This window comes from Vicugna pacos, chromosome 16 (assembly GCF_048564905.1).
Source record: "Vicugna pacos chromosome 16, VicPac4, whole genome shotgun sequence".
In the NCBI taxonomy this organism is placed as follows: domain Eukaryota; kingdom Metazoa; phylum Chordata; class Mammalia; order Artiodactyla; family Camelidae; genus Vicugna; species Vicugna pacos.
The window spans coordinates 19,118,066-19,189,855 of NC_133002.1; the positions used below are offsets into that span (position 1 = coordinate 19,118,066).

General features: G+C 46.8%; 1 protein-coding gene and 1 non-coding gene across 2 annotated transcripts; both read right to left on the reverse strand.

Moving 5' to 3' along the window:
* Window positions 1-7,269: 7,269 nt before the first annotated feature.
* Window positions 7,270-7,346, reverse strand: TRNAG-ACC (transfer RNA glycine (anticodon ACC)). Its single transcript has one exon. It is a non-coding gene; the product is annotated as a tRNA-Gly (tRNA).
* Window positions 7,347-8,015: 669 nt separating this feature from the next.
* HLF (HLF transcription factor, PAR bZIP family member) lies at window positions 8,016-59,682 on the reverse strand. Its single transcript, XM_072938609.1, has 5 exons — window positions 59,462-59,682; window positions 59,085-59,294; window positions 56,562-56,897; window positions 16,604-16,824; window positions 8,016-12,297 (listed from the first exon to the last, which is right to left on the reverse strand). Exons 2-5 carry the CDS (start codon window positions 59,197-59,199, stop codon window positions 12,082-12,084), a joined length of 888 nt encoding a protein of 295 aa, XP_072794710.1. The 5' UTR covers window positions 59,200-59,294; window positions 59,462-59,682; the 3' UTR covers window positions 8,016-12,081.
* Between the last annotated feature and the right edge of the window lie 12,108 nt (window positions 59,683-71,790).

Genomic DNA, 71,790 nt, shown 5'->3' on the forward strand with positions numbered 1-71,790 from the left:
TCCCTCACCCTCCAACTCTTCCTGATTCCTTGCATCCATCTTCCATGTAGCTGCCAGGATAATCTTTCTAATACAGGAATATGCTTATGTCATTCCCCTGATCAGGCTGAAGGCCAAAGGCCTTGGAGGGATATGCAGGGACATCCATGGTCTGGCCGTACTTCATTTTCCACCATGCTCCCCTTCGGACCCTGTGATCCAACGATGCTTCACCCTAGGAGGGTTCTGGTTTCTCTCACCTCTGTGCTGCTGCCTGGAATGTCCCTCCCCATCTTTTCCTGACAAACTCCTGCTTTTCCTCACTCAGCTCAACCATCACCTTCCCTGTGGAGCTCTCCCAAACCCATCCTGTTCCCCATCAAAGAGTGAGGGAGGCTAGGGGGCCACTTCTATTTTATGGATTTTTAGGGATATTTCAAAAGATGAAGTAGTGCCAAAGAAAATGACTCCCAAAATTGCCATTCTATCTCTGTGAATGTACATGTATTTGGTAACAAATCACATATCCTAATTTGAGACCTTTCAAAAATGTAGGACTTGACCAAATGACCATCCTGCTCCCTACCCCCCTCCACTCAAATACCCTGCTTTGAGCTAGCACAATCTTCAGATCAGAGGAGCCATGTAACTAATGGGTTATGTGTGCAGAGGCAAATTTTAAGGGAATTTCTAGTTCCTCAACTTCTACATACTTTTTCTTAAACGAATCTGCCCCAGAAAGTGCTTGTTTTTTCTTTTCTTTTTTTTCTTTTCTTTTTTCTTTTCTTTTCTTTTCTTTTCTTTTCTTTTCTTTCTTTTCTTTTCTCTTCCTTCTTTCTTTCCTTCTTTCCTTCCTTCCTTCCTTTCTCCTTTCTTTCTTTCTTTCTTTCCCTTTCTTTCTTTCTTTCTTTCTTTCTTTCTATCTTTCTTTCTTTCTTGGTGGGGGGGGTGGTTAATTAGGTTATTTATTTATTTACTTACTTACTTATTTATTATTGACGTGTAGTCAGTTTAGTGGCGTGCTATCCCCCCATGCCAGAAAGTGCTTGTTGATAAGTCCTCATGCTGTTTCTCCTTTTCTTTCCTGTCCTTTCAAAGTCATACTCCTCACACCTTACCCAGGATGAGCATACTTCCCGCCCACCCTAAGTCTTACTTATGGGGGGCTCTGTTCCAGGTGTAAATACTTGGGGCACTAGGCAATGATGAGGAAGTTGACTGTCTTTAAAGTCTTTGGTTGTCAAGGCAGCACAATCTCCCGCGTCCGTCTCCCTAGATATGCAATTCTATTAAAGCTTTGCTTTCTAAGGTCAGTAAGTGCACCAAAAAATTTAACATGCGCGTGGTTTTGATCAGTTGCATAGTAGCAATAAAGGGAACTGCAAGTTACACCTAGGGAAATATTTTTTAAACTTTTGGAGTCTTATGTTCAGAGAGAATAAAAATAATCTCAGTCGATAGATATGGTTTTATGGCTGAAAAACATGGAGAGTCGATACAAGACTTTCAAGCAGAAAAATATATAATGTTAGAAACAAATTCAATGAGGGGAAAATACAATGGAAATAATAAATTTGAGGGGAAAAGGAGTGGCGTACAAATTCCAATGGCATTTTTCAAATGGATGCTGGCAGATATCACCTCACTTAGGTTTTGGTACCTCATTGGCTACGTTAAGGGCCGTGTCATGCTTTATTAAAAGGCTGATATTTAGAAGCAACTAAATATTGCCCTTTTGGCAACTATTTCTACTTGTGATGAAAAAAATTTTGAGGGCAGCTTTCTAATGTTCAATGTGGGTTTATGGTTTAAAAAGAATTTTAGGGAGTATGTGAGTTCAAAAAATGGGAAGATCAGTGCTTACAAACTGTTAGGCTTCATTTCTAGGTAAGTATCTGCATATCTGGGGTGAGGGATGGAGGAGGGACCAGGTGGCCGGGGGAGAGTCTGGGCAGGGAGGGGTGAAAACTAGTAAAGCTGACCTGGATGGAGAGGCTGGTCCCCCCGAATAGCAACAGGACAGCTCTGGACACTGTTCAAATGCAGGAAAAACTGAGGCAAGAGGCAGGCAGTGATATTCTGAAGGTCCAGCCCAACAGGGTGGGCCAAACCAGGGTGGGAGTTCTGTCCAGGAGGTGGGAAAACTCCAAAGTCCTGTATGTGAGAGGCAATGAGCCTGGATTCCAACCAGGGACCCTCCTCTACTTCCCAGCCTGGGGAGGAAGCTGGCAAAGATGTGAAGACCTCAGATAAGGAGGCTGGGCTTCACAGGAAGGTTCTCGTATGGGGGTAGGCTGGTCCCTGCAGCAATCAACCCCAGTATCTGAAAAGTTTAGCACAGAGAAAGTTTTTCATCCCTCATGTAACTGCTCAGTGACTCAGGGACCTAGGTCCCTTCTTTCTTAGTCTCCACCTTGTCAGGCCGTCCGCTGGAGCCAGAAGAGAGGAGAAGGTTATGTGGCAATGTTTGTGGGCCAGTCATGACGTGACATCTGGGATCACTCCTGCTCATATTCTGTTGACCACACCAAATGCAAGGGGGGTGCTGCACAAGGTGGTCTAGGTGAATGTCTAGAAGGAAAAGGAATGGGTTTAGTAAGCAACTGACATATTTCTCACCCTTGTCATGGACCGTGGGGGGCTGGGCCTGGCTCTACATGTGATTAGCAGGAGCTAAAAAAAGATGGACAAATGATAGTTAGGTAGCTAGTTTGGTAGGTAGATAGACAGATAGACAGACAGATAGATAGAGAGGGGAGACTGGGGCAGGCCTGAAGGCAGAAGCTAATGGAAGACCCTTAGGAACCACCCATGACTTCTCATCTCTGTGTGAGTGGGACCCTCTCCTCACACTGTAAGGGTCGCCCTTTCAGTACCGTTCAGTACATTCACGAAAGTAAAGGTCTCCAAGATCCCCATAATATCAGAGGCAACATAGTTGGCTTAAAATATGAATTTCATATTAATAACATCAATCTCAGAAACATAATTGGCTCCTAAAGTGGTCTGTCACACTCTCTCCCCTGTTCACTCTTCCATAAAACAGGGATGTCGCCCAAACATAGGAGTGGCTTTTGAATCAAGTGTTTGCAGAATAAAAATGCACCCACCAAAATACAAGATATATAGTCTGGCTCTATTGTGACACATCACTAGTGAAATCCAATCAAGCAATATTTAATGACTACTATTATTATCATAAAAAGCAAATCTTTGTTGAATTCCTATTCCACTATGGAAATTGATCTAAGTGTTTTTTAAATTTTTATTAATTAATTTATTTTATAATATTATATTTTTAAATTGAAGTATGTTAGGTTACACTCTATTTATAGTTATTGTAAAATATTGGCTGTATTCCCCACATTGTACAATACATCCTTGCAGCTTATTTTATACCTAATAGCTTGTACCTCTTAATCTTCCACCTCCACCCTGCCCCTCTCCCTTCCCTCTCCCCACTAGTGACCACTAGTTCCTTCTCTACATCTGTGAGCCTGTTTCTTTTCTGTTATATTCACTAGTTTGTTGCATTTTTTTAGACTCCACATGAAAGTGATATCTTACAGTATCTGTCTTTCTCTGTCTGACTTTTTTCACTCAGCATAATGCCCTCCAAGTCCATTCATGCTGTACACCAGAAACTAATACAACATTTTAAATCAACTGTACTTCAATTAAAAACCAAGCAACAAACCAGCCCGTTTAAAAGGTGGGCAGAAGAACTGAACAGACATTTTTCCAAAGGAGGAAATGCAGATGGTGAACAGGGGCATGAACAGTGCTCAACATCACTAATATCAGGGAAATACACATCAAAACCACAATGAGACATCAGCTTACACCTGTCAGAATGGCTGTCATCAAAAAGAACATAAATAACAAATGTTGGCAAGGATGTGGTGAAAAGAGAGCCGATGTACATTGTTGGTGGGCATGTAAATTGGTGCAGCCACTATGGAAAATAATATGGAGGTTTCTCAAAAACCTAAAAAATAAAACCGTTGTATGGCCCAGCATATATCTGAGAAAAACAAAAACATTAATTCAAAAAGATACATACACCCCACTGTTAATGGCAGCATTATAATTGCCAAGATATGGAAGTATCCCAAGTTCATATCAATAGATGAATTGATAAAAAAGATGTAGCATATATATGTAATGGAATACAACTCACCCATAAAAAGAAGCATATTTTGCCATTTGTGGCCCTTCATTCACTTTTTTTTCACTTCAAAAACCAGAATTTTATAACTGGCATAAACATTTCCATTGCACCAAAACCAACAAAATACCTAGAAATAAACTTAACCAAGGAGGTTACCTATACTCTGAAAAATGTAAAACATTGATGAAGGAAACTGAAGATGATATAAAGAAATGGAAAGATATCTTATGCTCATGGATTAGAAGAATCAACATTATCAGAATGGCCATCCATACTACCCAAAGCAATCTACAGATCCAATGCAATCCTTGTCAAAATACTCACATTTTTCACAGAACTAGAACAAAAAATTCCAAAATTTATATGGAACCATAAAAGACCCCAAATTGCCAAAGTAGTCTTTTGTAGGATTTTTTTTCTTTTTTCTTTTTGTTCTCTTTTCTTAAGGTTTGATGACTAGAGAAGTTCCTTTAACATTTGTTGTAAATCTGGTTTGGTGATGCTGAATTCTTTTAGCTTTTGTTTATCTGTGACGCTTTTGATTTCTCCATCAAATCTGAACGAGAGCTTTGCTGGATAGAGTATTCTGAGTTGCAAGTTTTTCCCTTTCATCACTTTAAATATATCGTGCCACTCCCTTTTGGCCTGTAGATTTTTCAATTTCTGCTGAAAAATCAGCTAATAACCCTATGGGAGTCCCCTTGTATGTTATTTGTTGCTTTTCTCTTGCTAATTTTAATATTTTCTCCTTACCCTTAATTTTTGTCAATTTGATTACTGTGTGCCTTGGTGTGTTCCTCTTTCGGTTGATTCTGGGTGGAACTCTCTGTGCTTCTTGGACTTGGATGACTGTCTCCTTTCCCAAGTTGGGGAATTTTTTGGTTATTATCTCTCCAAAATTTTTCTCAGGTCATTTCTCTCTTCTTTTTCTGAGACCCCTGTAATGCAAATATTAATGCACTTCTTGTTGTCCCAGAATTATCTTAAACTATCCTCATTTCTTTTCATTCTTTTTTCTTTTTTCTGTTCTGCAGTAGTGATTTCCACTAATCTATCTTCTAGCTCACTGATCCATTCTTCTGCCTCATTTAGTCTATTCTTGGTTCCTTCTGGTGTGTTATTCATTTCAGTGATTTTATTCTTCAACTCTGTTTGGGGATTCTTTATATTTTTCAACTCTGCTAAAACCTTTGCTCTGAGCATCTATACTTCTCTTGAGTTCTCTGAACATCTTGGTCATCATTACTTTAAACTCTTTCTCAGATAAATTGCCTAATTCCTCATCACTTATTTCTTCTGGGATTTTACCTTGTGCCTTGGCCTGGGAGATATTCCTCTGCCACTTCATATTGTCTATCTTTCTGTTTGTATTTTTAGGTAGGTTAGTTACATTTCTCAACCTTGGAGAGGTGTGATCTAAGTGTTTTAAATGCATGTTATCATTTAATCCTAATAACAACCCTAGAAGGAGAGCAGATAAAACTCAGGGCAACTTGGTGCATTATCTATGGTTACACAGATAGCAAATAATAGACGTGGGATTTAAGTCCAGGTTTGCCAGCTCCAGGCTCACCCTCCTAGCCATAGTAGTTGCCTTTTGCCTTTGCCAAGCCCCTAATTTAAGCCATAAGTTGTAACACAGAACACAAACTCTGGAGTCACATTTCCTGTCTGGGTTTAACTTCTGCTTACTTCATTTCCATGAACCTGTTTCTTCATCTGTAAAACAGGGAAACTATTGTACCTATTTCATAGACTAAGAATTACATGAGATGAGGCAGGGATGGGGTGTAGGGCTCCATACCTTTTAGCTTTTCCATTTGTGCCAGGCTTTGCAGGATGAAAAGAAGTCAGAGAGGGGCCTTTGGACCCAAGTCCTCACTGACTTAAAGTCCAGAGAGGCAGGGGGCGCTTACCACCTTCCTCGCTCAGGTTTTTCTCCTCTGTCGAGTCCTTCAGATTTAATACCAAGAAGCCATCTCCTGACCACAAAGGCGAGATTCTAATAATTCCCACCGGTTCTTGACTATGGTGCCCAAAGAGACTTCTAAGCTAGTGATTTTCAAAGAGGGAACGGAATTCCTGTGTTTGAAGAGAGGGGCTTGGTGGTTGGGTGGTTTATTGTGTTTAAATGTGAGTAAAAAAGCCATCCTGAGGGTAGCAGTTGACTGAGGGCTTATGAGTGACTGGGCATCGACACAGCTGGGCTTCACCTCGGTTCCTGCCATCCCAGAGTCAGAAGTCTCTCCAGGTATGGAGAAGCAGTCACTTCCTCTAAGAGATTTGGAGATGCCAAAAATATATAATCAGTTGCTCAAAGAGAATCGGAAGGTCATTGTACCTACTCTTCTGAGAAAGAACAAATGTGTTTGATGATGAAACAGAGCAGAACCCTAACTTGTAGCTGCTGAAATTGGAAGGTGCCACCTGGATGGACATCCCCCAACCTGTGGATGAAGCTCTGATCTACTAGGGACGTCACAGTAGGGACCACACCTCTGCAGGGGCATCACCTGTTCCCTCACCACCAGCCACCTATCCTTTCTTCTGAGAATTGTTTTCTGCCTTCTTTGAGGGAACAAATGGTCTGAAATATTGAACTGGAAAAAGTGCTCCAGGCACAAACTCTTCTCCCTGGGACCCTGAGACAGTTATTTATTGAAGGCCAATGATACGCCAGAGACCAGGCATTTGTCATGTCATCAGTTCTCCCTACAACACTCGGAGATGGAGAACTGACCTTCATTTCACAGATGGAGATTTAGGTTCAAAAATTCTTAGTAGCTGTTGAAGGTCACACACCCGCTAAGCGACAGATTTGAATCATTGAGCTCCCCACCACAGAGCCTCCTTCTCTCATGCCAGAGATGCTGAGCTCCTTGGCCTCGGCTGCAGCCCATGCAGTGCCAGTGTTTTGAGCTCCCAGGTGACTCTAATGGGCTGCCTGGGCTGAGAACCACCACATCCGCCTTCCTGTAATTCACAGTGTTTTATTCCATCTTGCGTCACAGAGTCCTTGGGGGAGGTGGGGGCAAGCTATGACTCTCCTGTACAGAAAATATATATATATATATATATATATATTTTGGAGGTAATTAGATGTATTTATTTATTTTTAATGGAAGAGGTACTGGGGATTGAACCCAGGAACTCATGCATGGTAAGCAGGCACTCTACCACTGAGCTATACACTTCCCTCCTATACTGCTTTTTTAAGGTCCTATTTAAGGCCTTTCTTTTTTTATATTTTTACACAGAAAGGTACATATAATTTCAGATAATTATGGAAGTTTTGAAGCTTTTACATGAATCCTTTAAGGGTGGTGAACTCAAATTAAGGTCAAGTCTGTAAATCCTTGGCTCTAATTACTTGGTCACACATGACAGTTAGCTGAGAGTTTTTAAACAATTCAGATTTCCACGCCGCACCCCAGATCTACTGATTCAGAATCAGTGGATCTGTGTTCTTGTAATATGTTCCCAGAAGATTCTTGTATGTGCAACGAGAAAACTGTCTTTGGGCGAGTTTTTGGGAAACTACCACTTTAAATGATGTGCATTTGATGGATCAGAATTTATTTCTGTCACTTCCACGAGCTACTCAACCTTGTGAACCTTCTATGTCCTCTTCAGTAAATGGAGATAACAATTGTCCTTACCTCATACGGTTGACATGAGGTTAAATAAAATATCCCATGTGAGTGTTTAGCACAGGGTCTGACACTTAAGTACTCAAAAAGTGTCAATTTATCATTAATTATTTAGTATTATTTTATCATCTATGTAATTAATCTCTATAAATGGCCTTTTGGTGATAGAATTGGGAACAGAATCTGACAGAGTCTGTCAACAATAATACATGAAAGACAGGAAATAATTCAAAGTTTATTAAACATTAAGAATAACACACAGATAAAGGTTTGGACTTAACAGCATAAACACCACCAATGCCATGGTGTACAATTAAACTGACCTCAAGTGAACTTGTACCTGTTTAACAGATGCGATCTTTGTGGTGTTGCCAAAAAGGATAATGGTGGATTACTGTCATGTTTGGGAAGGTGCTCCAAAATGAAAGATTTTATGTCTTAACTACTCACACACACACACACACGTTCTTCTACATACACTTGGCCCTCTGTAACATGTACTGACATTGGTTGCCAAACCAATGGATCAAATTTGAGGACATGGCTTTGCTTGTTTTTTTTTTTTTTAAAATGACATTATTAATTGTAGAGAAAACCTAGAGGCGTTCTTGGCCTCTCCAGTGGGGGGCTAGGAGCCCTCGGCAGGAAGCTGGCAGACTGAGAGCAGAAGGTGTCCACCATCTTCTGGGATTGCTCTGATTAACTCAGATAAAGTTTTGAGTTTTCCTAAAAGGAACATTAGGGGGGAAGTAGATAAACTACTTTGCACTTTACAGAATGTCTTTTGTTTCACTTTATAGTAGAAGGGGGTGGGAGGGACTCTACTTAAAATTCTTCTTGACTTTTCTGAAAACAGACCCAAGATCTTTTAAACGTACATTTAGAACTATTGTCAATTCCCTCACAAAACCAGTGAGTTGGAAGGAACCTCTGGGCTACAGCTTCCTCTCCACCCAATGCCAGAATTCCGTCTGAGTGCTCTTCAAACCAGTGGTCCTTCTGCTTCAAGGTCAAGGGACGGTTTGACAGAGGCCCTGTTATACTTGAAGATAAAAGGCCTATCATGATCTTGCCCACTGTGGGTTCTGAATGGTCCAAAGGTGGCCACTCTCCCCAGAAGAGGAAGTGATCACTTGGAGCCCTCCCACTCCCTACATATGTCCTCAATCTAGCCCAAGTAGGATAAGCTGACCAAATTAAGCCTTTCTTTGCAAGTCTAGTCAAAAGAAAGGATGCTGTGACCTTGTCAGGAAGTCCTAGGCCGCTCATACCAAATCACGTCTAAATGATGTTGGCATAATATGACTTGGATTCATTTTTAATGGCCAAGTAATTAATCTCTGAGAGATGCTTATGATGAAAAGGTGAAAAATGACAACAGGACTCTTTTAATAGCTGCAGTCTGCAGAACTCATCTGACCCCAGATGATCCAAGTATTTCCAAATTGGGCCACAGCTTCCCACGCCATTTAGCAGAACTGACTTATTTACTAGTTAACTGCCCTGGACAGAAGGCAGTGAGTCCAGGGGTGAGCACTCCTGTTCATGTGGTGACAATGACCTACATATAAGGCACCTGTACAGACTCCAAAGTTTAAAAATTTTTAAGACGAGGTAGGTTTCTGAAACCTCCCCTGGCAGGCCAAAGAGTAAGTTTTATTATGATCTTTTAATTTTTTTTTCTGCAGGAAACATGATTGTAATTCTCATTTGATACAAACAACCAAATTTCAGAAAGACTAGTGCTCAAATGGTTTTTTCCAGCTACCATTTTGTACTTCAATGAATTTGGATGGTCTACGGTGCAATCCTTCAACACCTCTCCACTTAAAGGCATCATTTGTTTCTGTTTTAGTGATCCTGCCATGTTGCAATTCTGCCTCAGTTAGTCTCTTTGCCTATAAAAAGGCCAACTCTGTGTCCGCGTGTGTCTCTTTCTGAATGTCACTTACTCCTTTCTGCCTAAGCTTGCCAAAGGTTTGTTTATTTTATTAGCCATGAACAACATATTTCAACTCTAATGCTCTCCCATCTTCCACTATAATCTGTAGCTTGGGACAAAATGGACACAGTAGGGGCATCCTACTAGTCAGGTTTCCCAAGACCATGACACTGTTAGAGAAGCACTACTGATGCACTGACAAGGAGACCACCAGGTCATCAAAGAATTAGATACTCTGGAGGCAGGAAACTAGGAAATCCCACCAACAGAAGGGTACTTTAATCTAGCAGAAAATATTTGCAACAGCAGGATCTTTTGACATAACACAAGTCAGTGAAACAATAGAACGGTCGTCTTTAAATTCGAAACATCTATCGAATTATGAACCACACACATAGCACCGATATCAACCTTATACTGGGTAAGATGCACGTGCCCACAGAGGAGAACAGAATTGTTTGGGATGCCTGCAGTGATATTCCATTCCAGGAACTCATAATTTTGAAATGAACATTTTTGTGGCAGATGCTTTTCCTAAAAAACACAGTATCATCCAATAAATATTTGACTAACATCCATTTTGTGTTTTTGGATGACGTTAACCAACTTCTTTCTGAGGCCTAATAGGAAGTAAGAAAGCTCCTGATATACTTTAGAGCAGAATTCGTCACAGCAAGCTTCGATACTGTCATAAAATTTTAATTTAAAGCAGAAAACATGCTGATGTGTCAGTGATAGGCTTAAAATATTAAAGACTTCAGAAAGCCCCAAGCACTTCTTTTCTGTACAACATTGATGAATATATATCTTTGCTATATAACTTTAAAACATGGAATAGTTTTTCCTTTTCTCTTTGCTATATATAATATATGTCTTCCAAAATACATTGTCAGTATTTATATCTGAAAAATACTGTACAAAAAGAACTTCCTATAATTACTCTGTATAAACATTAAACAATTTAACAATCTCTCCTTTTGGTCTACAGTAAACATGTAAATTGATTGGCTTCACCACAGTTTGTGACAACACCATCCCCTTCTGAGATACACCAGTGTCTTTTACATTCATTTTTCAGAAGTCCACTTTATAAGAGGACATACGTTCAAAAGCAAACAGAATAAGAAACATAAGCTCCAGAGTCATTAATTTATGAAGCATTCAAAAAATGACACCACTAGAAAAAAGGGTTTTACAAAACATCAACTTATTAACTTAATTGACTGATTTTCAAAACAAGGTATAATCCACAAAAATATATATACTACAAAAAATGGAGAAAACTGAATCTTAAGTGATTGAGTTGTACTGCATATCAAGAGGGATATGGAAAAAATTAACTAGAAAAGTGGAGGGTAGGGGATGTGGGAAAGGGGAGGAAAAAAAGCCAACACATCAATGTCAAAAGCTGTTCCAAGATGCATTTTTCGGCTGTGTATTGATGAGTTAACCTCTCGTTCTTAGACCTGGCATTTCCCTCTGCTTCCCTGTCCTGGGGATGTTCTGGGCATGCTCAAATGCATTACTGTAATTTTTGCTTTTTTAAAAGACACTGAAATTCTTAGGTAGGGAAGATATCCTACGTCCACTAGTAATACTCAGGCAGCATGCTCTAGCGTACAATAGGATTATTGCTTTAGGTACAGACAGTGCAAAAACACACTCTGTGTTCTATAATAGTACTCTTACTTACTGGGGTCGGTAGAGATAAAAGGAAACTTAGTAGACAGCAGTAAGTAAATATGGGATTTAATCAATCTAAACAGCACTTTAAATTTGAAGACGATTATCACCAAAACTGAAAATATGAGGAAAGCAACCTATAACTGAAGAGAGCCGCAGGGTAGTGCGAAGTTATTCTGTGCACCTCGTTAGCATGGTAACTTTCAGATTCGACAGAACAAGAGCTTACGGTCTGGAAAACCGAGATCTACTATTTCGCCAGGGCCCCCTCGGAGTGGGTCCAAGCGGAGGGTCCTGGGAGAGTAGGTAGGAGCCGACATGAAGCATCGCTGAAAGGGCAGGCGCGGAGGAGAAGGGAGGGGCAGGAAAATCCACGAGAGGTCTCTGCGGTCCAGTAAAAACATGGCACCTTTCATTTTGGGAGCTAAAGGATGATGGAGGGCTATCAAAATGGCAAGTGCAAAGGGACGCGGGCGCGCATACACGCGCGCGCGCACACACACACACGCACACACACCCCATACATGGGCACAAACACAATCTCACACACACACATACACACAGATTGTGAGTCCGTTGTGTTGATGCGCCTGGTAAAGTGCTGATGTCAGAAAGGTCGGTCGAGTGCGGTGCTCTCAGCCGGGAAGCCACTGTCCCTACAGGGGCCCGTGCCTGGCCTCATACTTGGCCAGGATGTTCTTGCACTTGCCCAGCTCCTTGCGCAGGTCGGCCACCTCCTGGCGCAGCGCCGAGTTCTCCTTCTCCAGGAAGGACGCCCGGATGGCGATCTGGTTCTCCTTGAGCCTCCGTGCGTCCCGGGAGCGCTTGGCTGCCATGTTGTTCTTCCGCCGCCGCGCCCAGTACTTGTCGTCCTGCTCGGGGACAGAGAGGGCCTTAGACTCGGGCTGCAGGGCGCCAGCCTGCCCCACAGAGCATGCGTGCCCCCCCTCTCTGCCACCCCTCCCCTCCCCCTCCCCCCCTTCCACGTACACACAGAGCAGAGGCTGGAGCAAAGCCAGGGGCTCCCGCACACCCCGAACTGCCCTCCGAAAGGCTTCCCGCTCCTTCTGAGGAGAAGTTTTGGGACGCTTTTCTTCCCTGGGGGCACTCATGCTGTTTGGTACAAGCTGATGCAGTATCGTTGGAAGTGATAAAAGAAATGTTCACATAGTGACATGTAGGGAAGTCATGCTGGCTGATTTGATACATGAGTTAACTTGAATTTTATGCTAACTAAAATAACCTGACTGTGGCCTTGCAAGTACACTGTACATCTGCTTTAATTATTAAAGAAAAGAGCACACTGACCAGAAGTAATGAATGTCCATGCTAAAAACAAAAAGATTAATGTCCCTCTTCTCAGGATGCCAATGCTGGTCCTCCCTTGATGGGAAGGCCCCCTTCCCAGGTGCCAGGGCCATGCTGACTCGGCCTGTATGTGCTGGTCTGTTCTTTTTATAACCTTGAAGAAATTTATCTCTGGCTTGTTAATGCTTCTTTGTTCTGACAAGATGTAAAACTCTGCTGGAAGCCATGTTCCTCCAGAGCAGCGCCTCAGAGTAATCTGGGAAGGAGGCTTCCAGGCTAGTTCTCAGTTTGGCTCGAATAAAACTCTTTCCTTTCTTCTTATTGATTGTTTATTGATTATTGATGTCAACAGAAGGCAACCTGGCAATACCTATCAATGACTTAAGTGCAGCCCCACTTTAGGCTCTCATCCCATGGCAGTCCTCATGCGCTAGCACAGGCCCCAAACTTTCACTGCAGCATTGTTTGTAGTAGGAAAAAAAAAAACCTAATTATCAGGAGGAGCTCTAATAACTGCATCATGATAGGTTTACACAATGGTGAAAAATAATGATCCAACTGAACGAGAAAGATGCTCACTGTGTGGGTGGAAACAATGACAATTTACAGATAAATATGTATGGCTTCATCCTACTTTGGTTAGAAAATTGTAATGTTATATATTCATAGAGAGAGGCCCAGACAGATTTATATCCAGCTACTAAAAGCGGTGCCTTTGCAAAGGGGGTTGAAGGAGGGAGGCCAAGGAGAGAAGGAGGAACTTTCACCTTTTACTTTGTATCCTTCCAAACTATAAGAATAATATATAATGGGCATGCATACTTTAGTAATTAAATTTTTTTTAAAAAAATAGTGGGGAGGGTATATAGCTCAAGTGGTAGAGTGCATGTTTAGCATGCACAAGGTCCTGGGTTCAATCTCCAGCACCTCCTCTAAAAATAAATAAATAAATACACCAAATACCTCCTCTCAAAAAAAAACCTAAAAGTAAATAAATAAATAAACTTCCACCTGCTACTGAGCAATAGACTTACATTGGTGGCTAGCGTTTACATAATTTGCTCTAATTTCCTGTTTAGGCCTTCTTAGCCTGAGTCATGTTTAACTGTGGTCAATGAGAAAGCAGTCCCTGCTTTCCCCGCCCCTGCCTCACCTGGCCACATGTGCAGAGGAGCTAGGAAAGGTGTGGAATGGGCACATCTCACGGGGGAGGGGAGCTGGGAGTACGTGGAGCAGAGGACTGTCCTGGACTAGAAAAATCAGCCTGCCTCCCCCGGTCATCACAGAATGGCTGGTGGGGGTTGGGCGCAGGACACTTAGTGGGGCTGATACATCCCTTGTCCCCTTCTCCTCTATCTCCCAGGTTTAGATGCCATCTGCCTACCCAGGTGCCCCCACATGGCAAAGACCCCCTCAGTCCAGTCCCATCTCCTTCTTGAGGGTCTTGTGTCTGATGCCACCTCCCCCAGCAGTCTCCTTCTGATACGTCAGCACTCCCTTTTCCTCCCCTGAGGGTAGGAACAATGTCCGTGGTGACTCACCTTGGAATCCTCAGGCCCTGACACAGGACTTGGCAGACATCAGCATTTGAAAAATATTTGTCAGGTGAATGAATGGGCATTTGAAAGACACCCAGGTGATTAAAGGAATCCTCAGCTAGGAATCAGTATGCCACCCTTTCATCCTTCCGGGGGTGCCCGCGAACCCAAGAGGATTTCACTCACTTGGTTTGCTCCTCCAGGGCTGGAGGCCGGACACACACACACACACACACACACACACACACACGTCTCCCACCTACCCCAGCTCAGTCCTCCTGCTGGGGGAGGAACCTATTACATCCAGCTTCCCGCATCACCCAAGCTCAAGGTCTGTGGCCTGAGACTTTACTCACAGCTGAAGGAACCCAAGGCCACCTGGCAGGAGAATGTTCCTGCCTGCTCCCGCTGCCACCAAGGCCAGGGCTGGCCACAGCGGCAGTACTGTGCATAATCCCAGCAAAGACGGTTTTCACGTGGCCTCTTTGTTGCCACAGGCCCCTGGGTAATTAAGTACGCATGTTCTTTGCTTTAAATCTGTAAAGCTGGAGACCTTGTGCAGGTCTGCGAGAAGTTATGTCCACCACTCAGCAGTGTCCCTTCCAGTCTCTCTCTATTCAAGAGGAAACCCACTCAGGATGGGCTCCCTGGTTTAGTTTAAGAGGCAAGTTCTAAAAGACACACAGAAATGGGTGGCTAAGAACCCAGGAGGAGGAAAACCATCAGTGGAAAGAAGATGCTAACTGCCCAGGCCCTAATTCCTTGGGCCCCTTTCTCACCCCATCGTGGTCTAACCGTCAGTTCCCTGGCTGGTTTCCATTTCCTGGTGATTTTACTATGCCCTTTCCTCTTTCGATTCTCAGGGCGGCAGCTCTTGGCTTGTCACGCCAAGGCCCCGGTGGTGCCCTCTCAGGGCCGGCATGCTGAAGCGAACCTTCTGGAAGCTAGATGACCTGGGAACCAGGCCAGACCCCCCCGGACTAGCAGTGCTCACCATCCTTTCCCTTTCTGTGTCTCCACTTCCTCAACTGCAAAATGAGCACTTTGGTCTAACGAATCTCGGAGGTCCCTTTCCTCCTGGTTGTGTTATGGTTCTGCATCACTGAAGGCGATCTCAGGGATGCGGATGACAGCGGCGGCTTGTCCCTCCAGTGCTCTTTGCAGATATGAAAAGCAGAGCTAACTGGTCTAAAGCAGCTCCAGGACAAAGTCCCAATCTCCCATTTTCCCAACAGGAGTGTCTCTTCATGTGAACCACGTTTAGGCTTGAAAAATGGGGGTCAGAAGTTAGAAAAGATCTAATTATATCTGCTTCCAGTGCCCTGAATATATGCAGTCATATCTCTATTGTCCATATGATTGAAAAGCAGCATAAACACAAAAAATTCTAAGCAACAGCTAATCAAAAATGGTCCTATTTTGGTATTAGTAGGCACGGCATAATTTTAGAAAGAATTCTCTTCTTAAGGTGTCATTAAATGCGTTAGATTAATTTTGTTTTAAGTGGCATCTGACTTCCTAAGGTAAATCTATTTTTCCTTTATAAATAATGTGTCCCTTCAACACAGTAGAGAAAACCCAACCCCAAGTTAACCATTTGTTGAGATACTCAAGTGATCATTACTCAAGACACCGGGGGAACATTCCACATAAACCTGCCAGTTTCCTTAACAAAGTCCTACCCTGGCACCCAAGGTAGACAGTGTGGAGCGCGGCCCCGTCTCTGGCTGTTACTGCCTTGGGCCCACAGAGAAACAGCCACCTTTTTAATGAGCAGTAAATTCCCAAAGGGAAGGGGACGCCTGGAGGACTACGAGGTCCAGATGCCCTTCCCAAATGATGTGCTTTCTCTTCCCAACCCTGAAGGATCCTGGTTTGATTTTATGAGGCTTTCTTGGGTTTCCTTGCAGACAGTGGTGGGCTTGCTTCCTTTGTGGGCTGCAAAGCACTCCGTTCTATTGCTTTTCTTTATTTCTGCGCATCATCAAGAGGCATTAGCAAGATGTGAGAGGCAGAGTTCAGAAGACACCCAGAGAGGAAGCAACTTGCCTAGTCACATGCCAAGAAGTGGGACAGAAACCACAAGCCGTTTGTTCACACTGGCTTGTGTGATTTTCCTAGGGCCACCCTTTTAATCTGCCTTTTTTTTTTTTTTAGGTATTTTGGGGAGGGTTGGGAGAGGCAATTAGGTTTGTTTGTTGATTTATTTGAATGGAGAAACTGGGGATTGAACCCAGGACCCTACCGCTTGAGCCACACCCTCCCCCCAAAACCTGCCGCTTTGAGCCCTTTCTCCATTTGCCCCCCGGCCTGATTACCAGTTCCAATTTACCTTCAGATCATCAGGGATGAAGACTTTGCGAGCTTTCTTAATCATGGGCTGTGGCTTCAGTTCTTCCTCGGAGAACTTGCGTTTGCGAGGGTCAAACATTTCCTGCCCGGGGATGCTGGAGAGGGCGAGGTCGGCCGGGTCTGGCTCGTAGCCCACTGGCACCTGGATGGTGTCTGGGTCGATGGGGCTGGGTGTATTGCGGTTTGCTGGCAGCAGCTGGCCTGGAACAACACAACACAGGAGTTTTAATTTGGGAACACTCTCTGGAGACCCAGCCAGGAGTCAGCACCTCGACGATGCTCCAGGATGCACGGCAAGAGTCTTAAACTTACTTATCTGTGACTCTAACATCGCTTGTCTCACACGTGTTCCGGCGACACAGTGGGCTGAATGGCTTGACTCGTGTCAGATCAGGTAAAACAAGAACCCACATATGCAAGTTTATAAACTAAACTAAAAAATGCACGCATTCATCCCTTCCCATGACACAGTCATGGAGCACCAACTATGTACCAGGTACTCCATTTTTTACCTTTAAGGCATTTTCCAGGTGAGCCAGGGAATCAGACCAAAACTAGCCAGTGAGATATAGTGAAGGGACGAAAGTAAACACACGTGTTTCCTGAGTGTGGGGGATGAGCATGTAACACAAAGAAGGTTGGGGAACACTTCCTAGAGAGGATGCTTGGTAGAGCTGCATCTTGAGATACATAGTAATTAGCAAAAAAAAAAAAAAAAAACAAACCATAATCCAGGGACAGATACAGGGGAGAGGGTTGCATTTCTGAGGAGCCTCAAGGAGTCTTGGGTAGCTGTATCTGAGCACAGGATGGAGAGGAGAGAGAGAGGTGGTCAGGGAGGTGGGCGGTGAGGCTGGTATAAAAGGCCTTGAGTGTCACTGATGGGGTTCTGAGCACTGAAGTGACAGGCAGAGCTGAAGTGTGGAAAGAAGACTCAGGCAGTGTGAGGAGTGGACCAAAGGGGCAGGTCTGGAGACCAGCGATGAGACACCAGGCTGTCATGCTTACCGAGGCGTGCCTTCAAGAAATACTGAACAAATCAGAAAGGACCCAATGGAGGTGATCTAACTTCCACTAGAGAGTTCTGCAGACCAAACCACTGAAATGCACAAAGGTCCTCAGAGCAACGGGTTGACTGCATTTTGTTGTAGTCTAAAAAGAAAAATTTTTAAATTTTATCTTTTTTTTTTTTTTAAATGGAGGTACTGGGGATTGAACCCAGGACCTTGTGCATGCTAAGCACCTGCTCTACCACTGAGCTATACCCTTCTCTGACCGTATTTTGGATGTGTCTTACTGGTGACCATGAACTTAATCACAGACCACAGTGTGTATGTGGGAAGCTCTGAATCTTAACTCCTAGTTTCATCTGAATTTTACAATCACTCCTTTCACACCCAGAGAGGAAACGAAGAGGACACAGCTCGGCTCAATGTGACCACCATCTTCCTCCTCCTCACCACCGAAGGCTGGACGCTGGGTAGAGTCGCCCGTAGGTGTCATTAGAACCTACCCTGGGTTGAAGGGTGAAGCCATCGGCTTGCTTTCTGGCTAAACTGTGAAACCAAGCTTGTCTGTTTTCCAAAAAGGCCTGGTGGGGATGCTTGCAGAATAAATGTTCTGGGTGACCTTTTGGTCCCCACTCAGCTTTGAGCTCTCTTTGTATCCTGCTTGCCAAAGAGGATGAGATGGGCCCCAAGGCATTGGCAGGGGATGGAGATTTCTCATTAGCCAAGCTCGGTTCCGCTCCAACTTCTAGAAGCTGCTGAGTTCTGCACGGGATGGTGTCAAGCTAGATTTGATCTCCTGCCTGTTGGCGTGGCCTCAGAAAATGAACCACATCTGAGTCCAATGGGGATTTTATTTTCCCTTTAGAAACTCTCTTTGGACTTAATAACAAGGCTACCCGATGCTGTCTCATTACAGCCACCACCCCCCACCACACACACACACACAAACACACACTCAAAGGCATATGCACCCTCGCCTACCTTCTGGAAGCACCTCTTAATTAATATTCCCCAATTCTAATTACTCAAAGTTTCTTCAAGTTCCTCCTTAGTACTTCAGAGTTCTTTAGAAATGTTAAGCTTTACACACACACACACACACACACACAGCCCTCCTCTACCAGACTACATGGTCTTTCATGTTTTATCCGTTTTATCCCCACCCCACCCCTCACGGTGGTGCCTACTTCAGAGCCCCGCTTCTACAAAGAACAGTCCTCATTTAACGGTGGCCCTCTGAGTCACTGGGCTCTGACATTCATTCACCGACGTTCTAACAATAACACTTCACGTCGAGGCACAACCTCTCTCGGCATTCTTTCTCTCCAGCCCTTTCTTCCAGTGGAAGTAGGTCAGCCCTGCCTGCAGCACGGAGAAAACCTAGCCGGACCACAGATGAGTCAACGGCTTTCAATGGCTTTCCCAGCATCAAACAGCAAATGGCAAAGGACCTGAGAAACACGCTGAGGCCTGCTTCTCCCAAGATTCTCCTGTACCATCTTGTTTGTCCCTGTTTTCTCTTGCATTCATTCTGCTAGACTCACTTCCCCCCCTTTATTCCTATACGTCAACGGTAGCACTGGGTAACAGGGAGGGGGGATCTTTATTATTCTGTCCTACCTTTTCTGGATTTGCAAAATTTTAATGTTAAGAATTTTCAAATTAAGAATGCATCATAGCATTAAATTTTTAAAAATTACAGAACATGTTCACTGCAAAATTTCCACAAATGCAGAAATGGTTCTCTTCTGCTGGCAATCCATCTTGCTTCTCTTCCCAGAGGAGACCACCCTTAACTGCTTGGTGTGAACGTCTCCATCCTTGGGTTCTACACATAAATGATTTAACCGAAATAGGATTATACTACCTGTAGATCTTAAATGACTTTTTCAATGTACCGTATGTAATTTCCCATGTTAGTTCAAGTAGAACTACTCTGTTCTTTTTAAAGGCTGAGTAGTATTCCACAGTTTGGCTATATATCAATTTACCTAATCATTCCCCCCCACTGATGGATTTTTAGGTATGTGAATATTTTTATAGAAGAGATTTCTAGGAGTGAGATCGCTCATGCAAAAGGCATGTACATTTTATATTTCTAAATGCACTGCTAAATCACCATCTATTTGTACTTGCACCAACACTTATGAGAGTATATTTTTGCACAAATGTTAATTTCTAAAATGTTGCCAGCCTGATATATACAAACATCATCATTGTTTTGTTTTATATTTGCTTCGTTACCTGTGAGACTGGTCATCTCGCATGTCTGTTGGGTATTTATCTCCTCTCCTGTAAACACCCTCTTCATATCTTTTGCTTCTTTTTAAATGGATTTTGGTGCTCATTCACTTGTACAGGACTCTTTATAGACTATGGATATTGTCCTTCCATTTGTTTTATTTGTAGAAAATATTTTCTCCCAGACTGTCTGCTTTTTAACTTTGCTTATAGGGTTTTTCACTATTGGTGAGAACTTACACTCTAATACAGCAATAATGTCTTGAAATTTTCCCCTTTATGGCTTCTAATGTCATACCTTCTCTATCTCCAAATTATATTATATGCACATATGTAAACATATATGTATGTGTATATATATATATATTACTGTATACTTTTCTATAATACAACTGTAATTATATTTTTAGGATTTTGAGTCACCTAAGATTTATTTTTGTATGAGGCAAGAGGCTTTACATAATGTTTTCCAAACGTCTTAAATTATGGTATCGGTAAGGTCTGACATTTGGTAGGGCAAGTTCTGCCCTCTTTATTGCTCTTTATTTTTCTTTTCAGAAAACTTTCTTCAGTATTCTTATATTCTTCTAGATGAGTTTCAGAATACATCGAGTTATAGTTAAAATTATTAATGGCATTTTTGAATGACAATTGTATGAAAGCCATAGGTTAATTTGGGGACAACAGATACCTTTAAAATATTCAATATACCCCCTAATATACTCCCCATTTTTAGTTTTGGGTCTTTTTCTTACATCTTTCAGTTAAGTTTTACAGTTTTCTTCACTTTAACCTTCCACATTTTTTGCCAAGTTTATCCCTTAAATGTTTTCTGCTAGTTGTTGCCAGTGTAGGTTTCCCCTGTTATAACCACTAATTGGTTATTGACGACATAGAAGCAGCTACTGGCTTTGAAATGCTGGGTTTATATCCAGCCCCTTCACTCCTGTATTACTTCTAGTAGTTCTAATGGTTCTAACGTCTCTGAGTTTTCTAGGTAAATAATCTTTTTTGCCTCTAGAGCTGATTGTTGCCTCAATGTTTGTAATTCCTACTTTACAAAAAACTCACTGCGTTAGCTAGGAAAATGAGTAAAGCTGTAAGACGAGAGATCCCTGCTTGTCCTAGACTTTGATGAAAAATGTCTTTAACACTTCCCATCCTTAGGGTCTGCTCTAGAATCCTAAGTAGACACAGTCTGAGCAGCTAAGACAGTTCCATCCAGCTCCACTGCACTGAGAGTTGTTTTTAATCAGAAATTATGTATTAAATTGCCTCACATGCCTTTTTAGTATCTGCTGAGATGAACATGTGGTTTTCTTCCTGTATTTGTTAAGCCTGAGGTTGGTATTTCTCCAAGACTTTCTTTGAAAGATCCAGGGTGGACAAGATCGACCCCGTGGTGTAGACTCTGCAGTTTGCTGGCACATTGTTTTCCTTTCTAAAAGCATCTTAATGAACATTGCTTCCAGGAGGGCCAAAGAGGATTTCTGGTGGAAAAGGGTGGAACAAAGGCTTAAATCTGGAAGGAGATTAGAAGTTACCTTCAAAACCCAAATCGGCCTCCTCTTTTGTCACAGGGCAGGCATGTCTAAACCGCCAAACAGTGTAAGTGAAGATAGGATGTTTCTTATTCTTACATCCTTAGCAAGACGTTAGCATCTCACGTTCAATTAGCTGGTTAGCTCGTAGTCGCCAGTGAATGAGAACAGCTGCAGTCTGTGTCCTGTGTTCCAGTCTCATGACGATGGTTCAGTTCTTTAGTGTATGTCTGCGTCAAAGTGATAAACTGTCGCTACATTGATGACTTAACCTGCAAAACTAATTACAGCACCTCCAACTCCAGCGTTTCTGTTGTGCTCCCCACGTGGGAAGTTAAACACAGCTGTACAGTCAGGACAGATACCCCATCCTAGTGTCCATCATGGACGATCATTAACCAGCTGGTGAACGTGATTTTGCATAAAGAAGGCTGAGAAAAGCGAAACGATTCGGTTTTGGCCAAAGGGTTCTCTATTAGAACTGTTGGGTGAAATTCCTTGTGATTCAAAGTTTGGTCCAAGATCTTCCTCTCCTTCCCATAACCCGTCTGTGGTCTCTTTGCTTCTCACGACCTCTCTGACACCAGACAGTCACAATTTGGGTTTGAAATAGCACCTCTGACCCTCTACGCACCCACTGCTTTCAGAAGTAAACTATCGTCAGTGCCCACTGCACTGCAAAACACCTTGCCTCTGAGAATCCTTATATTACAGGGAGCCAATTAACTTAGGAGACTGCAGTACACCCCTCGAAGGGTCACCACAACAAGAACAAAGATGAAGTTAAAGCCACACAAGTACATCCTAAGGAGATGAGCTCGGAGGCTTTCTGGACTCGGAGGCTGATTAGCTGGTCTCGGTTCTGATGGCAGGAACCTGGTGTCTTGTCCAACAAGCACTCCGCAAAGGCAGCTATGCCCTAATGGACAGAGGTCTCACCCCCACCTCTGCCCACACTCTGTTTCATGTGACTCCACCCCTTGAATCTGGGCTGCCCTTGTGACGTGCATCGGCCAACAGAATGTGGCAGGAGTGACAGTGTGTCAGTTCTGAGGCTGGGCCTGAAGAGGCTTTGCGTTTTCCTCCCACTTCTCCGTGGCACTTCTGTCATCACCATAAACACGCCGGGTCCAGCCTACTAGGGCATGCAGGCTGGCTCAGGACAGCCCATCACCGGCTCCCGAGGTGTGAGTCCAGCCGAGGTCAGCAGAGCCCTCCGACTGACCCACAGAGGTTTCAGATTAGTGAACAATAAACCCTTGTTTATGTAACTGCTGAGTATTTGTGACTGTTTGGTAAACACTGTTGTGGTGACAGACGGCCAATCTACAAGCCGAGCCACTGAACCTGGGGAGATGCTTCAACCGTAACATGAACACTATAGCAAGGTTTTACAACGTACAGGGGAGGGGTTAAACTGTGAAGTGAGTCGGATTTGGGTTTGCATTCTGATTCTCCCCCCTGTATGTTACAAACCTGGGCGTTTGTGAATAAAGGACCAGAAAGAAAATACCCACCTCCATTTCCTAATATGGTCTGCTGTAAGGAACAGGAACTACTGGTGATTTTTTTTTGTTTTTAAATCTACCTCTCTGAGTTTCAGTTTTTTCACCTGCAACTAAAGATTACTATGCCTGCCTCACAGGGTCGTTGAGAAATGAATGAGGTCATGTACATACACGAATAAAGTGCTTACTTACCACAACGCACAGTACCTAGAAAGTAATCAGTGGTCCCCATATAAACACAAACACAAAATATGGGTACTATGATCCCAGATACTTTCATTTTTATTTGTTGTCTTTTGTGGGGGCTGTAATTAGGTCTATATACTTATTTATTTAATGGAGGTACTGCGGATTGAATCCAGGACCTTGTGCATGCTAAGCACGCACTCTACCACTGAGCAATACCCTCCCCCGACCAGATAACTTTAAAAACTCAAATAAGAAGACTGTAGCCCCCAAGCCAGCATGGTCTCTCCCCTGAGCTACACCACACCCTCCAAACTCCTCTCCCTCCTTCCATCCTTGTCCCAATGCACTCTCCACACAGCCACTGGGAAACACTCTAAAAACGCAGACCTATGCAGGCCCCCCCCCGACATTCAACGCTCCAGAGGCTTCGTGCTGCCACATGTGAGAACACTCAAGGCTCCCCCTTGCTCCACATGCCCGGCCACGCCGGCCTTCCTGCTGCTGCTCACATGCCCCGAGCAGGACCCCCAGGCCTGTGTCCTTAGTGCCTTTTCAACCTAGAACCTTCTCCCCCTGCACTCTGCCTGCTGGTCCTTCTGTGTCACCTAGACACCAGCTCAAATGCCACCTCCTCGAACCCTCTGACTTTCCTCTCCCTCAGCTCACCGCCTAGCAAACCACCCTGTTTCGTTTCCTTTGCAAAATTTATTTTGTAATTTTAAAATTTAAATTTCATATTTGTTTGATGTTTGTCACTGACCTCCCTCCACTCACCTGTAGGCTCCAGGGGACGGGGACCCTGTCTTCTTCGCTGCTGCATCCCCCTCTTCCAGAGGAGCCTGCACGGAGGAGATGCTCAGCGCCAACTACTGAGCAACCAGACATAAACACCCCCAGCTCCTAACAAGGACTGTTTTGGGGAACAGGGACTATTTTTCCTTTTTATATTTTGCAAATTGTCTACTTTTTAAAATGAGCATCTTTTATTTTCAAAGACAAATAAAAACATTATTTAAAAAAAATGGACTTTGCTTCACTTGGCACGTATGTAACCTCTAAGGGGCTCTGTTAAATGCTGCCAAGACCATTCAAGCCCCTTGTAAGGAAGAAGAGGACAAGAAAGAAAAGGCTCAGCCAGAGATTAACTTAGATAGCGTCCTTCTCAACCCCAGCAGCTGGGAATTTGTCACAACCCTGATACTTTTCAAGTGTTCTGAGCCCTACGCAGCTGAAAAACTGACTTCAAGGCAAAAACAAGTCTCTCTCACACACCCTTCCTTTGTGCCAAGTCCAGACAAGGTGCCCAGTGAGTGCTGTCCGTGACTGCAGAACAAATACACCGAAGGGCCCGCTATGAAGATCGCTTTGATCCAAGCAACTCTTTTCTAACAACTCTCTCCACACGGTAACAGGCTGTAAACAGAAATATGGGTAAGGCAGGACGCTGAGAAGCCGGCGCAATGCATTCTGCGTAAACATCAGGAAAGGCGCTGTCACCGTTTACTGAGAGGGCGAATGAGAGGAAGCCCCGTGGTCTCCAGCCCGCTGAGTAACCACGGTTAGCAACAGTGACGAGTGGCCGGCAGGCGCCCCTGCTGTCGCCCAGGCCCCGCTGATGCAAGCACCCATTCAGTCCTCACAAGAGCTGCATGGAAGTAGAATCATTAGGATCCCCCTTTTCCAGATGTGGAGATACAGGAATGGAAACAGACCGTTCACAACAAGCTCAGAAATGCTTGGCAGTTTGCCCAAGGTCACCCAACTAGTAAACCCAACAGAATCCCACCTCCCAACTCTTCCAACTCGAAACCCAAGGTCTTAGTCACGTACATGCCTCCAAGGACAGCCAGGGACTTTGTCCTTCCTGACTGTGAGTCCTGTGTCAGGACCGGGCCAGGGTCCTCACGCCCCATGTGCCACTGACCTGTCAGGCTGGCCCACATTTTACGGAGGAGGAAATGGAGGGTCAGAGGTGAAACCACCTGCACACAATCACGGAGCCAGAAAGCTAGGGGGAGGTCGGTGGAGTTCTGTCCCCACGCCCTGGCCCTTTCTACTGCACTCCACTTTCCCCTGCAAGGGCAGAAGAGAAACAAAGGGGAGAACCCTGGTGCCCCCACCCCTCTAGACCACCATGTTCCTGGGCAGCACATGGTCCCCCAAGGAGGCAGGAATGCCTCCCATTGTGCACAAGAGCCCCCGGAATTCACGGGCGGCCAGCTACCCCATTTCCATTTCCTCTCTCCTTCCTTTCCCCTCCCTCCCTCCTGCAGCACCTCAGTCCCCCTGAATGGTAAGCCTGTGCCAAGGGCATGCCTTCCATGACCCACAGGGCCAGGGCACCTGCCAGTACTCCATCTCACTCAGGCATCTGGATACCAGCCAGAGACCAGGCCTCATCTATTCTCTTATGGGATATGGCTGCGAAGATCATGCCCTGGGGAAGGCATGTTTTATATCTATACCCCTAAATTATCAGTACATGAGCGGAATACTGGGTCTGGGTTTGGGCAAAGCCAGTTGGAACATCGTCCCAGGCTGCTGCTCCAGCTTTTGTCCCTCCACTGTGAGCCGTCTTGTGAGATGGCACGGTTTATCAAAAAGCACAGACAGACTGGGACTCATGGTGCCTCTGCCCCTAAACAGCTCTGTGGCCTGAGGCAAGTCACTCCACCCCAGAGTCTCATCCCCCATCTGTCGGCGGGGCCGGATGGGATGGGCATGGAGTCTGCATGACCCTCCCCCCACCCCGCAAGTGCCCACTTTCCTCTAGCAGCAGCCCAAGCGAAGCCTGTTGGGCGCCACCAAGGGTGACCCTGTGTCTGGGACAAGCATGCTGCTCTGGGATCGTGCATCAGTACCCAAAATGGCCCTGACTTGACTTGGCAGCTCCTAACTTGGCAGGGGCTGGGCCTGGATTAACTAGGCCTCTCATTCCAAGGGTATTTATCATCGAGTGTTCTGCCAGTGGAGTCAGCAAGAAACCTGCCTCCTTAAGCCGGCTGAGAGGTAAGAGCAGAGGGGCTCCGAGCCACGCCCGTTAGCAGCTGGTGACCTGGGCTGGGACAGAAGTTCCAGCCAGGGGTCAGGGCACATGTGGGCCTGCTGGCCGCCTCGCCACTGTCCCTGAGACCCAATGAGAGAGCACCCTCCACCTCCTCTCCCCGAGCCTCTCCCCACTGCTGTCACCGCACCTCAAGGAGCAGGGAGGTAACAGGGTGGCCAGAAATGCATTCTCAGTGCCAGAGACCCAGGCCTGCTCAGCCAAGCTGTATATCAAATTCTCTATCACTGCAACATGCCCCTGGGGGGTTGGGAGGGTCACAGACGGGAAACAGGGGCACCGCCCTCCCCCAACACACACTTGTGTCCCCACCCTCTCCATCCCCAAGTTCTGGAGCTTTGGTGGGAGAAGAGCTGGCCTCCTGGTTCCCTCTGCAAGTGCACAGGGGTGAAGACATGGGAAATGCAAGGTCAGGTCCATCAGCTGCTGCCAGCCCACAGTCTTCATATCCTTCTGTGCATCAGCTCTTCCTTCTGCAAGAGCAGAGGCCCATCCCTCCCAAGGCCTCCACAGCAACGGTGGCTGTAACCAACAAGGACCATTTCGAGCCTCTCTGCATCTGCATACGCTAGAGAATGAGCAACAGGAGACGTCGGGAGAGGGTGGGGGAGGGGAGAGCTCGGCGATGGAGAGCGTGCTCAGCATGCACAAGGTCAATCCCCGGCACATCCATTAAAAAAGAATAATAGCAATAAAAAGTAAATAAGCTTAATTACCACCAACCCACCAAGAAAACAGAAAAAAAGGAGACATCTGGAGAGGACAAAGTGGAAACTGAAGTCCAGTGCGCGTTCTCCTTGGTCCTCCTCGGAGACCCGCTGCGTGCACGGCGGTGAGGACGAGGTTCCACAGAGGACAGGGACAGGAGGGCCGCCTGCTTTCATCTGCAGGCTGCATCCGGACCTGGTTCACCTGCGTGCAGCGAACCTACAGCCCCGTCCCACTCTCCTGACAGCCCTGCGAAGGATGTGGGGCCGATAGGCACGGCTTTTCCTCGGGGAAATCCAGGCACTCAGCAATTTACTGAGGTCCCCCTGGAAGGGACTACTTCCTTATCAAGCAGAGAGACCAGCTCTCCCTACCTGGAGGCTATTTTCAGAGGTGCTTTCCATTTTTAATGACAGTGCCCACCCCTGGAATCAGCACCGCCCAGGTCCTCAGCGTCTCTTTAATTGTCTGAGTTAGTGGAAATATGCAGGCCTAGCCGTTTGAAACCTGCAGTTTTCAAAGTGCTGCCACGGCGAGTTATTAAACTGACTGTCCCCCTCTGGGCCGTGTTCGTTTCTTGTTTGTATTTAGAGAGAGTGAAGCTGGGGACGAGGGCAGAGCAAGGCCTGCTGACGCCCGCTGTGAACCCAGGAACCGACTGCCGACAAATGGCCCGCGCCTCCTGAGCGACACCCTTCCTCCTCTCCCGACCCCCCCACCAACCCGAACAAACATAGGAAGAAAAACAGGATTGTTTTAAAGCCCGGGTTTCCGGACGAACAGGATTCAGGTGTGTCTGTGGTTCTTCGGCTTCTCAAGGAGATCCACAAAAATCCCTTCCTGTGCGAGTCTCCAAGTTGAGCACCCAAAAGTAAACAAGCTTTTCCAAAGCCTCCTGCCTTGGCTCCAGGCCAGGGCTCTCAGATTCTCTCACCCCAAAGTTCACAGAGAGTCCGACACCGTTCTGTGCGCTGGCCACGGCCTCCCTCTCACTGTGGTCTCAAGGCCCACGTGTTTAAGCCAAACTCATCCTTCGAGCTCCCAGGGACCACCAGCCCCGCCTCCAGGTCTCCTCACTGCTGTGATCTGTCTGATTCTGTCAGGGTGTAAGCTTTCAACACACGCCCTCATGCAGAGGGAGACATACCATGGAATCCAGACACACTTCAGTTATGGGAGCTATGGGGAGGACTCCCTGGGCTTCGGTTTGGCCCCCCAGTAAATCCGGGCTCAGAGTCTGAGATGACAGCAAAGGCTCATTGTAGCTTTGGCAATAAATCATCCGTAAGTCCAGGGGAGGTCTTCTGTCGTGGTTCAGATCGCTGTCACAGGCCAGGTGCAGGCCATTCCTCTAAGGACTTGGACAAATGCAATGCCTTCCTAACTGTCTGTCTGCCACCTGCAGTCCTGTCTGCCAACACTGCCACCAGGTTACTCCTCCTAGAAGTCTACCATGACCAAAGGTGGCCAGGGGCTTCCCACTGCCTCCCAGTCCAGACTCTTTGGAGATCCAGGACTTCCACATCTAGGCTTCAGCTCCCACTTTGTACTCTCTGCTCAAGCCAGGCTGGTCTGCCGTGTTTCCTGGACATTCTCTCTACCTCTACATGTCCAACCAACCCCAAGGGCCTGAGAGAAGTCCTCTGCCTGCTGACTGTCCCAGGGTTGGTGACAACTTTTAACTTTCAACTACATCATATTGCATGTAAGCTTATGCCAGCCTAGAAGTCTTATCAGGTTGACTCTTAAGTTTTTAAAAATATTTTTTTGGAGGGGGGAGGTAATTGAGTTTACTTATTGAGGAGGTGCTAGGGATTGAACCCAGGACGTCATGCATGCTAAGCATGTGCTCTATCACTTGAGCTATGCCCTGCCCCACCTTGACTCTACAACTTTTAAGCAATTATCTGTTCTCAACTGAGACTGGAAATCCTTTCAAGACAAAGACCTTGCCAATGCCTTGCACAGAAGATGATTAATGTTGCTTGAAACATTCATTTGTTTAACATTTATGGAGCCCAGCTATGGACTTGGCTCTGAAAATATAGGAATAAAACCTAACCCCTGGAAGCATACAGTCTGGAGGTGGAAACAGGTAAGCAAACAGGTGATTAGAGTGCAGGTGCTAAGTGCTAGGACAGAGCTTTGCCCAAGGAACCAAAGGTTGGAGTCCAGAGGTCCATCACTACCCCAGATCCTTGGAGGAGGGGCAGGGGCATCAGGAAATGCCTCTCAGAGGGAGTTGACATCTTGGCAGATTCTTGAAATTGGCCAGATGAACAAAGAGATAGGGGTTGACTAAGGCAGAGGGAAGGGAATCTGCGAAGGCATGAAGATGAGAAAGAACTCATGAGCCGGGCAGGGCACTGAAAGTAGTTGGTGTGGTTGGAGCTCAGAGGGCAAGGAGGTGGGTACAAGAGTTGAGAGCAGCCAGAGAGGGGCCCTACACGTTCTGATCTTGTCTTTAAGGGAATGGGGAGAAATGGATGACATGATGCTGTGACAATGAAGTGGAGGAGGCATCAGAAGGGAGACAGGAAAGGTGAGAGCTCCCCCCACGTCAAAGGCAGAGGGCTGGGGAATTTCAAGAGTTATCAGTGAGGTGGGATCAATCTGAGTCTCGGCCAACTCAACATGGGGGAAAGGGAAGGAGAGAGCAAGACCAACTTTCAGGTTTCTGGCTTAGGCAGCCAGAAGGGAGGTGGTAAAATTCACTGAAATAGAAAAGACGGTGGTGGCACAATCGGAGGAAAAGGAAGCGTCAGATTGTGACCCATCGAGTCTGAGGCAGCTCTGGACCCCAGATGAGGACGCTGGAGGATCTGGCTCTCAGCTGCAGACAGGAGTCTAGGCTTCAAAACAGCAATCCTGACCAGAGATACAGATTCAACAGCCTTGAGATCCCCCCAGCAGAGAATGCAGAGCAAGAGGAAAACCCAAGGAAAGGCCTCGGGGGACCACTGACATTTAGGGACAGGGAGATGACGAGGACTCCATGGACGATACTTCGGAGAGGCCAGGAAGGCAGGAGGCAAACTAGCTCTTGGACAGGCTGGTGCGAGGGGACTGACTGAGAGCTGGTTTTCCTAGTTAGGTTATCAGCCCCTTGTGGGCAGCCACTGTGCCTCCAAATCAAGGAGCTATCAAATCACCTCCACTGAACAAAGGACAATGATGCAACTGGACAGCTTAGGTCACTTGCTCAAGGTCAAACAGCCAGGAAGTCAGAAGAGCCTACATTCAAACTGGGGCTGGCTTCTTTCTGCTCTTCCCCCAAACCTGCACATGCCCACCAACAGAATTAATGCCAACAGCCAGTGGCCAACAGTTCCCTCCGAGCAGCCCTCTCCTGGCCCCTGCACGTGGCAGCAATCCTGGGCTCCGACACGCTCCTTGGGATGTTGGGGTATACTCCGTATGCTGTGCAGGAGAACTCAGGGAGGGGTGTTCAGGCACCCAGCCTGACAGAGGTGGCACCCTTGCATCTATCGCCTGAAGTCCCCACGACGTCTTTTTTATTTTTTACTCTCCGGCCGGCAAGTGTATGTTTGGGGCTGGGGCACAGGCTGTGAGACAGGGAAGACAGATAAAAACGCCTGGGGACATGCCCTCTCCAGCCTACAGCAGGATGTCTGCACCCAAGGCTGCATGTGTAACACAGATTAGGGACATCCTCTCTCTCTGCATTAGTTAATGATAACTCTGAAAGGCTCCTCAGTAAGTGTTGCCAGGCAACGGAAGCTCTGGTGGGGTTGAGGGGAGGGTTATGCTAAGTCAAGGATATGGATTCTTGGGGCGGGGGAGTCAACTTAATTCCATGGAGCCAGCTGGTCAGTTACACAGAATGGATCTTGTGTCCCATCTGGGGTGAGGTGAGCACTGCCAGCCTCCACGGCAGCCGCCGGGCACTCTGCTTCCTACAAGTTTTTCATCGCGTGGGTCCTGCTACCGCCTGACTGGCATCTACCTTTGTGATGAGGTGTCGCGGGAGGAATTACATTCTAGAGAAGTGGCAGCTCGGTCTCGGCCACTTGGGCAGAGGAGGAGGGAAGTCTTCAGAGCAACACATACAGTTTACAGAGATCCACACTCTGAATCAATATTCAATGAGCACGCAACATGCAGAAGCTGACTTCACATCCAGATGCATGCCAAGACTTGGGGAAAGGCATACATTCGGGTTTTCTCAAATAAATTCCAGTTCCACACGGGAGGCGGGGGGAACTACCAGACAGCCACTGCTTTAGACAAATAATCAGAATGGAAGGGCTCACCGAGCCTAGAACTTCCCACCACCCTGTTGGTGGGGGACAAAGGGAGATGCAGGTACATTTTCATACATATTTATAAGCCTGCAGTGAAGTCAGCCCAGCATCAGGCAGGTCCCTAACATACGCGAGGATAATGTTCTAAACCAGACAATTTCTTAGAAATGTGTTGTTTCGGAAAAATTGAAATTTTCCAGCTTGCACTAAGATTAGCCAAGCTAAACCCATCTGGCTCCTGCTTAATGTAGAGAAATCTGTAGGGGACAAAAATCTGCCTTTCTATTCCACAGGCATGAGGTAAGGTCTGTGTGCCTCTTGGGGAAACAGAAACTAGGCGCTAAGTTATCAAACACTTGTGTGGGTCCTTAGTGTTGCAACGTAATTCTGTACTTTCCCCTTTAGCTTCTCAGGCCAGGGCTTGCCAGGACCATGCATGAGAAGGGAAGGGTCAGCCTAGTCTGCGGCCAGTGTCCCAGCACCTCTGGGTGGACCTGTGCCCCAACACCTCTGGGGTCCTCTGTCATCCCAATTGGCTCAGATTTCCTAAGGCAAACTCCTTAATGAAAGGTAGTTCTTAGCAAATCATGGGAGTGAGCTGGTTGATAAAGAGATCAACTGAAAAGACACGTGGGCGAATGACAGACAGAAGAGGGCAGGAGTCAGTTTCCTCAAAAAGGAAAACACAGACATGCCATTGGCTGAAGACAATGGTCTTTGGGTTGATGGGAGGTGTGAGGAGCGATGGCATGACAGGCTTCCTAATGCCACAGAGCAAGGGATACTGTCCTGGGCAGCAGCTCAGTGGACAAGAGACACTGAAGAGGATGGGAAGGCATGGCTGCAAAGGAAGGAATCAAAGCACTGAATGTGGGTGACTTTCTTCGGAAACAGGCCGTGACCCAGGTCAACACCCAGAATCATTCCCCAAGATGGAGAACACTTAGAACAGGTTCTCTGGAGAAGAGATGCTCATTTAAAGGAGACAATGTTACTTCCCCAAGCTGGCCAGCTGCGTACCAGCTGGGGACTGATTTTCATACTGCAATCAGAGAACGATGTTAACTTTAACATCCACAAACTCAACCTCTTCCAATGCAACCTGAGGCCACACTGAAAAGAATGAAACAACTCTTCCCTAAAAGGCTTTAATTTGAAAGAGAAATGAATTATGACCAAACAATTAGAGAACAATGAGAAAGGTATCAAACTATGTCTGGGTATTACTCCTCTGGCTTTTGTCGCCTTAATCCTACTCAGTAAATACAGGTTCATTTAATGTTTGTGTCTCTCTAAATAAAAACCTCTAGTTTAACAAGAACTTGAAAGGAAGCGGGCAGCTCTGGTCCCCAGCTGACCACGGTAATGGAAGTCATGCTGCTTGCATCTGAAAGGGCATGACTGAGGCATCTTCATTTAAGAGCACGGCTTCTAACTTTCACCCTCCATCTGAGGCCACAGCGCTCAACTCTGGTTAAGGACGACAATCACCCATGAATTCTTTAGAAAAATACAGACGCTCAGCACCCCTCCTACCTCAACCTCCGAAAATGGGGCCTAGGCTCTGTATTTTTGTTCCATTTTATTTTTGTTTTCTGTTTTTTTTTTTTTTAATGAAAGAGGAAATAGCCTTCTCACATACTTTTGGTGGGAGTATGAACCAGTACAATTCTTCTGGCGCCTACACACTTTGATCCCAGTTCCACGTCTAGGGATTTATACTTTAGATATGCGGAACGTACAAAGAATGGCGACCAAAGATGAAAACCCACTCAAGGTACTTCTTAAATAAATTATGGCATATCGATGCAGCTGGTAGATCTGTATGTACCCATGTGGAAAGACAGCCAAAAGATACTAAGTAAAAAAGGCAAGTTATATAACATTATGTATTGTGTGTGTATGTGCGTGCGTATGTATATTATACGTATTATGTGTACTATTCTATGTATAGAGTACATATACATATATTTCCATACTTCTGTACACAATCTATATATAAGCATATATAGAGATACATTTATACACATACACATGCACCTATAAACAGAATGAAAATGCCTAGGAGAGTACCCAAGAAACTGCTGACAGTTAAATCTGGAATGGCTATAGGAACTCAAACTGTACACCTATACAGTTCTTGACTTTTTTTTTTTTAATTATTTTTTGTGGAGGGAGGTAATTAGATTTATATATTTATTTATTTAATGCAGGTACTGGGGATCGAACCCACGATCTCGTGCATGCTAAGCACACACTGTACCACTGAGCCGCACCCCCCACCCCTTGTACAGTTCTGACTTTATGTTACAACTGTCATATATTACTTTTGCAATTAAATATTTTTCAATAACTTTTTCTCAAGAAGCTCCACTGGAAATTCTCACGTGAGGCCGAGGTTGAGAACCAAGGATCTAGAGGAAACGGCTGCTGTGGAGGTAAGCAGCTGGTACACAGAAGCTTGCAAGGAAACCCACCACCCCCACAGTTGGAATATTCACATCATGTCATACCTCCGACTTGCCAGCAGGTGGCGCCCCAGAGGCAATCCTCCAGCTCTCCAGTTGAAACTTTTCAAAACCAATTTTTCATTAACACAAGTCTTTTTGCTACTCTAAGGACTATTTTATTTATGCCTAAAGCATTCTTTGATGCTGATTCCATAAAGAGAGGTTTATACACATTTACGCCATACGCACTTTTTCATAGAAATTCATGGGTCATTCAATATATTCAAATACAATACCCGGGAGACGTTTTCCTGAAAGGAGTTGGCATCGCTTGCTCAGACCTCCTCCTCCTCCTCCACACAGTTTCCCTGTTGTCTTTGCTCTGGTTTACTCATCTCCTTATCTTATTCCAGACTCCATTCCACAAAGGCAGGCGGCAGTCAGCCATGTGGAGTATTTGTTCTTCTGAATCCGTCGCCCCTTCGGGGGAAAAGGCAGTGTCGGGCGCAGGGCAGCCCAGGGCAAGTACCACGAGTCTTCCTGCCCTCCCACTTACACTGATTTTCTGGAAGTGGGTGTGTTGCCACAGCAACTGTCAAATCACGTCAGTTATGCCGCCCCTAACCTCCCAACTTCTTTAAACACGCCACATTTGAGACACGTGGCCCGGCTGGCTTGGAAGTGCAGAGTTCCAGGCCCCTCACCACGCAACACAGTCTCCTTTCTCTGGGTAGGAGGGAGTTAGGTCCTCTCTGGGTGAACCACCACATACATCCTTTTTATTCTCCTTTTCCCCCTCATTTTTTTATTCCAGCCCCATGTCCCTTAACACTAGGATCTGAATTAATTCTTGAGCATATTTAATGGAAATTAACCTAGTATCAGTCAAGAGAAACTCAGTGAGTCACTTAAATGGACCGCTCCCCCAAATAACTTTTGCTTATTCCTCAAGACACAATTCAAGGATCATCTCTGATCTTCCCTCTACACTCCATTCAGAGCCGACCACCCTTGCCTTTCTGGTTTCATCTGGTACATACCCTATAACACTTTATTTGCAATTATTCATCTATGTCTTTGCAATTCATAAACTTCTCAAGTTCAGGGGATGAAATCTTCCTTATCTCTGAATTCCCAGCACCTAGTTTGGTGCCTGGTCAATGGTTGGCCTTCAGTAAACATCAGAAAAGGAAAAGGAGAAAGGGACTCAAAACAAACATCCACCCGCAGTGGCTCTCTAATAACTTTTATTATGTTATTAAATAACAGGGATAATGATGTGACAACCGGGTGTCAGACTAGATGGTAAGATCCAAGCAACACATACACGGATCCTTTTTAAGAACACCAAAAGTTCATTCCTGAGGCTTTTATACCATCCTCTTTTTCATTCTTGCTTTTCAGATCCAAGAAGCGCCTCGAGAGGGAGGCTTCTCCATATGGGGAGAAGCAGTGAAGCCCCGAAGAAGGAAGCCGTCACATTCCTGGAGTCCGCACCAGGCAGCCTGACATCTGGTCCACACTCAAGGAAAAGAGGCCACAGCCTCACATGGAGATCTATTTTTGCGTCCGCACTGCTGATGCTTCACTTGTACGACTTGCCTCGCACACAGGAAGGGGAAGGGAACTAATATTTACCAAGTGCTGCTGCATGCTCTGTGCTCTTTCACATGCAGAGCTCTCCAGAGCCCACGTCCCCCCTGTTCCGAATCTGCAAGGAGCCTCAGCAAGCAAGTCTCTGCAAAGCACGTGAAGGTGGAGACCGTGAGCATTTCCAACTCCCTCCATTCACCCAGCTGGTGGCAGAGAGCAGAACTGTCCAGCACATCCACGTGGCCATGCACGCTTCTCCATACGGGCTTCTCAGGCTGGCAGAATGGGGAAACCTCCGTGTGGAAGACCGGGATTCTCTGGACTGTGTGGGTTTCCCCTTCTGGGGCAGATCAGCAAAGGATGGGCACCAGGGGGATGAGTCCTGCCCTTTCTGCCTTTCATGGACTGTGCACTGGGCTCAGTACTGGACATTCCAGGTTCCTGTCACCCCTCTGGACTGGCCCTGGCTCTTCCTGGGTGGCTGGGTTTATCATTTCACAGTATTTCACTTTAAAGATCATTCTGGAAGGCACTGTGGATTTGAGAGCCCGCAGCACAGAATCCATTTTTAACTTAAATCCTTCATGATTTAAAAGAAAAGCCCGTGTTCTGAAAGCCGGCCTTCTCAGGCACTGGCTGCGGAGAGCTCAGCGCCACCTCAGACGTGCATCTGATCGGCTTGACTTTGTTGCATCCCCTCCGCATCCCAGTTCCCAGGACACCTGTGTCCCTGTGTTGTGCCTGACACGGGTGTTCTGAGGTCCCAGGAGTTCTCCACCTTCCACGAGCAGCAGCGGGGACAATGGCTCCATGCACCGTAGGGCTGCACATTCCGGCCCTGCTGTCTCCACCTGTCCTCCCGTCAGCACTGTATTCAGTTCTCTGGGCCTTCGTTTTCTCACCTCTGGAAGGGCCGTAATAAGAGTACCGACCTAGGACTAATAATAGCACCCAGGGGTTGAGTTTTAATGAGATAATACATGTAAAGCACTTAGACTAGTGCCCAGACTGCCGTGAGCCCTAGAGAGGGCTTAGCTACTTTTGTGCATCTGTCTGATGGAAGTGCTGTGTTCGGAGAAACACCGGTGCACACTGCGGACTGCCTCATTCTCAGGGTTCCACTGGTCTGGAGAAGAGGCACAGTGGGGCCGGGCTGTTGCCCAGTCCAGCTGCCACATGTCGAGGGCATCGCCTGTGACGCCGTGGTCCTTGGGGTGAGCCAGCGTCACAGCTCCCTGCTGGTCTTTGGGCTGCACCACGCCCTTCTCTGAATGTTGGTTTGTGTATCTGGTTTTCGTCAGCACCGAGGGAGACGACGGCTCTTGGTGAGGCCTCTCCTGGGGCAGAGGGGTACTCCTTCCACATTCCAAAGGGAAACACCCAGGAATTCGGTGCTAAAGAGCCGCCTGCTGACCCTCTGCCAAAGTCTAACCAAAGAGAGGGTGGCTCTCTGATGAACCGGCCTGGCCTGCCTTCCTAACTAGAAGGAAAACAGGCTTATTTATTAATACAACGGACTCAAAGTGCCAGGAGGGATTCAGACCTGAGGAAGCAGATTTGGAATGATTTCTGTTTTGCCTTATGAATTTACACATTGCTCTTTTCAAAAAGTTCCCCGAGACCCGAACTTCATCTGTCACGTGTCAATTCATAGATGAGTATGTAGATAAATTTACTTGTGAATATATAAGGTAAACATGTCAAATTGTTAATTCTGGGTAATGGAAGAAAGGTGCTTGCTGTGTATTTTAAAAAACATTTTAAATCTTTCTCGAAATAATTTCTCAAATGCATCAGTTGTTTGGATAATTTTCTGCACTGTTCTCTCCAGAGACCTCTGCAGTTTCACCCTGGTAGGAAAGAAGTTATTTTCCCCAATGAGACACAGCAGACTGAACAGCGGTGGCACACGTGGGAAGGGTGGAGCATCTCTGGGTGTTGCCAGAAGTTCCACACCACATTCCCTGGTGCAGACACAGAGCGTGTCGGAGGCTCAGAATGAATTCTGCTCGAGGAGATTTGAGGACATCACAAAGCCAGGGATCAACCTGTTCCAACTCTTGACCTGCTGCCTGGGGGAAGCGAGTCAGAAGGGCAGCTTCCTGCCATCAACATAGCCCTGGCGGGGCTGGGGGTGGGGATGGCGAGGAGGGTGCTGCCGCTGCTCCTGGCGTGGACCTCGGAAGCCCCTCTCCTCTTCAGCAGGCCAGGTCTGTTTTAGTGACCGCAGCTTCTGGCTGGTAAGGACAGAAGCACCATTCCATAAACTAATCAATCCTATGCTCAAGAAAGTTACACCCTAACATGCCACCCGGAGGGGTGTCTCCCCGCATCTTTTCAGCAAAGAAGTTTAAGTTCTCCATTGCTCCTTACCCCCAGCCTAACACGGACCTTCCCTCCTTCCCCGTCAAACCTGTTACAGGGGACCTGGGAACGGCACACAGGGCTGCCAACTTCCAGCTGTGTCCGTCACTGAGGATGGAAAGTCAGGGGTCAGTATCCACTTTTCTTTGTAGTCTCCTGTCTGAAAGCACTCTTCACTCTTGGCTATTAAATCATCAATCCGAAACAGCAAAACGTTCACAGAGAAGAGAAGCTCACTGATGCCTTATGGTGGGCCCTGTCACTACGTAGGTCCACAGGGACCGGTCTGCATGTCACCTCCTCCAGGACCTCCCTGACCCAGCTCTGCCCCAAAGGAGGTCATCACACTGTTGTGACCCTTTGCAAATACTGGCCATGTTGAACTGAATTCCGCCAGCAGCACTGAGGTATTAAAGTGAGCACAAGTACTCTTTTAAAACCACCGATAATGAAAATAATGTCTTAGTTATTTCCATCATTCAGCAAATGTTTACTGAGTGACACTTAACATCAACTGCATGTAAAGCATGAGCTTAGGTGCCAGAGAGACTAGCCTGATCCCTGCCTCTGAGACACAAGTCGAGTGCTGTGAGTCCGCACAAGTGTTCTGGGGAGGATGGGGCTCCAACACACCTTCACCTGTTTTATGCAAAAATCCCGCGGAATTGAAGCACCCACACTGGCATGAGAATAGGCCAGACTCAGGCCCAACCACTTGACCTACTGATCTTCAAAGCAGTCCTGACAGAGCCGACTCTGAGTGACAAGCATCCTGCCGTTACAATGCACAAAGAAAAATGCCGCATGTTGCTTCGGTTAATTATGACGTGGAATTATATTCCCTGAACCCTTCCCCAAGCAGGGCAGAGGGTAGAGGCCTCAAGGCGCCCTCTTGCCCGGTGGCCAATGGCCACGGCTTACACATTCACCACGGCCAATGCAGCCAGCAGATGACCCACATGGCACACCTGCCACTGACTGTGCATCAGACCATCCCAATCACCCGCCAGGGCTTCCGCCCAGCAAAAAAAGAAAACGTGACTGAGAAACACCTGTCCCCCTTATAAGGGGGAGGGGGAAAAGCTTCAAATAAACCTCTGAACTTCAACCATTTCTCAATGCTTTTGGGAGACCTCTTTGAAACTGCAGGGCCACTTTTATCTCACCAATAACCTTATCTGACCTCACCTGAAATGACTAATGTGATTGCAACAGTTTTATTCTGTGAAGTCCCACTCCTTCTGCCCCCACTGGGCTGAGGCATCTACTGGCCCTGTGAGAACCTGGCATTATTTTCAAAGCTAATTACCTACAGGTTTTCAAGACAGGCGGAATGGGTTTCTGCCACCTCCCTTCTGCAGAGTAAGCAAAAGCTTCACCAGGTGACTGGCAGGGGATGGCCCCCTGGTCCCCAAGGTTCTGAGCATCCTTTTCAATGAGGGGGAAGGGCTTCCCATGGGTGGCCTGTCCGATGAAGCAGTAGTATGTGTCTGGCTGGAAAAAGTTTCTTTAAATCTTGATGAGTTGTCACTGGGCTGGATGGTACTGACAGCAAAAGCGACATTCCAAAGTCGTAAACACTAGAATCAGAATAAGGCTTGGCACTAGGGAAATCCCCACGGAATTTATGGGTTGGCATGAAAGGGCAGAAAGAGTTTATTTTCAATTTCTTGTTTCAAGAGGGGTCTAATTTCATTTGAGAAAAGAGAAGTCAGTATTATTGCAATAAATCTGTGTTTTCTAACCATTCTCAGCTTTTCTATAAAAGGTTGAAAATCCCACAACCAAATTTCTTTTCAAACCCAAGTCAGGCTTCAGGCCTTGACCTGTGAGAACCGAGCCTGGAGGGGGAAACACCCCTTCCCCCAATTCCTCTTTTTGAAATTGGATAGTTGTGTTACTGAAGGCAAAACGATTAGCTTGTCCCTGAGCAAAGTGAGGTGGAGATGGGGGTAGAGGTGGAGAAGGGAGGGTATAAGAGAAAAAAAAAATAAATAAAAATAGACCAGTAAGGGAAAACTGAATGGAAGAGGTTCATTTGTTGATTTTAACAGTGTTTGCCATCCCTGGAGGCTCGCTGAAGTTCTTTCTTTCAATGGCTGGCCATGCACCAGCATTTGAAGTCTTAGATCTTTGGAAAGGAAGATTTGGACAACGAGGTTGTTTTATCTGGGAGGGTAACTAGTTTACTCAAGAGTTCCAGGACTTTGGTTTTAATGTTATTACCTTGGCCTAAGTTTCTCTGTCCCAGGCGGTCCTGGCTATGTTTACTGATTTAGCAAAAAAAAAGCAGGACAACCTGGGAGCGAGGGGACTTCTCTTGCACGTGGCTGCCCCCTTTAGCTGGATCACCTGATGACCTGGGCACCTTGGAGACAACAACGATGGGGAAAAGTCGAACATTTTTTTAAAGGTCCCAGCTCTCGACACTCAGAAGAGGGAAGTAACACTTCTCTAACTTACTCCCCAAATAGACACCGCCGTGGATGTTCTGCCAAGGAGTGATGCGAAAGCGTGTTCCAAAGTGAAATGTAAGCTTGGCCGGGTGCCCGGCTCTCGGCTGAATCCTGCACGGAGAGCTGCAGGCTGGCCGCCTGAAGGAGCACATTTCTCTCCATGTGACTGAGAGAGCCAGGCAGCCCAAGCAGATTTCTTTGTGTTAATAAAATGTGATCTCTAGACTGTACACACCAGCAGCCCCGGGAAACGTGAGCCAAAGAGAAGGACCCAAGGAAAGCCGCGTCCCTGGCTGAGAAGGGACCGCGGTTGTCAGCAAACTTGGTTGCCCCGAGGCCAGACACTCCCGCCTGGCAGGTGCAGGATGAGAGCAGAGTCAGAGGTGAAAGGACAGGTCAGGTGCTCAGCTGAACTCTGCTGAGGACATAAAGATAATCCGAGGAATCCCATCAAACGCCATCCTGGGCAGAGGCTCGTTCCTCCCTGAAGGGCCACAGACCAAAGTCCTTTGTGGACACGTTCTTAAGATTTGGAGTTTACCTGGGATTCAAGTTTCCTCCCCTGAAAGACAGAGATCACTCCAAGGATGGCAGGCAGCTGACTCCTGGGTTAACTTGTGTGTATTCTGGTGTAAGGTGTTGCAAAAATGCATATTTTGAGGTACTTGCTTTTGTGGGCAACTCCAGCCTCATGGCCGCTGTGGCCCTGGCCCCCTTGGATCCACTGCACAGGGTCTCATGCCTGTCAGTCTACATCTCTGGGGGTGGGAGGGGGGCAGCGGGAGGTGCACAGGCTGGGGAGGAAAGAGGGGATGAGTGCCCCTGCCCCCTGGGCCCCTTTCAAATGTTTTTGTTTTTTTTTTTTATGAGGGGGAGGTAATTAGGTTATTCATTTATTTATATTTGGAGGAGGTACTGGGGATTGAACCCAGGACCTCAGGTGTGCTAAGCACGCACGCTACCACTGAGCTCTACCCTCCCCCAACCCTGGGTCCCTTTCAAACCTCTTACTTCATCTCCAGGACTTTCAAATGCACTGTGCCCTCCAGCCACACTGACTTTCCCAGTCTGGAGAGTGTGTTAGGGCTGGTGGGCTCCGGGGACCCCAGTTGCTTCTGACGCTCCTGGGGACTGTGCTGGGGGCTGCCGGACTTTACGTGCCAGCACGCTCCTCTGGCTGAAGGGAGTGGAAGGTCCTAGAAGATGCTGCTCTGAGGCTCCCTGCCTCTGCAGCAACGCGGCCCTCAGAGTCCTCGACCACAGGGCATGCAACCAGCCAGAACCAGCTAATTATGAAGCAGCAGAGATGAGAGCGCCTCCCAGGCCCAGGTGAGCCTTCACCTTGGTTAATCTGCAAACCGGTTAATCGGCCTCAGGATAATTGAAAGTTAATGGTATGCACAGCTCAGGTGCAGTCACTGGAAAAACCTCAGTAGCAGAGGAAGTCAAGTCCACTCTCAGTGAACTCCTTTGCAGATTCTCCATAGACAATGTTTAACCTTGAACCCACTTCACTCCACTGCCCTACACACGCCTGCACCTACCCCTTGTCACACAGTGACCTTGGCGCCTGCGAGCAACTATTATTAGTCCTCTGGTGTAATTCACGGACTTAAAGTTAGGAAACTCGGAGGTCTCCAAGACACTTGGCTGGCTGGGGGAAAGCGTCCTGGGGGAGCTGTGAAAAGCACTACCCCTCACCCCAAATGTGCTTCCCAGAAAAAACCTGAAGAGCTCAAACATCACCAGGGAAGCAGGTCACACAGCACAAAGACAGAAAAGCTTATCCCAAAACTTCAGAATTACTGGCATGGATAACGGAGGGTCACCCTGCTATCCTGAGTGGCCTGGCAAATTCTCCAGTGCCATCTTAAGGAAAGTGACAGAACTTCCGTTTTTAAGGTCAAGAGTCACGGTGTGTGAGATACTGAGGGCCCAGCCTCCTAGCCCTTCCGCGGGCCGGGTTTCCAGGCACTCTGCAGCCATGACCGCTGGCCACAGCCTGCCCGGCCCTGTGGTTTGTGGTCACCTCTGCTGGAGCAGTGAGCGCCCCAGTCTGCTCCGCTGGAGCTTCCACGGGAGTCTGATGGGGACTTCTGGAATTCCAGCTTCCTTCCACCTTGCAACTCCTGCCCTGTGACCATGGGGCAGAATCAATAAACTTCCCCTCTTTCATTCTGCTAAGCTAACCAGAGTAAGTCTCCTGCTGAGAGCAGAACAGTACGTGCCAGGGGCCTGGAAAAACACTCTTCCAGGACACCGGAAACAGCACTGGCCTGAGTCCTTGATCTTTTGCCCAGTGGACAGACCAGGACTAAAGGATCTTCCCAACCTGCTCTGTCAGGACAGCAAATACCTGGCACAAAAACAGTCCCACCTAAGCCCAGGGCAGACATCTCTAATCAATCACAGAACTCCTTCCTCTGAGCCCAGATCCAGTTTCAGTCTTTCAAGATGACATTCCAGGCACCTACCAATCTATCGACACCAGCTGAAGTGAAACCTACCGTATGGAGGGAGGCTCTTTCAGACCTGAACCCCGCCACCCAGCACAAGCCAAAAGCTCGCTGGCCAACTGCCCTTCTAGAAGAGTTGCCATCAAACAGCTAGCTGTGGGCCTTGGGGTTTTCCTTTTTTTCTTTTTAAAAAATGTTTTATCTGGCTTAAAAAACCACTGCTTAAAAAATCCAACCCTCAGAGCAATGATTCCAGCCAGATAACTTGCTTTCAGGGTTACTCTGGAATGCTGAACACCAGAGAGAAGGCAGTGGTTCCCATTCAGAATGAAGACCATTTTTAAGGAAGTAACGAGCTTTAATATTGGTGTTTTTTTTTTTTTTTTTTTTTTTTTGCCCAGAACTGTCAAATGTCTTTTGCTTTTCAGTGTTAGTTTTTGGACTCTGTCACCCTTTATGAGAGGCAGAACATCAAACTCTTAATCCATCTACCAGCGTGGGTGCAGTACCATCGCCCCAAGAAGCTTTACATTTTTGCACTAAAATTTTGACTGTTAGTCTTCCAGTTCATAGCAGTCTTAGAATCCAGAGTCACAGAGCTAAAAACAGCACCCACATTTGCTAGATAAGAAAACTGAGGCCTTGAGAGATTCAGTGACCTGTCCAAGAACACACAAACCAATCCTGGCAGACCTGGCAACCGACATTGGCTGATTCCAAATTCTGCGCTCTTTGTAAATGGCCTACCTTGAGATTACTGCTACATGTTTCCTCTTCTCGCCACCTAAAACCCAACAGAAACAATGTCCACCCAATTTATCTTATCAATTTCCTAACTGGCTTCTTATTTTATATTCCTACTTGTAAGCCGGAAAAACAGTTAATTCTCATCTCACATATGAAGTGAAACCCAGAGAGGTTGACAACTTGCTTAATTAACAGCACAACTGAGAATATAAATTAGATCTGTCAGTGGACCTAAAGAAACTTCATGGGATTTATGCCCATCCCCCAGGGGTGGGATTGCTGGATCACATGGTAAGTCTATTTTCAGTTTTTTAAGGAACCTCCATACTGTCCTCCAGAGTGGCTGCACCAATCTACCCTCCCACCAACAGTGTAGGAGGGTTCCCTTTTCTCCACACCCTCTCCAGCATCTATCATTTGTAGACTTTCCAATGATGGCCATTCTGGCTGGTGTGAATTGATATCTCATTGACACATGCACTCTAATGTTCACAGCAGCATTATTTGCAATAGCCAAGACACGGAAACAACCCAAATGTCCATCAACATATGCCTGGATAAAGAAGATGTGGTACATATATACAATGGAACACTACTCAGCCATAAAAAGGGAATAAAATTATGCCATTTGCAGCAATATAGATGGACCTGAAGATTGTCATTCTAAGTGAAGTGGGCAGGAAAGAGAAAGAAAAATGCCATATGACGAATCTAAAAATAATAATAATAATAATGACACAAATGAACTAATTATTATTTTGATTTCTTGGATATGTTTAAGCACATTTGACTGTCATTTATGATTGGAATACCACATTCTGTTGATTCTTGAAAAAAAAAAAAAGGAAAAGAAACTTCATGGGGCTTCAAAGACTCAGCCCAGCAACTCAGAAATATAAAAGTGAGACTCAAAAGACACAAACTATAAGTACACTCTAGAAAGTGACACTTAAATACCAGAACACATACTGAGTGACAACTCTGAGCAGGCACAGTCCCAGGTATGGTCACTGATTTAGCCCATTTAGTATAATTTTATTCCTATGAAATAGGCTGCTATGTTCCAGATGAGGAAACAGGGCTTAGAATTTAAGTGACTTGCCCAGGGTATCCTGGCTTCTCAGGAGGCCTCTGACTCCAAATCCAATTTAGTTTAGTGTCTAAAGAATCCGACAGCAGTGTGCTAATGCTATTAGGGCTGTGTTTCTCTGAATGTCTTTAACAAAGCTTGTTATTTCTGCCTCAAACATGATTTTATCCTGCTCGCCATGGCTTCAGCCATTGAGATATGCCCGCGTTTACTTTTAAGCTGCCTGTAGTCAGAGTGGGAGGGCTAATGAAGCAGAGAGAAAGCATACTTTGGCAATGTAGCCACAACATCCAATCCTCTTGGGGGCAGATTAAATTCCAGGAACCAATTTCATGTCCAACATGAGTTGATTTCCAACAACCTCTTGGAGTAAGTGCTTAGCACCATCCGGGCTTTAACACGTAATGGGTACGGCCATGATTTCATATGTGTTTAGCTGATAGAAACTAGGAGCAGTGTGCCTGCTCTTTCATAAAAGCTCAGGAGATACCTGACTGGATGTGAAAATACGCTGAGGGAGCTTCAGCTGGAGTCAAATGCCCCTCTCGAGAGGGGAACATCTTGTCTAGTTCGATGCTGAAGCCCTTTGTTATCCTTCACACAGGACTGCTGTACCTTTAAAAGGGTCATCCTGCCACAGCCGTAGGTACAGTACACACCGAACTCCAGCAAGATCTAGGCCAAGAGCTCCACATCTCTAATCTGGCTGGAAAATAAAGTCATATCAGGTTTGCCCCGACTCTTAAATTGATCGACTTCTACTTATCCTTTTGTGTAAAACCCATTTTCACGCTTTCTTCCAGGTGATTTACTGTTGCTTTTTCTCCACTTCCTTGTGTTTCCATTCTACTTGGACAGAGGGTCCATTTTTCCTCTCTGGAAACTGCCACTTCTGCATCTTGTAGGGAGGGTTAAGAAAGGTTTGAGAGATTTACAGCAGGGGGAGCGGAAGGCCAGTGGGTTCGTTACCATCACAAACCCATGGCCCTGCCAACCCTACTCAACAGCCCGTCACCGACAGCTGGGGATACCGGCACTTCACTCCACCACCCAAAGGTGTCACCGAAAAGGAAAGAGAAGGAGCCCCAGTCACAAATCCTGCAGCAGGCTGGAGGGCTCGAGAGCACTCACGGAAACAAACTTCAGTTCCACTTCCCCCTTTCCACCCCCTCAAGGCCTCCAGGCACAGACTCAGAGGGTGGGAAGGGGTGGGAAGACGAAAGACACAGCCCTGGCTGGCGGAGCTATCCAAGGAAGCGGGCATTTACGGGGTTACAGGACCACAAACGGGGTTTCCAGGTGGGGTGGACCTTTTCACAGAGGTCAGTGCACAGGCTGCTCACCTGCTCTGCCTCCTCAATACCCTTTCTTCCCTACTGTGACTTGGGAGGTGGGGAGCAATTTGCAGCCATCACTGCTGGGGCACAAGAAGTGGTCGTACCTCAGGGTCCATAATATGACGATGGAGGTAGAAAAAGAGAAAAGGAATAGTATTCGTAGAATACCAATAAAAGCGGTGAAAGCTCCCATTCACATACGGACCTCTGTTTACGTGCTTCCATACAGCACCTCATCTACTCCTCCGGGAATTGGCTGGAGCAGGTACCACCATCCCCACTTAGGGAGGAGAAAGTCACGGCAGAAGACTTACAGAGCTGGTCAACGGCAGAGCCAAGATCTGAGCCAAGGCTGGGATTTTAACCCCATTCTGCTGCCCATCCGTGAGGAGAAGGGAAGAATGAGAGGAGGCTGCTCTAGCAGGTGATCATTCCATTAGTAAAGTTCAGGAGAAAACCACCGTCCTTGGGGATTGGTCTGTGACATCCTCTGTGACGGTACGTAAATGAACAGAAATGCTCTTTTGGCTCCAAGTACTCATATGTAAATTTAAGTTTTAAAAATATGAAAATGTAGTGGGTGGGGACAAGTGGGGAAGAAGGGCAGAGATAAACTGCAACAGTTTGGTGGGGACACTAATCTCAGTTACTCAAACATCTGAATGACAGAAATTCTTTGGCTCCTACCACACACTGTGATCAAGAACATCAATTTATACACACCCGGTCAAGGTCTTCAAAGCCTATTTTGTACTCAAATAAGTTCAATGTGCCTCCTAAAATTATACTTGCACAATGAATGTGTTTGATGATATCTTTGTGAAGAAAACAAAGATACCAATTTCACTTTAATCAACGTGAGATCAAATGATCACAAAATTTGAATCAATGCAATGTTACTGCCAGGTAAAGCTTGAGGATAAAAAGAGAAATAAGGAGAAAATTGGTAAACTCAAATGACTTCTTTACACCTAGTTTTTGTAATACTAAAACTTCCTGTCTTTAAATTTCTAAGGAATCTAATAACTAAGTATCAATAATGCCCTGTTATGTTTGGATCAATTTCATTTCTAATGCTAAAAAATATTTTTTTGACATGGATATAAACATTATTTTAAAAATCAATCAGCTGTTACCAGCCATTTGAAATAAACATATTTTAGATTCTATGAGGGGAAAAAAAATACACCCAACTCCCCTGGGAAAATGTGTTAATAAAAAGAAATCAATTGTAATGGAATGAATTCTATGACATTCTTAGGAAGTCAATTCTACAAACTTTCCTTTTCCTCAGAGGCTCTATCAAGGCTTTATTTCTACCTTTAAATTTTATTTTATTTACTCTTCCCTCTAGAAATCTTTCAGTGGCCTTTGGCCTTTAAAAGTATTATTATTCCAACTGGATTATTATTCCAACTGGATTATATTATTATAAATTTATTTTATTTACTCTTCCCTCTAGAAATCTTTCAGTGGCCTTTGGCCTTTAAAAGTATTATTATTCCATCCCATTTTTTAAGTTTTCTCTAGTAAAAGCCGCCATAATCTCCCTCAGCAATATGAAGCCCACCATACAACACAACGAATCCACTCTAAGGTGAATGACGTCTTTTGATCAAAAGGGCAGACGGTTTGCCCACTCTCCGCAGAAGAACACTCCCCATCTCAGGGTACTGAGCTCTCTGTTCTGGGTAATCTGATCACTGGGTGTCTAGATGGTCTTGTCCGTCTGGTTCACAGCCTGGATTCCCATTGGTCAGGGCCCAGTGGCATCCTCCCCCAAACCTTCATGCTTCCCATTCAATTCAGCTCAGAAGGCATTTATTGTGCGTGAACGAACAGCCTTGCTTAACTGTTTCCATTAAGTGCAGGAAACGCTTCCACAGCAGCAGTGAGACTCCTCCAGTCCACAGTCCATGCTTGGGTTCCACAGCAAAGACACCAAAGCAGACTCTGCTCCCCAGAGCTAATTACAAAAGAAAGCACCGCCCTTCCCCACTCAAGGAGTTTCTGCCAAAGCACTTACTTCTGCTGATCCACTGATGCAATCCCACTTTCTAAGAGAACATTTTGCCACAGATGATTTAGTGTTGGAGCTCCCTGGAGCATCTTCCTCAAGCACGCACTCATGGTTTTTAGGAATCTTGGGTCTCCCAGGCAAGATTCAAGAGGGAAAATGGTTTTATTAGCCACAAGCCATCTCTCATTACAAGACCCCGAATTCCAAAGCATCCGTCCAAAAATCATTAATGCAAAGAAAAAAAAATCCTAGATTAAACTTCTGAAGACAAAACTTTTAGGAAATCTGTATGACAATTACAGTGGAAATGTGTCATTTTTTCAGGACACAAGATGAGACTGGATTGATTTCCACTGTGAGCTGGATGGTTAGGGAGCTGAGGCAGTAACGATACTGGTTCAAGTCAGAAAAGGAGGAAGGCAAACATTTTAGGAATTTTCACATGAAGTCATGGAGTGTGTATCCACCAGAAGCCAATTTAACAGAAACAAGTACTGTATAGCTTTCCCCCACCAGACACGTGACTCTGCCAACACTCCTGTGATTGTCTACTATACGTAGCTGAAGGCGAGTTGGAACATGTTGACTGTCACTTTTCACTTAAGGGAATGGGTCTGGGTTACGGTGACCCCTCCCACCTGCTGTAGTCTTGGCTTGATCCCAGAGACACCTTGGGGGCACCTGAGCAACTCACCCCACGGGTGCCAGTGAGCGGTCCCCTCCTTCCGCCAGAGCCTGTCTTCTCCCAAGTCCCCTTCCTCCACGAGCACCCCCAGCAGGGCACATGCACATCCCACAGCCACCAGATCACAGCGTTAACAGGCAGCTCGCTCCGGCTTCAGGGAAGGAGACTGCCACAGACACCAGGTCAGGGCTCAAGAACACAAAACTGCAGGGAGGAGTCTTCTGTCTCTCAGAGGTAAAATGAATAAGCTGGACAAACACTTGGCTAAGCGTGTGCAGCTTGACATTACTGCTGCTGGTAATCTCAACCAAGCATTGCTCGTTTCACTGAACCAGTAACGCCTTCTCCTCTTTCACACACACAGAGGCACACATACGAAAACAAACACACGCTCATAAAAATTGGTTTAATATACTTTTTTTGTAAACTCAGTAAGTGTTATAACATAGAGGCCTTTTAAAATCATGGATGTTAATGGGTTGGGTTTATTAAAATCTATTTTTCTACTCCTGTGAGAGCAGGCCTGCTTTTAAATTCTGAACCATTCAAATACCTCAAACTGTTTCCTTGCCAGAGAGTGTTTCCCCCAATCACCACAATTATGGGCTTTATAAGTGAAACCTAAACCCTGTGTTTTTGAATTACTTTCTCTACATCATTAGAACATTGTGTTTTGAAAAGCTGTTTGATGTTCAAGGGAGCGTATTTATTTTCAAAATAACAATCATAAGGAAGCCCCGGTTTGCCAGAGGAAACTGTTGTGAAGTATCTAAAAGTGTTTCAGATCCAACCTTGAACCCAAGAGGAAACATACACATGCCACTGCCCTGCTCAAACGCCCTCCATGGCTCCCCACTGCCTCCTGGATGAAGTTCAAGCTCAGCAGCCTGACTGGCACCTGCCTCCTCAGACTCGTTGCCCTGACTCCTCCATGTGAATCTGCTGCACCAGCCAAACTGGAGCGACACCTCGTTCCCTGAACATCCGTGGGCACTCCTGCCTCCACAGCCTGCCACACCATTGCCACTCACCATTCTGGCTCCTCCACCTCTCACTCTGAGGCCCAAGGAAAGGTCCAGCTCCTGCAAGAAGCCTCGCCCCAGGCCCTCTTGCCCTGGGCAGCGGCTGCTTCCTCTGAGGTCTGCAGCTCTCTCTGCCCTGCTCCCTGATTTGTTTCCAAATGTTTTCCTGATCACTCTTTCACCTTCCTCTTTGCAATAGATCCTGGGGGCCTCTAGGTACTCACCCATCACTTGGCACCGAGGAGATGCGAGCTTGTCCTGTCACTCATCCTTTTACCTAAAAGTTCTCTCTTCCCTCCTAAACTGCCATGTCCTTGAGACCAGCAGCCAAATCATACTCTTGTCTGTCTTGTCCAGGGGGCAGCCTAGCTGAAGCCAGTGCTATTTCTGGGGACCGTCCACATTGCTGCCTGCCCCTCCATTTCCTCTGCTCCCCTGTCATCTGCACACTATTGACCAGAGGGAAAAAATGGACTGACCGTGGGAAGGGCTGGCCGTACTGTGGGTCACATGCCATGCCCACCCCTCATGCACAGTAGAGAGCTCACCTCAACCCAGCAAAGAATTACTTAGCAGAGGAGAAAATGAAGGTGCAGAAAGAGTGAAGATGTCTCCATTAGCGAAACAGGGGAGGGAGGAACTGTTATTCTGGAATGCATGTGTGAAGTCTTGCTCGTAAGCAGGAGAATGAACCAGACGTCTCTCCTCTCCCACCATAACACACTCTTATGGCTTTACCCCTGAGGTCATCATATTTCCTTCAAATGTAATTATTGCCTATCATTAAAAATTCAATAGTGACATCAGTTGATGGACAGACTGATTTACTAGTCGTCTATGTCATGGAGAAATCCTCTACTGAAGAACTTCCTAGAACTACATTTTGTCTGATTTTTTTTTTAACCTCATGAGCAAGGAGGACTGAATAAAGGTTATGGTTAGCCACCCAAGATTACTTAAAACTCAGGCTAAGAGAAAGGTGAGCAAGACTCAGCAGAGGAGCAGGGAGAATTCAAATTCCAGAGGCCTTAACTGGCTGGAAGGGAAAAGCATGCAGATTGCCTAGGAGTCCAACGCTGGGTCCTCCTACGAGAAACGAGATCAGATGGGTAGTGAGGATGCCCTTCACAGCAGCCAGCTGTTATTGAGCGCCTACTATGTGCCACACACTGTGCCCTGCATTCTGCACGTGCTGGCTCAGAGGACGTCCAACAGTCAGTCCTAGGAGGCAGGTCCAGTGGCGACTCCAAAGTTCCACGTGGGAAATCTGAAGCTTCGATCATCTAACGGACCTGCCTGCCCGAGATCACCAGCAGGCATGGCATTCTCACCAGGTGTGTCTGTGCATCAGATCTTATGCCCTAAAACACTGCTCTCCTGCCTGGATAGCTCTGTGTCTCAAACACAGGTCACTCTGATGGGCCTCTGAATGGTGAGCTGGCAGGCACCTGGGTCTAAAGGACATTGAAATTTATTCCAAAACAATGGTTTGGTGGTTTCAGGTTTCAGATCCTTGCTGGGGAAACACCAACTATTACAACAAAGAAAGATTCTAGATGGGACCCGTATTCACAGCCATTCCCATTAGAGCATCAGATACAGGCCCTGAACTTCCCCCTCCCTCTCTCGTGTGTTCTTGTTCAATGTTTTTTCATCTTAATACTTCCCTAACCACTCTCCCTCTCACCTCCATTTTCAGGGCTGAGACATCAGACAGGGTTCCTGGGTAAAAGTGATCAGTGCTGGGTGGAAGAGAGGTTTCTGAGAAACCTCATAAATCACTGGCTGTCTCTCGGCCCCTGGCTGCCTCACATTTGGGTGTTATCACTCACGGCTTCTCTCGTCCCACCTCCCCCACCCCTTCCCTTCTCCTCTACCTACTTGTCTTTATGCTGCTATTTTTCTAGTCTGGTAGACACAGTGCTGAACTGAGAAGGCTCTGCCAAGATCGCTGGCAGGAGCCGGCCTGCAGGAACCCTGCCCACCACAGCGGCGCAGAGAAGACAGAGCCTCCGGGCAGACGGGCAGGAGAGCGGCCGCCCCTGGGGTCTGGCTGGAATGTGGGGCAGAGCGGGGCTCCCTGGCACGGGCCCCCGCCCTCCGGAGCCTGGCTTTCTCCTGCCAGGGGGCAGGATTACAATTGCTCGCTGGCACTTGCCCGGGTTCGCCAGGGATGGGAGGCGAGGGTGGCTGGAAGGCTGCCAGCGCGCCACCCTGAGCTGGGTGAGCTCCACCGGGCACAGCCACGTGCCTGGAGCACACGGTCACGCGGGCAGGCGGCCAGGGTGGCCGGGGCCTGCACGAGAGCTGGGGGGGAGGGGGCTGGGCACCCAGCGGGCAGCAGTTTCCAAACCGGGGAACAGGACTTGCTAACCCAGAAGGGCTGCTGCTGGAGTAACATCAGGGAAGTGGCTTGTCCTAACCCAGGATGAAGGAGAAAAGTCAAGCAGGCTGCACAGGATGGGGACTGGGCATGCTGAAAAACAACAACGAAATGCATGTTCCATTTTTGCAGAAGGAAGGGCACTGGATGATACAAATCCCTAAATGGAGACTGGGGTTGGGAATAAGCCTTCCCTTCTCCTGCTCCCAAGCCATGACATCACTCCAGCTCCAGGCCCTGGGAATGCACCTACCACACACCCTGCTGAAACCCCAGGGAGGGTTTTATAGTCTCCATTCTCTTGATGAGTAAACTGAGGCTTAAGGAAGTCAAGAAATTGACAGAGAGTTACACAGCAGGTCAAAGCGTGTCCAGGATGTGAACCCAAGACCCTGGGCCCAGAGCTGATGCTCTTAACCACCAAGGCACTCTGCTGTCCACACGTATCTGGAAATACCTCTTGCCAGAAGGCTAGGAAACCCCTGTCCTGGGACTGTCACACAAAACAAAGCCAAGAGAACAGGGAAAACTTGTCTTCTACAGGGTGTGGTGGAGAAGATAAACTCTTACAAGCAACAGAAAAGTCTGCCGGCCTCCAGAGCAAAGCTGACCTCCCTCATAATCTCCTTGACCCTGATGGATGGAGAGCATGTCCAAGAAACTTGAGGGGCAGTGCACTCAAGTCCAGCATGGTGCTCCCAATCTGCAGACTTAGCAACACGCTGGATGGGAAAATACATGTACTGCATGCCCTCAAGGGGAGGGAGAAACTGAAGCTTCGTTTCACAATGCTGGAAAAAGCAAAGAGAATTCTGTTGCCTGAGCAAGACCTCCCGTAATTCCAGAATCACCAGCACAGAACCCTCCTCCATTGTTATTCAGACCCCATGGCCAGCATTCTCCTTCCACGCGGAACCTCATCACAAAGGAAGGTCAGCAGAAACAGAACACAGGTTCCATCCTGCAAAGGTGCAGTTGGTTCTCCCTACCTCCTCACTCTACTTGGGCCACCCACTCACGCCCTCATCTCCCACACACCAGCACACTCCAGGGGTTTTCACTTCACTCCATAAGCAGCCTTCATGGTGACCCAGACTCTGTGCTCAGAACTGGAAAGAGAGGCTTCTTAATTCTCAGCTGTTTACACTGGTAGGACACCCCCAAGCTATGCAAAGAAAAACCACCAGAGGAAACAATTTCAAATCTGGCTTTACAAGCATGTGATTTAAAAATAACTCTGCCTTTGTCTGCTATGGATGACTTTCCCTAAAGGGACTGCTGTCCTTAAAGCAATCGCTCAATTCTCCGGGCAAACCGATTCTTATTTTTCCAGTACAGGGCGTATACCTCTAGGAAAGCACTCCCAGGTACCACTTCTGATAGTATCTGACATGCAAACATCGAAGCGGTCAGGATGACTCCTGCCATCTCTGTGGGCCTGGGAACGTCCAGAAAGCTGCACCTCAGAGGACAGAGAAGCCCACACAGGTGGCTGTAGCATCCAGGGATCACCACTCTCCTTCGTTAAGATGTCAGCCCAGAAAGCTTAGCAGTGACCCACAGCCACAGGAGGTTTCAAGGCATCCCCAGCTTATTTCTTCAAGGGAAACTGTATTCAGAGAATTTAATTCATCCTTCGATCAGACAGCCAGACAGAGGAATGAGGATGGGTATACCAAATAGGAAAGGGGTTAGAGGGTGGTCAGGGTAGATAAGTGAGAGAATTCACAAGAACGTCCACCTTGTCATTCCGAGACACATGTGGGGTAAACCTAGAAATGCCTAATTTGTCATCTTTCAGCCACACAGGCAGCACTCATGGCACAATGCTACTGAGCGTAACTCAAAAGATGCACGCTGAGCAGGGGGCAGAAAACAAATGTTTAATAAAGCTGTTCTGCATTGAAAGCCTGATCAGCTTGATTTCTGTTTTATCAACTAAAAGTGCATAACCACGCTCTGATTAATGTTATGTTTCTTTGCAGCCACCTAAATTCTCCTCATCTCAAAAGTTTTGCCACAAAGCTGTACAGGGGGTAAAAAGCATCCGTGTGTGTGACAGGATCCTGAGGTAAGCCCAGACATTCAAACTGAATGTCTAGATCATTAGTTCTCAACAGGTGGGGGGGGGGTGGGGGATGATTTTGACCCCAGGAGAAAGTTGGCAGTGACTGGAAGTATTTTCATGTGTCACAGGGTAGAGGCAGGGGTGCCTCTAAATGTCCTACGATGCCCAGGACGATCCCTGCAGCAAAGACTTACCTGAAACATCAACTGTGCCAAGGTTGAGAGTTTTTGATTTAGACTGAAATTATACAATTCCCAGAATGTACAAGGCAACAGCTGTGCTCTTCCCTTCTGAGGACTTATTTTCCTCAAGATTAGTTTGGCATTTCTATTACACAGAATCATCGAGGACTTTCTCCTTTTTTCAGGTTTGCCTGTGACATACCACCCGTGAATTCCACGTCCCCTCGAATTGTGCTTTGCCTTATAATCTTTATAATGATCAGCACCATATGAACAGCCGAGTGTTATTTTATCTGCATTTGGTGTTTTTAAGAAGAGCTATAACTTTTTTTCCTCTTTTGTTAGGAGTACCATTGAGTTTAAATGAATTGAAGATTATTTTGAAGTGCGTTTCAAGTATCAAAAAAGAGGTTTAAATGGAGAGCTTATTCCTAGATTCCAGTACCCACTTTGATCCCGGAGCCTTTCCTCCATAACCTCACAAAATGCTATTCACTGAAACTGTGGAGATCTTTGTTATAGATTTGCAAACCTGACTGGGGCACCCCAGATTTCCAAGAGTCATTGATTAATACTGATTCTAATGAGCTCTGACAAGTGACTTTTAAGGAAGCCTCAAGCTCCAAAACCCCAATTCTTGACTCTCAGTAGGAACCTCGCTGATGGGGACCCCATATCTGCATGCCTCTTGGGAAATAAATACAGCATTTCTAACATGTTACACATCCTGTACTTGACAGGAGATTGAGAAATACGAGTCGATCACGTATAAGTGTTAGAACACCCCGAGCCAATAACTATTGGTCAAAATCTCCCGGCATCTCTCTCCAGAATGAGAGGTTATATGCTGTACCTAATTGCTTTACAAAGGTATTCCAGAAGACAGGGATGGGAATAAATGATGAAAGCTGGCATAGACAGAATAATGATCATAACTGCTCTCATTACAAAACATCTGGTGCTGGTCATTTCACCCTTTATATACATTATCTGTACTTTTCACAACAGCTCAATCAAATATAAAGTATGCCCTTCTACACAGAGGCAAGCTGAGGCCCAGAGAGGTTATGTCACTTTGTAAGGTCACACAGCTACGAAGTGGTCAGTCCCATTCTGCAGAGCAGATGACTGAGGCACACCTGTGCCTTCTCACCGGGGCTCTCACCCCATCTTCCTGGTTGCTTCCTCACTCTGAAAGGTTATTTATTTTGTGGTCTGCTCCCAGAAGAAACTGAAGACAATGACCCCACGGGTTCTAAGTAAGAGGGACTTAGGGTCACATGAAGGAATGTTTCCCCAAGTTTCTGCAGCCTCCTGAGGGGGTCAGAGATGATGCCTTAATTCCATTCCAGCCAGGGGCCTTGAAGTTACAATTCAAAGTGAGCTTTGGAGAAGGGGCAGCCCAGAGAGATTTGATGGGAAAGTTTTAACTCCAACACTAACATTTTAAGGCAGGGGCGTTCTCTTCCTCCTTTGCACCATTTCCTTTCATTTTAATCTCGCTCTGTGTGTCACAGAAATTCTACCCGAGCTGGGGACACAGAGTTCAGGAATGATCTCCAGCACAAGTCTCCTATTGTCCTGCTTTCTACCCTCCCTGCGGCTAAGGCCCTCGGCTCAGCGACCTGCCTGACAATTTATCTGGCTGGATCTTTGTTCCTGGTTACCTGTGGACATGAAATGGCCTTTCTTCCTGTTCATTTTGTACCACAGGGTGCGAACGGCACGAAGACAGAGCGGCCTCAACTCTTGTTTCTGTCTAACCGTTCAGCAGTGGGTTTTGAAGTGCTGGTCATTTCAGGTAACGTTTCTGTGTAATATTTCCACACCATTTAAAGCTGACCCTGTGACCTTGTGGGTTTTGATAAAAGTGGACGACATGTAGTGGACAGGTGGGTGAAAATGAAAACAAAAATGTATGAACAATTTGGTTTATCGGCACAGTGAAGAGAGACAAGGGGTCTGATACCGAAGACGGCTAAGCTCTCTTAATACGACAGCGGCTTTTAGATTCCATTTCTCAGTCGATGACAACACAAGATGAAATGGATCAAAAATCTCTCTGTCCCCCACCCCTGATTCACATTTTTTTCCCTTCAGGCCAGAGAACGATAGATATGGGTAAACCGCAGTTTTATAAGAGTCTGTCCAAATCATTCAGCAAAATTCTATCATCTGTGTATTTGGGGAAGGAGGAAAAGAGACAGGAGGCAAGATGGATGCCTAAATTATCCAACTCAGTCACTGTGAGTTAGTATTTCTTAAACTATAGTCCTTGGATCAGCTGCAGGGAGCTGGTTAAAAATGTATATTCCTGGGCCTTGTCCAGACCTGAAAAATCAGAATTTCTAGGGGTAGGTCCACAGAATCTGCCTTTCGCTGACTCTCCAGGTGAAATGCTCATTGAAGAGGGACAACCACGACCGTGGCTGAAATGCAAGACTCCCCCTCTAGGGTGGGCTAAAGCATCCCTGATGGTGAAGACGTTTATGTCAACCTCACCCTGCCCCTCCGTTCCCCACCTCCCCAGTCTGAAGGGAGACCCTTCTGAGAGTTTACCTGGTCTGATGGGGCTCTGCATACAGTTCGGGGACGGGATGCCAGGGTGAATGGGTGCGGAGGCCCGACTGCTGAGGTCCATGACGGACGGGGCAGCTGAGGAAGCCGGCTGCAGCCCGGGAGGGTGAGGGCTGTGGTCATGCTGCGACGGGCTGGGGGGAATGCCATTTTCCGACAAAAACTCCTCCAGGTCCATGTATTCCAACTGGAAAGTATCTCCGTCATAGGGAAGGGTTTTGTCCCATAAGGTGGGTCCCAAGAATGCCGACTGGGGGACCGTCGGGCTATTGCTCTCATCATCCAGCTTCTTTTCCTTGTCTTTATCTTTACTAAATGCTGCAAAAAAAGGGGGGGGGGAGGTGAATTGGATTTTAAAAAAGAAAAAGTGTCCCTTTTGTATCACCCCCTCCTGGCTTCTGCTGTAAAACTACTTCCCACAAATGCCGGAGCTCTTCTCTGGCTGCTGGCTTCTGTGGCTCTGGAGTTAAAAGTTCAGGCAGGACATGGATCTCTGCCTGTTTTTCAACATCTTCCTATTTACTTTGGAAAGAAGGCACGAGTCCTTGGGACAGGGCTAGAGACTGGTCTAGGATATAAACAAGAGAGCACAGGCTTCAGTGCATTATTCGGGGAGACAAATATTAATTTAAATCTACAGTGGGAAAATAACCCAGGCAATTACAGGCAACTGATGTGATTTTTTAAGAAAACAGCCAATAACCAGGCATGATTTATCTTCCAGGAACTTCATTACAGTAACAAGATGATGTCATTCAGACTCAGAAAGCCAGGGCGTTGGTAATTCTAATTTTGGTAAAGTACAGACTCTTCGATACCATGTATTGAGCACCTACTATCTACCTGGTTTCTTCCACATATATTTCTACCCCCTCAATCACATAATAAACTTGCAAATAGCAACTATCCCCATTCACAATGAAGAAATGGAGGCTCTGAGATTTGCAGGACCTTGACCAGTGCCTCACATTGCAGAGGAAACCAAGAACTACCTAGGTCACGTGTGTTTGCTTCTAAAACCACTGGGTATATTACATTTTACAAAAGGAATTTTTATTTTGTTTTTAAATACCAAGTGTTTTCGTCCTCCTCTTCCGCAAACGTTTAAGTATGATCCGACTCAATTATACATGGAGGCACCCTGTTTAAAGCACAGCTAGTGGAAACGTGGTCCTCTCTATACCTGCGATGGAGGTATGCAGCTGTTTTCTGCCTAGGAGTGTCCCTCACCCCCTTAGGTCTTTAACCAGCGCTCCGGATTTTGACGAGTCTAGTACTCAGGCGCCGGTGGAATCTGGGATTAAGGAATTCGGCTTGAGGTATTTCCTCAGAGAAACAGCCTCCACCGACCCCCATTCTAATTCCCTACAGTCTCATCTCCTGAGAATCTGACTTAAAAACACCCGCAGATGTAAAAGACTGCAGGCAGCACCTTCCTCCCAAGTGCTACTCCTTAAAGAGGAATTAAGAGGGAAGCTAGGCTCTGCAGACTGCGAATCAAACCCCTCAACTCTTGCAATGCAACAGGTTGTTCCTGGTAGGAAAGAAGATGAGAGTTCTCCAGAGCTACCTGCAGCCAAATGATCTTTCAAGACTTTACACTATAAGCTAGGAGGTTTCGCATTTGCTAGCGCTATATCGAAGGGATGAAAACCATCAGCCCAAAGGACAGATCCCGGGCGGCACCAGCTGGGTTCCGCATCTCCTCATAGGACCCCTTCCGGCCCGCTCCAGCCAAGGATGCCTGGGGAAGGTTTGGGACTTACCCAGACAAGGCTCAAGCCAGAGGTGGCTCTTGTGCGGTTACACGTGAGCGGGATCCGCTCTCCCCTCCCACCAAGGAAAGTGCACCGGGAAGGTGGCAGCGCTGGGGGCGTACGCGGCTCCGCGCCCAGAGACCACTCCCCTCGCCAGCTCCAGCTCCCCAACCCCCCTTTCTGAAGTAACCTGCACGGGAGAACACGCGTCTCTGCTTTCACCTGCTCCGGACTTCAAAATACTACTAACAGCAGCAGTAAGCACGACCCCAATACCCAGGCTCCGCAGGGAGACCCCCAACTCGAGCCCCAACCCGCATGGAAGCCAGCCCTCTGGTTTCTCTCCCCAGCCCGCGAAGCTCTGTCCTGGCGCAGATGGTTTCACTCCGCATGCCGGTGAGCCTCAGTCTAGGGAACACTGACCCGTCAAGTTCTCTCTCCCACCTGCGCCGCCCGATCCGGACCCCGGGAGGCCAGGCTGGGTCCCCAACGCTACCGTAAACGTTGCTCAGCGAGAGGGTCTCCCCTTTTTAAGGAGGAAGGGTGGAGCGATGGGTGAGCTACTCAATTTCACCAAAAGCAGGGCCAGGGTGCCGGTGACAGGGAGAGAAGGAGGGGGATGGATGCTCCGGCGGGCCAGCGCGTGTGCCCGACCCAGGAGGGGGACCCCAGGAGCGGGGCCCCAGGAGCGGGACCCCAGGAGCGCCGTTCCTTCCCAGAGCGGGGCAGCCAGGAGGGCAGCGCTCACCGTCTTCGTGATGAAGGGGGAGCTTCAGCGGGTTCTCCAGCAAGGACCTGAGCACGCCGTAGGGAGGCGGGATAAAGGTAGGATTCAGGGGGAGCGGTCGGGACATTTTCTCCATTGCGATGCACTCAAATTATTTTTCTTAAAAAAAAAAAAAAACGCTCTCCAAAATGTTGCTGAGGGTTTTCCTCCGTCCTTTGCCGAAAGTAGTCTCTTTCAAGGCGGTGGAGACAAGAGAAGAAAAAAAAATTACTTATGTCTTTATAAACACATCTGCGTGAAAATATAAAACAAAAACTTTCGGGTTCCCAATGCAGAAGGTCCCCGGAGAGCGCGCCAAGTGCCCGCGGGCTCCTCGGCCACGGGCAGGATGCTCTCACCTGCCGCAAACCTCTCGTCTTGCAAAATGTTCACAATTGTGAAAAAGAAAGAAAAAATAAGCAGACAGCTCAGAGGGCGGAGGGTACCGCACCGCCTCGGCCCGGTCGCGCGAGCACCGAGGCCGCGCGCCGTCCCACCCCACCCCCCTCCCCGCGCCGGCGGCCGCTGCTCCCCCGCGCTCCGCGGCCCCGCAGCGCCCGGCTCAGCGCATCCGGCCGCCCATGTGCCGCGGCCTGACAAGAGTGACGTCAGGGCCCGCACCGCGCGCCGATAGGCGTGCAGGGGCGGGGCCACACGCGGCACCACCCATCCCGCTGCCGCGTGTTTGTCGTTGTCGCGCGCGCCGATTTTCTAGGACCGTGCAGCGCTGGCCGGCGGCAAATATCCTGGATGTCCTGGGCCACCGACTTAGGCTGAGAATCTAACCTTTTCAAAAGTGAGAAGAGGAATGAGAAATTTATCTCAGTAGTTTTCAACCTGGGGAATAAACTGGGGGATTAAAAAAAAAATCCAGATGACCAGTCGCATCCAAATCAATTAAGTCAGACCTCTGGGCTGACATCCAGGTAACAGTTTTTAAAGCTCCCGGGGTGGTTCCAAGAAGCAGCCAAATTTGAGAATGATTGGTTTAGATCGAATTGAAAATAAATACTCTTCTAAATATTTTCTCCTAGCCCCATCCAAGCTTAGCATCCTCTCTCTTGCCTTGCTCCCGGAGCCACTGAAAAATGCTTGTGAGAATGAGATACAAAAAGTAGAGAGGGGAGAGACAGCGGGAGCCCTGTGAACTGTTTCCCATGCTTTCAAGAGGGTGTTAATAGGGATATGTGTTTGCCTGAAGTTGAAAGAGGGCAGGAGATAGACACACGCACTGAATGAGATTTTAGGAACATATGCTCTAGGAAAGGACAGGCGACTGTTCCCAGGTTACAGGGTCTGCACGGTAATTGAAATAATTTTGTAAAGTATTCCGTAAAGTGATATTGGCGTTCACGGCCCGCGCAGCGGCTGCAGCTTCGTGCTCTGCAGGTATGTCCCGCGGTGGTCCCAGAGCGAGCGCTGTAAGCATCCAGGTGTGGGTTGGACGGGAGCGCTCGCATCCAGGCCTGATGAGCTCCGGAGAAAACCTCAGGGTCTTCCCCTTTGTCCTCACATCTCCTCGCTAAGATTCGTGTGGCCCAATCTGGGGAAGGGTCTGCACAGAGGAATGGGCACAAATTAAAGAAAACATCTTTCAATGAGAAATAAAGGCTTTTGGAAAGGCTGTTTCTGGGGTGGGATTCACTGCAGTACTGGTAGGTTCTACTTCCCCGGAGTCCCCTCCCAGAGAGCACCTGGAAGCCGGGAGACCAGGAAGGCCACAAACAGGTGCAAGATGATTTCTGGCAGTGCCTTCCCCTCTTTGAGCTGCAGTTTCCTAGTAAAAGGGCAGATGATCAAGTGACATCTATATTTCTCCTCACTGGAAAATGACAAAAGATAAGGAAACAGTTCTGAGACAGTGTTGTAATAGTTCAGAATTCAGCCAGATTCCCAAGACTTTTAGCTAATGCCAAGTACATTTATTGAGCACCAGCTGTATGCCAGGGACTCTGCTGGGACTGGAGAGAAAAGGATGAATAAGGCATAATTCTAACCCTCAAGAAATGTTAGGCATATATGCACATTTTAATAGTCTTAAAGGGGCAAAAATGGATAGTGATATCTCCAAACAAATCACTCAAAAACCTACTTGCTGAAAACAACCACCATTGTATTATTTCTCGTCATTCTGCAAGCTGGACTAAGCTCAGCTGGGATGCTGAGAGGCTTCTCTGTTTTCACGTGGCCTCCTTACATGATCTCTCCAAGTGTTCTCCCAGCAGTGTAGTCAGACTCCTCACAGGCAGCTCAGGGCAATCCCAGGTAAGCCCCCATGGGCAGTGCTCATCCAGACTTTCCCTGCTCACGTTCCGTTGGTCAAAGCAAGACACATGGCCAAGCCTTGAGTCAACGTGGGAAGGGACTATGCAAGAACGTGGGAGTTGGATGCATAGTTCATGGGGAGGTCCTCAAAGGCTACCACAGTTATTCTGTTATGTTATCTGCAAATAAAGGCAAATAAGACCAGAGAATTTATCCAACATCGTTGAGCAGAGCCGGCACTTGCACCGAGATCTTCCAACCGTAAGTCCAGCCTGTCATTGGCTGGATGTGTGTCCACTCAGTCGTTCATTCAACAGTAGGTCAAAACAGCTTGTGTAAAGCTCTGAGTGTGGTGCAAAGGTAAATCAGACCCAGAGGGCTCGGGTCGGATGGGAGCTCACAGACTCGCTGGGGATAAGACCTACGTGTGTAACTAATGTAGCGTTCTAGGAGAAACAGAAACGATCACAGAAGAGGTCTGGAGGATTAGGGGAAGGAACCAGCAAGCTTCCTCAAATCAGGACATTAAGGATGCCTGGTATCTGTACACGTGGAGGTCGGGGATGGGGGTGGGAAAAGGGAATTCCAGAAAGGAATGACACGGGTAAAGGCATGGAGAAAGGAAACTGACAGACAATTTGTGAACGTGTTTTCATTTCTCTTGGGTAAACAGATAGGAGTGGAACTGGTTGCACTGAGAGATATGTTTTACTTTATGAGAAACTGCCAGTTTCCTGAAGTAGGTGAATTAGTCTACATTTCTAGCAGCTGTTGAGAATTCTAGTTGCTCTGGGTTCTCACCAACATTTGGTGGTGTCGGTTGTTAAGTATTTTAGCCATTAAAGTGGGTGGATAGTGATATCTCATCATGCTTTTAATTTGAATTCTCCTGATGACAAATGATGTTGAGCACTTTTTCATGTGCTTACTAGTCATTTGTATATCATTCTTTGCAAAGTATGTGTTCAAGTCCCTTGCCCATTTTAAAATTGGGTTGTCCATTTTATTATTGAATTTTAGGAGTTCTTTATATATTTTGGATACAGGTCCTTTGACAAATATCCGTGTTATGTTTTCTTCCAATCTGTGGCTTGCCTATTAGTTTTCCTAACGTTGTCTTTCTTTGAGAAAAAGTTTTTAAATTTGATGAAGTTTAATTTATCAAAAATTTGTTTCATGGTTATTACTTTCTGTGAACTAAGGAACCTAAGTCTTGGAGATGCTTTTCTCTAAAACTTTTATAGTTTAAGCTTTTCCTTTTTAGGTCTATGAGCCATCTCAAATTATTTTTTTGTGTACAACATTGAGATAGAAGTTGAGGTTTGTTTTTGTTTTTGTTTTTCTCATGGGAATATCTGACTGTTCTAGCAGCAACTGTTGAAAACACTTTCATTTCCCCCTTGAATTGCATTGGTGCATTGACTGAAAATTATTTGACTGCATATTTGTGGGTGACCAAAACATTTGACTCCAAGGGAAAGTGGGTGCTTTATTTCCAAGGACAGACTAATGCTATTTCTAAGTTTCCTGGGCTCTGATTCATATCAAGCAACAGAACAAAGTTCATCAAAGTTCACGGCTAAAATGAGTGGCTCATTTTCAGTGTCTCATTTGGTTTGTTGTAAGACTTTCCACAAAGTTGTCTATATTAACTTAAATAGGAGCCTAGAGGCAGAGGTAATGGCCAACTTGCTTTTTATGTATATGAGCAAGTGATCAAGTCTTTTGAATAGTTTTGGTTACAACTATGAATATTTTCAGTGCTCCTGTCCTAAACTGCATGTGCTTGGGGAAGGGGGGGAACAGTCAAAACTAAACCACTGTTGCATAAATCCAAATAAATAAATACTGCAAGAATATTTGACGAGTCAGTGACAAACTCTTCAGTTGTCTCTACAAGGAGGGAAGGATAGCGAGGCTCCCAGGGTATGGAACTGTTCTAAAAATAGAGATGACCACAGAAGAAAGGTTTTTCAGAATCAACTTCTTAAAAGATGCCAGCACAGCCCTACTCTACGCCGAAGCTTTGGAAATCAGCCTTCTGCCCAGCCAGTGGCTCCCACCTGTCCTGTCATTTCAGGAGTTTGAAGAGTGAGGTGGGCTCAGGAAGTCTTTGGCAACCCAGTGAGAGCAGATGTGAGGCCACCACCACCCTGGGCCGGGGCCCTGCAGGTCTACAGGAATGTCTCTGCAAGGTAAGGAGCATCAGTGTTTCACGTTCCCACTGGATGTGAAACCATGCTGAGCGCACAATGCCAGCCACTGTCCCCTACCCGGCCTGGGAGCCTGGGGTGGAGGGAGGCAAGTGCTGTGGTTATGAAAGGCTTTGCATGCCAGCAAGCCAGACCTCTAGATGAACCTGTTTATCTTGTTGCAGGAAAGGGCACTTTATCCAGGGAATTAATTCGAAAGTGAAAGGCATCGCATGGGACTTCAGCTGGATACTCCCAACCCAACTTGCCCTCCTCTCCATCTTGAAACCTCTAACTCAGCTAAAACACCATAAACTGAAAATTATATTTAATTAGCTTAGCTACTGGAGACCCTCAGATCTGTTCACTTGATGCAGGGATATGCAAACCCAAAACAATACAGTTCGTGTTGGGAGGCTAAGCTCTCTCCAAAGGATGACTCAGTTGTGTTAAGGACCATGGCTGGGCTTTCTGACCCCGGCTCTGGGTCCTGTGGTGTATTTGTACACGTGGAAATCAGGCATGGGGGTAGGGAAAAGGGAATTCTAGAAAAGGAATGAGTGGGAAAGACTAAGACACACAGGCGTACAAGGTAGTAAGCCAGGGATGTGTGAATTTACTGAAAATCAGAGGCTTTCTGTATGTGTGATGGGAAGGAGAGGGAAGAAAAACTGTGTTGAAGAGAAGGAAAGAAAAGATATATGTGGCCAAGGGAGAGAAAAAAAATGCAGTGTGTGCATTAGAATAAGCAAGGGCTTGGAGTGAGACGTACCTGGGTACCTATTATTGCTCCTACTAAAGTAATAATAACACCACCACGAAGGAGGAAAAGTCACCTTTCTTGTGTGCTTAACTGTGTTCTGATGCAGCATTAAATACTTTTAATATATTATCTCATTTTTTGCTTGCAGCAACAGCCTGGGTACGAGGCAATATTATCCCCATTTTACAGATGAGGACAGTGAGGCCCAGAGAAATTAGTGACTTGCCATGGTTCTATGGCTAGCTAACATGCAGAGAAACTGCGAGTTGAAAACAGCTCTGGTTGACTCTGAAGCTTGTGATCTTAACCTCCACCCAGTAAATGAATGACAGGCATCCATCCAGGAAACTCACTGGGCTTCCAACTGGTTCAAATTCTGCCTCTGCTCTGTGACCTTGGATAACCTCTCTGATCTCTTTTGTGTAAAATATGAACTAAAGCCTCTGTTTCCCAGCTCCCAGAGTTGCCTGGAGGACTAAATGAGGTAACGCATGCAGAGGAGCTTGGTAAATTGTTGAAGGACTAGACAAATGTGAGAGCTTGTTAATTGGGGCATTTTTGCACGTTCTGGTTTCTCTGTTCCTTTGCAGAGATGTTCCCACTTGTGAGCCTGCATATCTGTTTATTTATTCCATGAAATTAGATGCTCCTTTTCATCCAAACACACATGTCCTTTTTCCTTCTCACCTGTTCCTTTCTCTCACCAGGGCAGCCACCTTTGACTGCTCCCAGGCTCCAAAAGACTCGCAAGTTTGAAGTTCAATAGAAGAATCACATACAGCAGATTCCAAATGGCCCTTCAGCCAGAGTAAGGAAGGGATGTTCATTTCCTGTATCTTACTAAGGGGTGAGGAATAGAAATGTGTGGATTAATTAGCACATGAAGATTTTTTCAAGTCTAATAAATATAACTGAAGTCAGGGCTGGCTGAGCTATGGAGGCAAGGAATGGCCATGACTTGGAGTCTAATCTTCAGTTCACTCAGGATCCAGGGTCGATCAGGCTTAGCAAAATCAATGAGCATTAACCACACTCTGAAATATAATTTCCAAGCTGCGTGTTAGGCTCTTTTAGGTGCATGGAAAAGTGAAGGCCAGATGCCCTGAGGAGATGAGAGTTTATTATTAGGCTAAACAGGCAGAGAGGAAGACCACCAAACTGTGCTAAGGGCACGATGCTCTCATGGACCAAGTACTCCTCTGACCACTGCATCCCGCAGACCTGGAGACAACAGGAATGTGGCCTCTCGTCACACAGAGATGTAGGACTGACCTCCCTCTGTTCACTGTGTCTTCACCCCAAGACAAAGGTTGATCTGGAGCCATCGTCACCATTCTATATGGAGTTTTGAAACCAGGCAGAGTTTCACATGAGCCATCTCATTCATGATTGGCCAGACCGACTGGCCAGACTATAAGTGGGTGTCTTTTAGGGACATTGATAATCGATTCAGTTACTAGAGGCCAAGGCAGCTGGTTTAACTCAGACACGTGGCACAAACCATGTGCCACCAGATGAACTTTCCTTTAGAAAGGAGCTCCGGGCATGCCAGGTATGTTGAACTTCAAGCAATACTTAAAAGTTTGTGTCAGCTGGACGGCATGTTCCCTGCCCTGCAGGGACCCTCTGCATGGGAGCGTTCTTGCTGAGCGTGGAATCAGAGCACGGCAAGTGAGCTGCATGGCCTTAATGACACCAGGCAGTGCCAGCCGGGCGCACGGTCTTGCTGGGACTTCTTTCTTTCCCACTGAGTACCTGGGTGGACATGGGCATTTCCATCACAGGGGCTCAGAGCCAGGGCTAGAGAAAGCGGAAAAAGCCCAGGGTGGTGTTAGGTCTTCCCATACTGACAGTCACCTTGTTCCTACTCATTACATCTCCCAGGCTGGTCTGCACACAGAGCAGGGAACATTAAGATTGATTAAGATTGGAGGTGCTTTCTGCAGGTCTGCCTTCCTGCTTCTGCAGGTCCTCTTCTCCATGATGGAAAGCTCCCCTGGGCCAAGCTCCATGCTGGGTGCTGAGGATTAAAGCACAGGAGAGAAGTACGGGGTTCCTTGCAGTCATGTGGGGAGACAGCCACTTGCCCAGCTACCTACGTCAGTGTGATCTGTACAACTGAGAGAGAAGAAAGGAGTGTGAAGAGGGAAGTGACTGTCTCTGCCTGAAGGGCTGAGCAAGTCTTCACAGAGGGGCCTTGGGAAGGTTCTGTAGATAGAATAGGAGTAGATTATGGAAGTGAGGAACGGGGGAGGCATGCCAGGTGCAGGCTGCACAGGCACAGACTAGCAAGGTCAGAACTACAGGCTGATCAGTTTCTGGAATGCAGAGCTTACGAGAAGAAGAATGACACTGATGATCTGAACCATGACAACTACTATTTGTAAAGCACCGACCGGGCCAGGCTGTGTGCTAAAAACTTCGCATCATCACAGTCTGTCTTTGAAACAACCCTATGAGCCAGGCATGAACATTTTTCTATTGAGGAAAATTCTTGGTTGTGTCATAAGCCAAAGTCACACTGGCTGAGGCAGATGTGGCCAGTTTGGGAAGCTTTCTCTTCGCCTTTCCATTGACTCTTGTTTCTCTCTCTCTGCAAACTGGCCTCATCCGTGTACTACGTGACGTCCAGTCATGCAGGATTTTCACATCTTTGGCTGTCCTCCACCAGAGAGGGATTAACTCTTTCTTGCTTTTAGTTTAAAAACAAACAAAACAAAAAACAGAGAGCGGGGCCAACGTGGGCCTAGTTTAGGTCAGGGGCATCCATTCTGGGATTAATCAGCAGTGAGCAGTAGATGGTTAAGAATATGACCACCCCAACCCAGATCAAATGGCTGGAGTGGAAGGATGAGCAGTTCCCAAGAGGAGGGGACCCTTGAGAGACAAAAATCACAGATGCCCACTGCGTTCTTTATTTTAGGCATAAGGATATTGGCCCTCTGAGAGGTTGAATAACATGCTGAGGTCACCCAGTGAATAAGCAGCAGAAGCTGGAATCCAAGCTGAGTCTCTCTCAGTGGTTCTCAAACAGGGAGGATTTTGCCCCCTCCCCTTGGCACATGGGGCAATGTCTGGAGATATTTCTGCTCCTCTCAACTCAGGGTGGGAGGTGGGGCTGCTTCCGGCATCCTGTGAGCAGGGGCCAGGGATGCTGCTAAAACCCTACACTGCACAGGACAGCCCCACGAGGAATGATCTGGCTCAAGAATGTCAGTAGTGCCGAAGCTGAGAAGCCCTTGTCCATCTGAGCACGAACGCCACTCCCTGACATGGCCCTCCGCTCTCAAAGGGCCTCGCCTGGCCTTTGGCGGTTCCTAGGCCTCCTCCCCACATGTTTATAGACAAGCATGCTGGGTTGCTTCAGCCTCGTGCTCCAGGTTTTGTTTCTCAGCAGTTTCTCCGTCAGAGAGTAGCCTTCTTGTTTCCCAGCGCTGGGTTCAACTTTCACTCAACATGAACGCTAACTAGATGCCAAATAATGGGCGCATGAAAGTCAAACCCTTTGGAGCTTTAAGCATTTTATCAAAACTAAAGTTAACAGTCTAATAAAATACCTCCCACCCATGAAGATTATATTCGGTGTCTACCTAGCACTGTTTTACCATGAGGAGGGATGGATTTGCAATGAGATAACCAGATTCTTTCATCTCTCCACTCAAGGTTAACAGCATAGTCCGTGGCCATGGAAAGGTTCCTTGGGCAACAGAGTTGGTGGATTTGCCTGGGTTTTGTCTTCTCCTAGGTGATCCATCAGGTGTTAGCTACAAGAGGAGACAAGGAGAGGCTTAGAAAAACAAGTGCATTAAACCTGCAGGTACTAGAAATTGGAGGCCTGGCTCCCCTCGCAGGGCCACCTGGGGAAGCACCAGTGCTGGTCAGGAGGCAGAGGGGGCAGGAGTGAGGGGAAATTTGAGGCCATGACCTTAACTGGAGTTTCCCCAGGAAAAGCACGGCAGGGAAGGGTAAGCAGTCTAGAATTGGCTAGTTTAATCATTTCAGGGGGTCCAGGCTATAGGGGTGTGGCCCCTAGTGGCCTGGTGCCTGGCTCTGGCATCACTGAGGCAGAGGACTATTGCCTCCTGGGGTGTATGGGCCAGACAGAGGGCGTATGGCTCTGGGCTGGCGAGTTTGTATATCAAAGGCATGCTCCCAGCTGAGTCCTTTGCTGTCTCTAAGAATTGCCTAGCCTCAAGAGGGGCAGTCTACCTTCCAGCCAGAAAGGTTGTTAAGATGTCAAACCCTCATAATATAAAGAAACTAGAAAATATAAATGTGGCCTGGCTAGCATGATTTTCTAAATCAACCAAGTAAGCTTAGATGCCAACATCCTCCCTAAGTTCCAGATAACTGAGAGCCGGGTTCTCTTTGCCAAATAGTCTTGAGTTACACTGCTCTTTCCTTCTGCTCCTAAATAAACCAGTTCTCCTCTTTTTTGTATTTCCCTCCCCCACTAGCACCAGTTTGCCCAGTCACCAAGTTAGAAGCTACAGAACTGAGCCTTCTTTCTGCCTCATCCCCCAATTGGACTTTTTGAGAACTAAATGCAGTATTTAAAATCAAATGCAGATTCTGTCTGTTTTCCAGAAGTACCTTCTCCTTTCTCTCCTCAGTGCCACTGCCTTGGTGAAGACTTGCTTCAGCTCTTCCTTAAAGGGGAGCCTCCTTTTTCACTGCTGTCTGTGCACGTTCCCTTTTCACTCCCACCCCAAAATAGTCCTCCACCAAAGTTCGCTGTCAAAAGTCCAACTGGGTTTTGCTTTGCTTTACTTAGGAGCCGTCAGTGCGTCTATGCTCCCTGAAGAATGAAACCCAAGCTTCTTATCATGCAGAAGACGTCCCCATCCCAGGTGAGTACCCACCTCCAGATTCCTTCTGGTTCCTGCCCCATATCCCGCCCTTCACCTGTACCCCAACCCCACCAGCAGGGGGCAGCATGCAGTGCTTAGTTGGGAACGGCTCTGGAACAAGACCTTGGAGCTCACATCTGGGTTCCACTGTCTGTCAGTTGGATGATTTGGGGACAAAGCACTTAGCTTCCTGGTGCTTCAGTTTGCCCAACAGCACTTGTATCAACCTCATAGGCAAGGAGTAAATGCATCCATAACACATGCAGAACTTAGACTAGAGCCTGCCACGAAGCGTAAGCTCAATAAACACGTTGTCATGCTTTCACACCTCCTGCTCACCTCCTTTCCTCATCTGATGAACGCCTGTCTCGACCTTCAGGGTTCACCTCAGCTGTCACTCCTTTCTGAAGCCTTCCTGATGCCCCCAGAAAGAGCTAGTCCTGTTTTGTGCTCCTGAAACGCTTGCTTACATGTCCATCTCCCCCTCTTCTCTGCAATGGTGTGGTTCCTTCCTCTTAGTATCCATCACCATACCTGACACAGTATCCACCACATAGAAGATGCTCAGTAACTGTGAAGGCATAAATATACAGATTTCATGGGGGCAACACCAACATTTAGAGTCCGCTGCCTGGGTCATCCAAACGTACTGATCAGTTTGCCCAGCACTTTTTTCTCTAATTCTCACATTTCAGCTATTCCTACTTGCCCACTTTCGAAAGCATGAAAAATAACCTCATTTACAGAGTTTGGTGGCTGGTCCATCCACCTCTACCCGTCAGCTCTGATCCAAGTCTGAGTGTCAGTCGTGTTTGTTATCAGTGCTTCCCAGACTCTCCACTACCTCTCTGACTTGGTTACTGCTCACCCACTGAGACCAACCCTTGACTGTTCAGCACGCCTTCCTCACTAGTCTCTGCACACACGGCGTCAGAAAGGTCTCCCATCCAGTGAGACCAGCCACCAGGTCTCCAGCTTGTGGCCCCAGTTCCTCCACAGTCAGTGCTTAAGTAATTTCAAGTCTCCAATGACTAGTAATCTGGGTATCTCCTACCTCTGCCTCATAGCCCTGGGTTCTCAGCTAAGAAAATGGCAGGCAGCCTATGGGAGTTCCTCTCTCATTAAAAAAAAAAATCTTACATTAGGTCATTTCAGTCCCAAAAGACAGAAGCCACGCTCCGTTGTTCTTTACCAGCAGCTGTCAAGATTTATAGACCAACGTTTGGAGGCACTGGTTAGAATGCAGGTCCCTGGACCTGCTGCTGGGGGTTCTTGTTCAGCAGTCTGGGGTTAATTTTTTTTAAGGGCTCAATTTCTTCTCCCCTTCCCTCTTAACAACTAAGGTACTGTTTATAGCCACCTGCTTTGTACTTACTAAACTTAGGTTCTATAAGAATCTGAGATCTTGTAAATACTGCATGTCCTATTTGAATCCGCTTCCCTCGTATTGCAAAAGATCATGCCAAAACTCCACGGAGCTTGGGTTTTCACTAGATTTCAAGTGGAGCTATCGACGCACAGCTCAAAGGAAGCATAAGGGCTTCTTTTCATTCCCCTGAGAACATCACATATATCTTAGTATTTGTACACATTTTGTGCTTCATCCATAGAGAAGCAGCCACTTCAGCACTGGCATCCCTGGTTACCAACAGGCAAATCGGAGATTTCTGAATTTATCACTATTCCTTTCTTCAGTGGTTTGCGGTGAGGTTGAAGTATTTGCCTTTGGGTCATGGTTTGCAGTTCCCTTGGGCTACCCTAACAAATTCCCACAAGCCTGGTGTCTGAAAGCAAAAGGAATTTTTGTCTCACAGTTCTGGAGGCCAAAATGGAAGGTGTCAGAACCAGGGTCCCTCCAAAGGCACTGTGGGAGAATCCTTCCTCATCTCTTCCAGCTTATGCCTCATCTCCAGGCATTCCGTGGCTTGTGACAGCATCACTTCTGTCTCCACCTTCTCCGCCACATGGCCTTTGCCTCTGATGTGTGTCCAACATCCCTCTTCCCTCTCTTATAAGGATGCCAGCCATTGGATTTAGAACCCAACCTAAGTACAGGAGGATTTCATCTGGAGATCCTTAACTTAATTTCGTTGTAACGATGCTATTTCCAAAGACAGCCACATTCACTGGTGCTGAGGGTTAGGACTTGGACTTAGCTTCTTGGTGGGACCAAATTCAGCCCCCTGGGGAGGGTTATTCTGATTTATGGGATTCTGGGATTATACTGTAAAAATTCTGCCCTTAGTCCTGGATCAGTTTGAGAGCTTACCTTTACACTAGTTTTCATGATCTCGAGACAGTTCTCTACTAGGATAGTAAGCTGAAAAATAAGAAATAAAAGGAAAAATGCTCCCTACCCTGGGCAGAGCACATCTTCCTTCCCGCGTTGTTATGATGGAAGAGAGGGAGGGCAAGGAAAAGCAGAAGGACTGGCTTCCTTCCTCTGCTCCACGTGGCTCCCTCCTCTCCCCTCCCCCTTCTCCCCTCCCTCTTCTCCTTCTCCCTCTCTCTTAAATGCTTGGTCTTTCCTTTTCTAACCACCAAAATAAGATTTTGGCTCTAAAGGCAAAGTTCTAGGCTCAGACACTGCCTCTTCACCAAATGTGCTGAGCCTACTG

Bases quoted from the DNA above. Each gene is read 5' to 3' on its own strand.
- HLF (XM_072938609.1), bottom strand. From the start codon at position 59,199: ATGGAGAAAATGTCCCGACCGCTCCCCCTGAATCCTACCTTTATCCCG. The intron at 16,825-56,561 runs GTAAACTCTCAG...GTGTTGTTCCAG, and splicing joins GCAGAGCCCCATCAGACCAG to GCCAGCTGCTGCCAGCAAAC. The intron at 12,298-16,603 runs GTAAATTGGAAC...GTCCCCGAGCAG, and splicing joins TCATCCCTGATGATCTGAAG to GACGACAAGTACTGGGCGCG.